The 72089-nt window shown below is 37.4% G+C and overlaps 2 pseudogenes; both read right to left on the bottom strand.

The window, feature by feature from the left end:
* Positions 1-13802: 13802 nt before the first annotated feature.
* LOC149218890 (uncharacterized) lies at positions 13803-16310 on the bottom strand (annotated as a pseudogene).
* Positions 16311-17202: 892 nt separating this feature from the next.
* Positions 17203-26536, bottom strand: LOC149218889 (NF-X1-type zinc finger protein NFXL1-like; annotated as a pseudogene).
* Between the last annotated feature and the right edge of the window lie 45553 nt (positions 26537-72089).

Genomic DNA, 72089 nt, shown 5'->3' with positions numbered 1-72089 from the left:
TGAAGAAAATAAAAATCTATTGTAAAATGTTGGTAGGCATGGCTAAACTAAAATCTCCAACCTATCTATCTCACTAAGTCAATCACGATTGCGTGTTGTACAAACTAACATATTAACCTAAAATTATATATGTAATTGTATCACTTAATTTAAGTTATCATTAAAAAACCTTCTATATATAAATTACAATCTTTTTGCTCTTTTATCTTTAGGTTAATTCATTTAAATAACAACTCAACTCCACTATTAATTTTAGGTTCATTGGCTAATTGACTTTAATCTTGTCTTTTCATTTTATCATGGAGGGTCGTTGCTTAGTGCTATCTATTGACCTTTCACCTTCGCCTTCGTAGGCACATTTCCATTTTTGTTGGTCATAATGTATTCATCGTTAGTATGCCATCACTAGGCACATTCCATCTTGTCCTTTGATGATGTCATGCTTCATTAGGCTTTTTTCTTATTTATTAATTTATTTTCATCATTTAAATATGGGTGGGAGGATCTTAGTTATTTTTCCCAACCATGTAAGATAAAATTGAGATAAATACTATTTGATCAATAATGTAATATTTAATATGAATACCATTGTGCCAAGCTATGGATCTAGTAGGGAAAATTTTAAGAACCCCCCTAAATTTACATGTATAATAAATGGGCGAATCTCCATGGTATATAGGAAAAATGGAAGGCGATTTTATCAATAATATGATATGTATATATAATTTTTTGGCGAATCTCTCACCAAGAATGGCGAATATTTTACTCAATTATAAAATATTTTGTTTATTGAATACACAAATGAAATCATTGCATTTCTTTAAAATATCTTTTGAAATCAAAATTACCAAAATTACATATCAATAACCTAGTGGGTGTAGGATAAAATTCACCAGTGCCATTCACAGAAAGCATGAGAAAAAACCTAATACTATATATAAAACCAAGAAAAATTCAAATTCATCACTTCTAGGGACCTTGTAACCACCATGCCAATACACAAGTATGTTCATGTTTGCAATTAGAAAAATTACCCAAATTAAAATCTGTGCCATTCACAGAAAGCATGAGAAAAAACCTAATACTATATATAAAACCAAGAAAAATTCAAATTCATCACTTCTAGGGACCTCGTAACCACCATGCCAATACACAAGTATGTTCATGTTTGAAATTAGAAAAATTACCCAAATTACAATCTGTTTACTCCAGCATATGTTGGAAAGTTGTAGAAGGATGACTACTGCAATCAATCGATTCCTTTTAGCCCTGGATTTGTTTAAGTTTAAAACAGAAGTATACAAATATACTTGTCCAATGTCTATGCTTTAACCATTCACCTTAAGATGTTCTTACAATATAATTTCCTAAGTCTATTTAATATCTTCATTATCATAAAAACCAACCTATATCCATCTTAACTCCACATCTACCACTCTTAGGGGGATGAAATCTATTTATCCCTCTGAGCACTTGGTAGACCTAGAATTAAGATGGATCTAAGATGAGAGAATTTCCCCTTTGAATAGTTTATGCTCACATGAATACCATGGTATTACCATGGGTCAATACCATGGGTTATCATAAACCTGGAGCTTAAAAATTACTATTAGTAATTTATAAAAATTAATAAAATTAATAGTTGATTTTTATTTTATTTTTTATTTTAACCAAGCTAAAATGTTTAACATACATTAAATTACAACAACCATTTTTACTCTTGATCGGATCAAATATTTTTTCACTCTATGCTAGTTTGCATATCACGATATTTGATACCTCTCGGGGGTTAGTAGATCCAGAGTAAAGATGGATCTATGCTGGTTTAATTCCCCCATTTAAATAGGCTACATTCCAGGTGAATACCATGGGTCAATACCATGTGCCATTTTGGTGAATACCATGGGTCAATACCATGTGCCATTTTTATTTTTATTAATACTAATATTAGGGTTAATAATGTTTTTTTGCATGGTATTAACAACAATCTAGTCCATGGTATTTGTGCCATAGTATTTTTCCCATAGGTTTCACCTAAATATAACGCATTTTTTGAGTATTCGTAAATATAAGGTGACTTATGGAGTAAATATAAAAAAAAATATTTTATTTGTTTACCATACCTCTCGTTTATTTATATTTTTATTAATTTACCATACCTCTTTTACAAATATGGTATTTGGCCCATAGGATTCACTTAAATAAAACCTCTTTCTTGAGCCTTCATAAATAGAACGAGGGTTATGGACTAAATATAAAAAGAGGTTTTATTTATTTAGCATGCATCTAGTTTATTTATATTTTTATTTATTTACCATACCTTTTGAGTAAGTATAAAAAGACGTTTTATTTATTTACCATAACTCCACTTTACTTATATTTTTATTTGTTTACACCCTTGCATTTATATAAGGCGACTTATGGAGTAAATATAAAAAATGTTTTATTTATTTACCATACCTCTCATTTATTTATATTTTTATTAATTTACTATATCTCTTTTATAAATATGGTATTTGGGCCTTTGGCCCATAGGATTCACTTAAATAAAACCTATTCTTGAAAATGGGCGAATGGATTCACTTAAATAAAACCTATTCTTGAAAATGGGCGAATGGAAGGTTGTAACTCCTAATTTCAAGGGCTAAATTTACCTTTTTTACCCTCTCCCTTAAAATAAGGTGGGCTATTTAAGGTGATTTGTAAAAATGTACTATGATACAAAATATTCGCCCACTAAAAATTTAAAACCCCTTAATTTCGCCAAAGGGCGAACATTCGCCCCTAAAATTTTCTATGGGATCTAGCTTCCATTAAAATGAGATTTCAATCCTAATCCTAAAACATTTTCACCATTAATGTTGCAACTAGGTTTCTAAGTTCTATTATCATTTTCAATAATGTTTATCCTCATGCCTAAAAGGAAACAAGAGGTGTAGAATACATTTTTAAACTAATTTATTAGAAAATAACATTAGAGGAAATTCCAGGTTAAAAGTGGTCTCCCAAGGAAAAAAATAAAATAATAGTTAAAATAATCAAATAAGAATTATGAATTTTGGACGGAAAAGAAGAAATCTAGTTTTTTTTTTAATTGTATTTTTGGCTTATCTACTTATAGGTTTACTCAAATTTGAAGTGTAGACACTCATTGGATGCATAATTAAATTCCACATCCAACGAGTACCCATTACAAATACTCGGAGAAGACCCACATTAATAAAAAATTAAGACACCTTAAAAAATCATGTTCAATACACTTTTTTAACGTATCTTCATTTTTTATTAATGTGGGTCTTCTCATAAGTATGCATAATGGGTACTCGTTGGATGTGGAATTTAATTCCATATCCAATGAGTGTCAACACTTGAAATTTGAGTAAACCTATAAGGAGATAAGCCAAAAGTAAAATTAAAAAAATTAGTTTTCTTCCTTCCCTTTCAAAATATTTACATGTACCTCTTTTTAAATTTAAAGGATTTTGATTGGTTTACGTATTATGTACATGAAAATTTCATGGGCACTTTTAGGCTAAAATTTCCTCTAATGTGTGCATAAAAAAAGAAACATAATAATTGCAAATACATGAAATGGACAACAAACTATTAATGCCATGGAATTTTCATGAAAATCCAAAAAATCCCACACTCTAAAGAACATTCATTATATTATTTAACAACTAAATGATTACAATAGAAAGTTTATGTACTCTTATCACGAGTGTTTAGCAATTCTGGAAAAAATTGGGACCATAATAGCAAGCTTAAAGGTACTCTCTAAAATTTCCTCTAGCCATAACACTTAATAATTAGGCATAGTAAAACCATAAACCCTGATGGTTTACAACTTCTACAAAATGGAATAATGGAAACCAAATACAAGTTATTCCCTATCAATACTCCCCATACATTCTTGCACCTATTCTTTACCACTTATCTACAACATCTCTACACCTATTCTCTACCACTTCACTATTACAACTTTGGATTATTCCACTCAAAACTTTGGACTTTTTCATAAGCCTATATAGTATCTATTCTCTGCCACTTCTCTATTATATGTCTACATTATTCTTGCTCAGGTTTTGGAATTATTATTGCTCCAGGTCTAGATTAAAAGGCATATGATGCAACCATCTCAATAAAAAGGGAGAATGCATCAATAAAAGGTTAATTTCTAGGGCCCATAACACCCATAGACTCAAAACACCACTTGAATTTACGTGTTATTTTCAATTTTGTCAATGCATTCCCAACATTTTGTAAGATATCAATTTTCTCTAATATAGCTTTTCCATCCTCTACAATGCCCCTAATGAAATTTTATTGGATATCGATATGCTTTGTGTTTGCATGAAAGGTTGGGTTCTTAGATAGAAAAATGACACTATTACTATCACTTTATATTGTGATATATTTTTGAATTACCCCTACTTTTGAACACAATTTCATAATCCATATAGCCTCCTTAAAATGATTATTAGTTTCCATATACTCTAACTTTATTGCGGAAAAAGAATCCACAAGTTGTTGCCACCACATTGTTTCCCCAAGCACCCAAAGACATAACCAATTGTAGATCTCCTTCTATCTACATCTCCTACCCAATTAGAACCCACACAACCTTGTATATCCTATCAATGTGGGTCCCCTAAAAAATCACCATGATGGAAAATTCACTACAACTTGGTGTTCACATATAAGATTAGTTATGAACAAGATGAAGAATCTGATTCCTGGACAATGTCTAGTTTTTATATACCATATCATACATCAAACAACCAACTACACTACAATAAGGAACATAAACCATATCCTCTATCTCTATAGCCATTATAGGTAACGACTAAACTAAAACTTTAGTTCCCATAGAAAATTGGAGTGCTCAATGGTATATGTGAAAGTGATGTAATAAAAAGATTACCTATCTTTTTTTTTGTAAGCCTTGACTAAAATTTTTATTCATCTTAAATATTATTCTGGGTCATATCCTTACACCAAATTTCTATAAAATTTCACATAGTAGACATTGGATAACACTAGTTTCCATTTTATTGAATTCAAAAAAGAGCTAAACTAATTTGGTTGCATTACTATAGTAACAAATTTGTATAATTTTTTCAAAAGAACTAGGAAATTTACAGGTTTTAGTAAACATATTCTAACCTAGAGGTAGAGATGTTTGGAACTTCATGATCTCTATTGTTCTCTTGGAATAGGACTAGTACATTTAGTTCAAGAATGTCTAGCTTTCAATGGCTTACAAACTTCTAGTGGAAGGAGAACCCAGTTTCTTCTGGATCAATAATGATTGAACTTCCTTGAGTTGATGGCATAAGATATCAATCTCATCCTCTGCCTAGTGCATGAGTTTCCTATGATAAATTAGCATCTCCATGGATGTAGTGAGGACGTATACCATTTGGTTGTATTTAGTTGAAGTTCAAGAATAGTTTTCTACAACTCTTATAGTTTCTCCATAATTTGTCCCAATTTTGTGTCATCAAAGCCTTGTGTCTTGGCCACTACACCTTTCCAACTATAATATACCTCATGGTGACAAATAGAAGACTTGTTGTGAAGGAATACGAGGTGAGTGGAGAAATCTACATACCAATAAAATATCACTTCAAACCCAAACGCTTGGCCTAGAAAAGGAAAGTCAAACTATGACCAAGGCGAAAAACTTAGTAGTCCATCTAAAATAGATGTTGTAAATACATCTCTCCTAGGATTCATTGTATCGAAAACTAAATTTAAAGAAAAGGTTGTACACAAATCATCATACCCAGTCTTTTGATATTGAAAAAAATTTGTTCCCATCATTTTGATTACACAGTAAAGGAGCACCATCTAATCATACAAGTTATATTGATTCCATATAAATTCATCATGATAACGTGAATTACAGATGCCTGCATGTATCAATCATTTCCCACATTTCTATTAAATGATTCACTAATTTTAATATTCCGTGTACCCCTACCATGATGCCCTCTAACCTCAACGATCTTTGAATTCCATAACTAATCAAACAAATAATGCTGCTATTATTATTCCCTCCATCTTCACGTGTCGTGAAGGAGATGGATGACTTAATATCCCATGAGATCTAAATCAATCTATACTTACTCCCAAACGTCATCGTTGTAGGATAAAAGATAGGAGAATTCAATCTCCTATGCCACATTGACTTATGGGGATTTAATTTGTCACTTGCGTTCCATTTTCTTGAGACTTAGCCACCTATAGATATCCTTAACAATGGGTACAATAACTTGATGTTTTAATCAACATCAACATGGAGTAGGGAAAGAGGAACTCTTTCTAGTTATTCCATGGATTTCCAATGGTCCAATTTGATCCTTTATTGGCCAATTTCTTCACTTATTTATTATGACGATGAAGAACATGACAACTTATGTGGAGGCCTGTTCATTGGATTCCTATTAAGGATATTTATTTATTCCCCTCTACTTGTTTTCTTGGTTTATAATGGGTTTTGGATTCTCAGGATTGTGTGGAACCACTAAGTGAAATAATTGTTGAGGGTGGAAGCATTAAGCCTTTGAATTCCCTCATTTGGTTTAGAGTGGAGGTGGTGAGCCTCTATATTCCCTGTTTTAGCCTGTGATGGTCAAGATGCAATTCTTATTTAAATAGATGAAGGGCGGAGGTGGTGGACCTCTTGATTCTTTTTGAACAACTAATTGCACTAAGTAGTTGGTGGGTGGACGTTGGATAGTCCTCTCAAGTCCCTGTTTCAACTGGTAGAATTATTTTAATCCCTTAAGCACTCATCCTCAAGCTCTGTAATATGGTTTGGGGGTGACTACTACAAGAAAGGCTTGGTTGCATTGTTTCTAAGGTTGGGTGGAGAGTCGAAGTCCCAATCTTAGTTGCCAAACCTTCCAACTTCTAAGATAAATGATACTCAAACCCTTTCACTTGAATGTTCAAAAAGTGTCTAAAATGTTAGCTAAAGGCTTGTGTTGATATTGAGTCAATGTGTTGGTCCAATGCTTGTGATATGTTACAGAATTTTATCTTCTGCATGCTCAAGGAATGTTGATTTCTTGTGTAATCCTAAGTAAAAGAATGGATTCCTGTATGTATTCATGATCTTATTTTTATATTTATCATTAACATAAGAGACCAGTGGGTATTGGAACTATTATGAGCTTGTTCTCATTTAATATTAGCCTAAGAGGCCTATAAATATCTGAGCTATTGTGAGATTGAAATTGGTCCAATGGGCCTAAGTATAAACAAATAGATAGAACTATGTTTGGTTTATTATGTAATTAATAGATTCAAATTCTAGGCCTTACTTTTATTAGTGCTAAGCTCAAGAAGGACAATGCTATGTGTTTCTAAACGAAATACATGACACACACACACACACACATGTAGGAGGGGTCAAAGCCATTATAATATCAAGAGAGGTATCATTGTTATCCATATATATCCATTTTTCAGGGCTGGGCTAAAGCCTCTGCAAGCTTAGGAGGGATAAAACACACACACACACACACACACACACACGCGCACACACATAAGCATATGTTAAAATCTCAAGAGGGATAGCTCTAAGAGTTTTTCAATGCTCTGTATCTACTCGTATAAAATTGAGCGGGGGGCTGGGCCTTAAGGAATTAAGGGCCAAGACTTTGCATTGTAATAGGCCCATGTGTGTGAGAACTATAACCAAGTGTAGTGGGCAGGGAAAAGACAATTTTTTTTTTACATATGCCATGAGGGTTGAATTTTAGTAACCAAAGAAGAAGAGGAAGGTAGATTCTTGTCAGGCGATATGACCAGAAGACATGACCAAGGGCACACAGGCATGAGATATCCAAATCATTGGATGTCGCGAGAGCTTCAACACTGTCCAAGTAACCTTAGTAGAATTACCATGGAAGTTTCAAGTGGAGGCATGTTCAACTCCACTGGGATTTAATTGCCAAGGTGACATGGCATGATGGGGTTCTTTGGTAGGGAAACCTCCCATTGAATCTCCGCAATTGGTTCGGTAAGTGCATTCCTCACCGTTGGATGGACCCTAGAGATTTTGAAGGGAGGGAGGGAGGAAACTCCTAGGATTTTATTTTTGGGACGATGTGGCATAGTGGGGCTGATGGTTGGTGTATTCAGAGAAATCAAGGTAGAGGATCCGAGTTAAATTATAACTTGAAATGAAGACTGGTGGGACCCATGGTTAGTGTGCCAGGTGACGTGGAAACTTGGGAGCAAGTCATATGTCATTTGGATTCGAGGTTTTTGTGGGGCCAAGTGATTAGTAAGTGAGCGACATGTGGCATGCCTAAAGTGGAGCCACATGGAAGGGTGATGTCACCCCGATGGAAAGCGAATTGACATCACCTTAATGCCTTTTGTTTAGTAATTTATTATGGTTTTGGGTGAAACCTCATCAGGATTTTATTTTTGGGGTGAGTTGGAAAGAGTGGCTTGCATGGCGTACAAATTATAACATATATATCCTTTTATGAGTGTGTTACGAGCCAGTGTTATGGAAAGCCGTAACACTGCATGAATGGGTCGATGGTTGATATAACGCGACACCATTCATGAATGGGTCAACGAATACAATGTGGAAAATGATATGGATGCCCATGTCAGCACCACGTGAGGACCAGATAGGTGCCATGTGGTAGGGCAGAGTGACATGGTACTACCTAATAGCCTAAACTTTATTAAGCTATATCTTTTGGTCCGAGAGTTGGATCAAGGAAAATTTTATATCATTGGAAAGGTCTCAATGAGATGAACACAATGATGTTATCCATTTTAAGTTTTGAGGAAGTTGAAAAAGATAAAAAAATTTAGACCCCATTTCCTAAACTAGATTTTGGAGGTTGGGTCCTTAGAGTAATTGATTCCTTCTACCCTTAGTAGGGGCTAGGGATAATAGGGGGTGTGTTACATGGTGGTATCAAAGCTTATGGGTTCAACACTTGGACTCGATGGGCCCTATCGCAGAAGGAAATGTAGACAAAGGTTCAACTCTAGACCTTTGGGAATAAATTCGTACCATGTTAAAAAATTAACAGAGCTATAGGTCCAATGCTTGGATATTTGGAGCTAGGGTGGAACTCTAGATCTAAGTAGTGTAGCTAAATGTGGATACGATTGCATGCTATTTATAACATCTGATTATGATTTTTGTGGTGGATACAAGGATGTTATGGTACGCTTGATTATATTGTAAAATGTAATGGTGTGCATATGTTTGATATTAGGCATCTTGAAGGTCTGTACAATTTATTGTTGTGACCATGGATACTTTTTATTTATTTAGTTTTTGCAGAAATACCTGCATGGTTTTGTGCATGATTGTTTAAGTGGTGTGTTCTTACACACTTGGGATGAATGCACATGTGAATTCTTATATGATATGAGGGATTCTAGGAAATCCTTGCATTTCATAGCATAATTGTTTCTGCATGTCTATCTATCTATCTATCTATATATATATATATATATATATATATATATATATATATATTGATGGGAAGGGAGAATACCATGGTCTGTAGGTTATATGAAAAAGAGCCTTGACGAATTGGAGGCATAATGCTTGTGAGTCTATTAGAGAGTCAAATGATTAAATAAATGGTTGTTGTAGGCACTGGTTATGGCACTATGATTTGATATATTCTTGGTAATTACTGGGGGGGTGGTGAATCAGTAATTGTATCTTTCCAATTTTTAGGTCAACTTAATTTCCATTTTCTATTATATTCTGATGCAACTAATGACTTATGCAACTTATGTATATGTTCAATTATTAGTGGTTTCTTTTGCAGTTACCAGAGAGAGACATTTGCATATATACTTATTCAGAATTCAAGAGCATCGAGATAACATTCAATAAGGAACACACCAAGGAAAATTTTAAGAACCTCCCTAAATTTATATGTATAATAAACATGCGAATCCCCATAATACATAGGAAAAATGGAAGGCAATTTTATTAATAATATAATATGTATATATACTTTTTTTGGCAAATCTCTCACCAGATTATATTATCTTGTAAAATAATGGTGAATCACTAGTACAAAATGGTGAATCACGAAGAAATCCAAGGGTTGTTGTAGTCGCTTGGCACCAAGAGGGTATTCAAGAAGAAACTATAAAATAACTTGACTACATTGTTGGAGAATCATAAGAGCTTAACTAGTTACCATCAAACATGCCACTCTAGTGACTAAATCATACAGATCTGGAACCAATAGTTTCCACCTAACAATTTCTTTCAAAAGTGATAGTGCAATGATAGTTGAGATACTCTCTAAATTTATAAAGAGTGGACATTGGAGAAGCATCTTTAATGGATCATTTGAGATGGTTGTATTTGCATGTCTCAAAAGCATAACAAGTAAATCAATAGAAGACTGCATTAAGGCACTGTCACTCTTTCCTGATGTTAGGACCATTTAAAATCTAAGGAGGTAATATTTCTACTGTGAATATCAATAGATGGAAGGGGAAGTCTCAATAGTCAAACCAAACATTTCACAAAATGTGATATAACTCCTTCATACTTAGATTTGAGACAATGCCCTAATAGTTGTATAAAAGGGTCTAACATCACTATTAAATATTAATCACTCTTAGCTACTTTTAGTTTTTTCATATGGTTCTCAAGAAGTCTCAGTGCAAACACTAAAATTAGATACCTATTGGGTGTATCTAGCTTATAATCAGTAGGTCCCTTCATTGAATTTTTATATGAGTCCAATGATCTTGAAGATGTTAGGCTAGGTTTAATAAACAAAGCAGTCTTCCTACCCATATTTTCTTCCTCCATACCATCCTCAATCAATCCATATACAAAAAAAATATAAATTTGTCTGACTTAATGATGCATTAGCCTGGAGATTGGTTGCTAAATAGTGTAACATGGACTCAATCTTAACTTTTTATTTTGGTGTAAGTGTTCTATGAAGGTTGCATCTAACATTTACCAACAATGTACTAGCATGCATAGAGAAAGTAATACTCTGAGGAATTAACTGCAAACTTTCAAAATATTTGGTACTCCTTGTCTCCTTCACTTTGAAGGCAATTTTTTCAACTTCCTTTTCTTCAACGACTTCTCCCATGATATCATTTTATGCAACTTCTAGAAGTTGTTGCACACAATAATCAATATTTCCAATGTCTAGGGAAGATGAAACTTTCGATGAGACAAGGAGACAAAAAAAATAATATGTATATATACATATTAATTATATATAATGTATACCTTAGTCAAAGTCAAAGTCATGTTCACTAGGTTTGTCGTTGCCAATATCAATCCAAGGAAAAAACAAATTGTCATTAATTTAGTATAGCAAAACTATGCCCACAAGGCTTTGGATTAACAATGAATAGATGCACTATTAAGACACTCAGTCACCAATTCAAATCCCCCATGGATGTTTACCCCAAAAACTATATAATAAGTAAGAAACATAACTGCCCCAGATAACCAGATTGGTTAAGAGCAACATGCTCCAAAACAAAAACAAGGGTCAAATGTGCAAAGCAAAAACAACTTAATCCACCTATCTATTTGGTTGCAGTGGTTCCTCATACTCAAGGTGCAAACCACAATGTAGTGAAAAATTCCTTCAAGATGCAAACACATTGAGGTTTGTGCCTTGAGTTTTTTGCTTCCTCTTAGCAATAAATAGATCCTGAGCTTAAGATGGATCCATCATAAGAAAGAATCTTCCCTTTTTTGTCATTTGGAACACTATGAGTACACTCATGCATGAACACACAAAGTAATGGACATATCCCCCATCTAGGTTGTAGCATATACCTCTTGCAGCCATTAGGACTAAAACCAACCAAAAAATCTACCTGAAATACTTTGAGCATCCCCCAACAGCTCTGGTAGGAACATGGTATTCACCCATTGGATGAAGACTTTGTATTATAACTAGAAATTTCCCTAAAAGGTGCAAAGAAAGGCCGATAGGATTCTCAAATGAAAAAATTGTACTTTGGTTTCCATAATCAAGAAAATAATAAGTGAACTTTGGTTTGGAATATTCAATTTTGGATGATGCAATTGTCTTTGAGCTTCACATTGACTATTGTGTATCACCATTTTTTTTTAATAAAATGGTGGTCATATATCTGAGGGGAGTGCAGTTAATGAAAATAGTGAAGGTAGGAAATCATATCTCTAGGTTTTCATAGTACATCATAATGCAAAATAACACATAAAAGATTATATCCATGAGATTTATAATGCAAAATAACACATAAAAGATTATATCCATGAGTTTGACAATCTTATGGACATTTGAACAAGTTTTTCCAACATACATTTACTTCTCTTGTTTTTCTCTTTTGGTCGTTCTCTATGTTAAATGTAATGAATTTTCCAAGGAGACATCTAGTTTCTATTTTTTGGGCAGATGCTCCTTCCTGTCCCATTTTTGTGACAAATGGAAACTAATACATCATAAAGCACATATGCATGTAATCTTTCTACATTTTCTATAATACAATGTCTTAGCTTTGAGTAATCTTTTGTAACAAGTATTGGCAGTACCTCATTTGTGTCTAGCATTTTGCTTGTACAAATGTTAAACACAAAATAATACCAGGTTAAGTTCTATTTGTAGCCTCAATACACTTGAGCATATGTAAATGTTATTATATATGTTTTCCCAAATTTCCAAAAAAAATAGTGTTCCTATTATATATAGATATTTAAAAATTAAATTAAAAAAATGATTTTTAAACTGGGTCATTGCTTAATTTCTGGGATTCCAAAGAAAGATGACACACTTTAGTTAAGCATTATACAACTAACATGTCTGGATGCTTCATCCTATTCCGGTGATGGCAATGACTACAATTTCTTTATTTTATTTTAAATTTCTTTTATTTCAAAATTGTAAATAAAAATAAAAACTTATCTATTTTTCCTATACATTAAAAGATATATCAATATTAATAATAAAATAAATACAATAAATCTTAATTCATTTATATTGTATTTTTTTCTTTAATTGAAATAAAAATAAAAACATATCTATCAAACTGAATATTATATAATAAAATAAATACAATAAATCTTAATTCATTTAAACTATATTTTTAATTTATATTAAAATGTTGTTTACATTAAAATTAAAATCTCCTTCCTATAACCAAAAAAAATTATGTACATTCCAACCAATTAAATGTTTAAAATATCATAGTTTAAGTATTCAATTTTTTTTCTACTTTTGTTATGTTAGAGATTCCTTTTTATAGGTTTCAAAGAGTTTTATATTGAATAACAAACTTAATTTTTAATTAAAAAATTGAAATACCTTTCCCTTTATAAGATTGATAAGCTTCCACTAAAATCAAATCAACTATGACATCAAACTATATTTATATTTAAATAACTAAGTAATCTGTTGAACAAAGTTCCAATACTTTGTCATTTTCAATGAATCAATATCTTAACTATGTTTTTTAATCAGCGCTTTCACTAACATCAAATCAACTATCACAACAAAACTATTATCCATCAACTATAACAAACAAACCATACTTTGTATCAATAAAGTAAGTTGCTAAGCAGAGTTTAATAATATTTTGCCATTTCAAAGAAACTATGGTGTGCCTTCAAAAAGAGTCAATGTCTTAGTTATATTTTTATATAGTGAAGATTATTTGTATTGGGAGAAACTAGGTAATGTATAGTTTTAGCTAGGGTAGGGAGATCTCCATTAAAGAAATAAAAAAAAATAGTTTTAGAAGGAAATCTTTGTTACTTAAAAAATTTAAACTGCAAATTTCAACATATAAAATATTAATATTTTAAAATGCTTTAAGGATTTATATTAAAAATTAGATAGAAAACTATGTTCCAGGAATAAAGGTTGCTTCAAAGTTATATTCAAGAGAGAAGAGATTGACAGTTACTGAGACTATAGATTTAGTCAAGTGTGTGAAAGGACTGAAAAAGAAAATGTTGCATGTATTTAGATTTTGATGCCTGCGTCCTAAGCAAATTGAACAATGAATTCTAGGTCGTACCAAGTAGGTTATTATCTTGTAGTTTTCATAATTCTATCGTCTTAATTGTTATATTTTCATATAATTATTCACTAAGTGTTGCACTCAGAGACACTTCATCAATGTCAGGGTTCTCTTTATAAAAGCTCTTTGAGTTTCATGTGATTGTTGTCTGAATATATAATCTTCAGATATTTGTAGTACCAATTAAGCATGGAAAACCCAGATATATAGGTATAATGGTCAAAGTATAGGATGTATTAAAATATATAGGTAGCTAAGTAGCTTCCAAAATGTTATCTGATCACATATCTCAAATAGATGGGTGTGCTTGATACCAGCCTAGATATCCCATACCATACAAGAGGTCAATATATATAGATAGATTAGTTATGGGATAAGACCAAAATCTACAAAAATAGCATGACAAACAACTGCTTTGAGAGTGAGATGCATTGATATCCAACTCTCTTCCCTGCTAGGAAACTGATCCCTTCCCTTTCCTATTCAAATCCAATCCTTCTGTCACCTTCCAACAATTGCCCAACATGGAATGTGGATGGTACAGTCCCAGTTCATGATAAGCTTGGATTAAAGAAAGGCCATTAGATTGTACAAGCATGGCCATTCTCTCATCCACTAATGCTCTAGTTGCAGCAGGCCTTTCAACAGTAGTGGGCTTTATGAGCTATTCCACTTCTTCTTGTTCTTCTTCTGTTTTATAGGCAGAGGCATAAATGTCCAATTCTCGTAGCTTGGTAGGGAAATTCTCTCCATTTCTCTCATGGAAAATTTTTCTCCACCTTTTCTTCTCAATTGGACTCTTAGATTCATTCAGACTTTGCTCCATGCCATGGCCTGCAAACTAATTTTGAGAGCAACGATCTCTAAGGTGGGGCTTGACCTCTAGGTCCCCATGATCTTGTCTGTGAATGTACATCAATGGAGTCACTTTCACTAGAGAGTAATTTGGCTTCACGCTATTTGTAGGAAGCTTGGAGAAAAAATTTGCAAGCTTGGCTCTTGTGGCTTCAAGGCATGTTGATGTCGATGCTTTTGATGCCAATGTCTTCTGTGCTTTCTCTAATATGGTCTACAAATATTTACCCTGCACCTCTATTCTCAACTGCAAGCGCCTTTGAACCTACATTGACATTTACAAGAGATAGATTCCATTCAGTCATCAGGTAACTGAAATAGGGGAGAGATATTATGTTCATCGATTTGCATAATTTCAGAAAAAATTGTCATACCTCTAGCTAGTCATGGAGTCTTCTCTGAACTTCTATCTGAGCTCTCAGAGCATTAGCAATCTGCATTTCTCTATAAACATAATGATAATCAGAAAATCAGTTCAAAACCAAAGGGCTTATTTGAGTTTCTAGCCCATTTTTCTTCTGCAGATTTCTTATTACTTACTCCTTATGATTTGGTGCGATGCTGCTATCCTGAGCCATCCTGCTTAGGCAGTGTCCACCATCAGAACTTCCTCTTAAAAAAATTGTAATAATAAGCAGAACTCTCTTAGAATGGGAAGGGTGGGGGTGGAGTTGAGGGTGGGAGAAGGGTGGAGGTGGGTTTAAGGGTGGAAGGTGTCATATTAGGTAGGGTCATGGTGCCACTATAGGGAATGGTTTGTAGAACTGGGCTTCTCCATTCCCTGGTGGGGTGGAAGCATTCTCTACTAGGCCCTGATCCATGAAGGTTTTTAGATGCTTCACCAAGGACCAAGGAGGACCCAGGGAACGAAAGTGAGGTTACTAACCACTAAAGTGAGACAAATAGCTTTAGAAAAGCCTTTGCAAAGGTCTCAGGGAGCTTGTAGAAATGTAAAGTAATATAATTTTCTATGTAGAGGTACTTCAAAAGGTTATTTTTTGAGCTGAAAATATCAACCATTCCTATTATTATTGGAGGGTGAAAGGTGAGGGTAGGAGGTAATATTATTTAATTTGAGGATGGAGATGGGATGAAGCTCTCTTATTTGATAAAATGGATAGGTGAAGTTGTGTAACTTACAATAATGATATATGGAAGCTCTTGTGAATACCAGAAAATTTTTCAATGTTTTTTAAATTCCAATTTAGAAATCTACTAGCCCTGTATTTCTGCAACAATCAATCAACACATGAGACAATGTCAGGTTTCTGAAATAGGTTGGCCATTTTTAGTGTTTGAAATGTTATTATACCAGTGAAGCAAGATTCCCAAATAATTCTCAGGACCTGTGAAGAAATATTGCCCATATAATTCTCACGAATTAATATTTCCATTGCAACACCCAAGAGTGAAACAATCACTTGAAAAAATTTACAATAGGAACCTCAATTTAGAATTCAAAGCTCCTCATTTAGAATTCCAAGCTTCTCAAGGTTCAAGAGCTTCTGGAGGCAACTTGATATTAGACTTAGTTTCCCAATGTTCCTTGTGCAGTCCTGTAACAACATTATTTTCCTAGAATCTTTACCATTAATACATGGACATCAACAATATCACAAATTATAGTAGGAAACAGTTGGAGATTAGAGTTCCTTCCCAAGGCTAGATGAAAAATCATGTCAAAATTCAAGCACATCCATGGCTTTGAAGCCTGTTTGAAAGTTCCTAGTATATAACCAAAAACAGAATTGTAATGTTAAACTTTAGGACTAATACTGGAAATGGTTACCCTATTAACTTGAATTTTAATAAATTCAATACTAAAATGGTAAAACTATTAGTGTATCTTATTGACAGTAAATTTTATCACAAAATAAAGGTTTATTTTACTTGAGAAAGCATAATATATTGCAGTTAAGCATGAAAAAATATTTGTATCCATAATTTAAATCAAGGGAATCGACTCTGAAAAACCAATACGTTTATCATAATAGGAATCCATGTGTACAAGTGTACTTTCCACAATTATTGTGAAATCAATGTAAACCAAGAAAAGAAGACTCAATGGACCAAACTATGTTCTGCTTCCAAAATTGTCGACCCATCTCAAAAGAATGGTGAGTAAGAATGTATCCCATTACTACATCTTAATTTAAAATTCTAAAACTTGCTAGCTAGGCTTGAAACATTTGAACTATAGATCTTGTACCAGAACCAAAGGGAGACAAAATGTTTTGCATCTCCTCGCAAGCTATATAACCAAAGAAAAATGGTAAACCAAATAGCCTAATCAAAAGCTTTCTCCCAATCATCCACTTCACTGGAAGAGTACTTATTTTGATTCTCTTGAGAGGATGAAACTTCAGTGGAACCCATAGATGTTAGAGGCTTGGAAGATGGTTGGGCTACATTAGTTGACCAAGTCTCTCCTGCATTATATTTCTCAAGAGCTCCATATGGATTTATTCTTGTTAAAATAGGATTTCTCTGGAATTGCCATACTGGCCTCGATACTTCAACACTTGACCAATCCTCCCCCATGAATCCTCCATCCACACACTTTATTACTCATTTTTAATTTTTTTTCCATGCATTATCCTTTTCTGATGTCCCATATTTTGTTTCCCAGGAATTGCAGTTGGTTAATCCACCATTATGAGGGACTACAATAACACCTCAATATACAGAAGCATGATCCACACGTCTAAGAGTAGTTGCAACCCTCACATGATCTGTAAATATGGCTAATGCATTCTTGTCATTTAGTCATACAAGTTCACACTCGCCTCCAAATCTCAAAATCAGGGAACTCACTTATGTTCTCTTGGTAAATCAAACAATGCAAGGACGAGCCTGGGATCCATATCTACAACTAAATTGAAAGGTGGAGCTTGCATCGACCCTATAGTAGGAAGTGACCCTTTGGGAATTATGCTACATATGGGGATCTTGACTTATGTGTAGTCTGTATGACCAGAAAACATTTTGGTTCCCATCCAGCTGAATATATGGAGAGGTTCCATCTTTCTGCAAGATGTCTCAACATATCCCTTTTTTCCTTTAGCATAGGACCAAAAACATGCACACGAATGCTGCTTGAGCGGGATTTTGTTTTCCCCAAAACCAAGTATCTAAACCTTTCCTCAATAGCTGAAACCCATTGTGGTTCTCTCCTGATCAACTCAGCCAGAAGTTCTGAAATTTGTTCATTCACCCCTAGCAGATCAACTGTTGTGCAAATTCCAAAAGCATCTACCAAAATCTTCTTCTTCTCCAAATTTAGACATTCTTCATCACATGCAAGATTTCTCTGGCCCAGAGGCACTCTATTTGATTTTGACTGCACTGGCTAAAGAGGAGCAGGCAATTTGTGAAGAACAGAGGTTTTAAAGATAGGATCAGCTCTAGTATTGTTGCCTCCAGCATCACATGGGACCTTTGCAGTCAATCGACCACATGAACAAGTAATAGTCACTAGAAATTCACATCTAGTATTAGGGCATGGAAGAGGTGGGTGACATGAAGCAGTACAAGTATGCCTACAATCTCTCCGAGGAGCTCCAAAAGGTTTCCCACATGAGATTCTACTTACTGATGATGAATTTTCCTTGGAAACTGAGTCACATGGAGGTAGATGGCATGTCCTAGTACACACATGAATTCCACATTGCTGTGGTTTCCCACGGAGCTTGTTGCATCTAATGTCCTGAGAAACACATGGCACATTTTTTAGAGCTACATGACCCCCTACACATTCTTTTGCAACAGGAACAGTACAAGGAGGGAAATCCTTGATATGGAAATCATGAGTCGCAGGATGACCACATGTTTAAGGAATGGAGAATGGATATGAGCATGAAGGAATGGCTTTTCCATAAGGGATTGGAGGAGCAATTGAGATCTTCCCACATGCACAAGAAATATCAATGAAAATAGTTTCAAGGCAGGGTGGATAGTGGCCACTATGGTAAAGTTCTTGGCAAAAATTCTACCCACATTGCAACTTTTTCCCACATGGCATTTGACATAAATGTGGATCCCAATCACCTAAATCATTAATTGAACCCCCTAGATTTCCAAGAGGGCGGCCTCTTTCACTGCATCTATGTCTACCACAATTTTTCTTTTGTTCACAATGCTCTTCACATTTGAATTCATCGTTCTCCTCGACGGATACGATGGTCTTCCAGCAAGGGACTGTCTTAGATGATGATCCACATCAACATTTTTATTAACAGAAACCAAACAAGGAGGACATTTATACAAAAATGTTTTCCACATGGAAGAAGCTTCTCACATACCTCTGAGCAGGTTGGTATGCTATCCATACAACTCTTCCTTTGATTTTGCAGCTGAGTTTTACCACAGGGGCAAGATTTGACCTTCCTAGGTGATAGTTCACACTCTCCACATTCTCCAGGATGACATATCTTGTTGCACTTATGATTCTGAGAGGAAATGATTTTCATGCACGGGTTCTTACATGCAAATACACCAATTTTCCAGTCTATTTCCCCTTGGATCTCCATATCGCCACAAAGTATCATCTCCTCCTTTTCCCCACAAAAGCATGAAGCTTTTATTAGAACCTTGCAAGGATCACATGGGTCTTCATGGCAGACATTGTCACAATAATGGTGTCCACATTTGAGAGGCTTTTCATAGCACTATCCACATGATTCAATTGATTTATGATTAAAACATCTCCTTGTAATTGTTGTTTTACCACACGGGCAACGTTAGGGGGGAGCCATTACTGAGCAAGGTGGGAAAGTCCTTGGATGACATTGCAGAGTACATTTATGTGAGCAACTGGGAGTTTTCTTTTCCTTTTCAAGTGGCTTCCCACATGGTCCTCCACATGAATGTGGAGTGAGATAATATTCTACTTCTAGCTCTTGCACCTTCCCAAAAAAAACAATAGTAATGAAGATGATCTGGGAGTGAAAGCTGCACAAACTAATAACCAGGGCATCTCCAGTTGGAACCCTAACTCTACCCAATAGACAAATCTACAAAGGATGGAGCTCTTGCCCATTTCCTTACACAATGCAGGTGAAAAATGGCATAACAACTACCACAAGACCAAATTGCTGTTGATCGTCCAACTATTTCATATCATATCATGCAGTCAACCTTTAATATATCCTTTATTAAGCTTCTCTTCAATTTTCTGCACTAGCTTTAGTACACTGGATCGATCCAAATTTGTCTTCTCCCTACTATCCTACTTTGTCAATAGACTCGTAGCTCAAAGGAGGATGAAGAAGATTCTGCCTCCAATCTTGGTTGTTTTTCACCATCTTCCTATTCCTGAAACCCTTCATTTCTCATCTCTACTGACTTGTAGATTGTGTTGTCAATGGAGGGGTCCATAGGGTCCTCATTTGCATAATTTTGTCCGTGGATGGATACCCCATTTTGCATATCATTATCATAATCGCCAATACTCTCAACATTCTATTTCCCAAGAATGCCCTGGTTTGCATTATGTACAAAGGTTTGATTGTAGAGTCCATCGAAGACAATAAGTGTAGCAAATAATAACTTCTTTGTGGCTATACCTGGCGAATTCACGACCATGGAACTCACTCGTAGAGTGTGAAGTTCCAAAAATGGAGTTGGTGGAAATCATAGGAGTAACAACAGATATCACGAGAATAAAGATAGAGTTATTAGACAGGCGTCACAAGTTAGTAAAAATGGTAGACAAAATTTTGAGGTTAATTGATTTAAAATAAAGGCCTTTCAGTGTAAATATATAATAATTAGTTATTGCTCATAGACTTGAAGCTTGAAAAATAAACTTGGAAGTACAGACATTAGATATATTATAAGGGGCATTCAATGGAACATATCCCAATCAGGTTGCATAAACTCTCTAAGAATGCTGTTGTAGGCTACATAAGTGATCCAGATTTAAATAGGAATGCAATAAAATATAGAGATAACCATAGAGACAGATATGCAGTGGAAATAATACTTCATTTCATTAATGTAAAATACTGAAATATGCTTACAAACAGAAATGGAAATAAACCAGCTAGGGCGATGGTAGCTTATCTCTGAGAAGAGATGTGGCGGCTACATGCCTATGAAATGTGTTACAATGAGGCTCGAAGGCCTATTTATCGTTGAGAAACAATGGAAAACGCTTAACATCCCAAAACCTAACCCTAGAAGATGAAATGCCAAATTGTGCGCCCCGATTGGGTAAAATGGTACATCAATTTCCCATGGTCGTAACTTTGGCACCTGATCTCCGTTTGATGCGTACAATAGCTCGTTAGAAAGATCTATCCGAGAATTGTAAATTTGGGAAGAGAAACATAGGTTCATGGACCCATGTTGCTCCCAGATTTCCCAAAAAACATCGTTTAGGGCCTCAAAACGACTCCAGAAGTTCAGGACCTGAAAAACTGCTAAAAATAGTAAGCTGCGCTACAATTTAGTAAACTGAAAAACTGAAAGAGACAGTTATGGGGGTCCAAATGGTATAGGTGGGTGGCCACCAACATCCACCTGGATCATTTCTCCCCCCTTAGGAAGCAATGGTCCCCATTGCATTGAGTTCCTCCATCTGCTGAACTTGTTCTGCAATCTCTGATGTGTCTAGTAATGGTGGGAAGCATGGTCGACGACAGTCCACATTGAACACTTGGTGCAGGTGAAGGAATGGAGGAATGCTGTGCTCCAAAGCATTGTTCCCCACAACCTTGGTACTGTTGTAAGGACCATGTCAGAGTGGTCTGAGCTTCTGATGGGCTCTTGTAAGGCGTTCTTTCTGCAGATGTAACCAAACTTTGTCGCCCACCTAAAACTTGTGTGGTACCCCTGTGGGTGAGGAGAAGTTGTTCCTATGTTATGTCATGACCGTATCCCTTTGTTGTTGTTGCGTGGAGGGACCCTTCATGGGGGTCATGGATGTAGCAACGATCTTCCCCTTGCTTTGGGAGTGAACTAGACAAAAAATAAATTTCCTAGTCTATGAGATGAGCTTGCTGCCTTTCTTAGCAATGATCAAAGAGGTGGCAGTAGGTGGGGCTACCTCTGGTATGCTGTATACTAAATTATCCAAAGAAATAATGACAATGCGAGGCCTTGACTCATACACAGCATGTCGCCTCCACAAGTATGGCTGGCCTAATAGTACATCACAAACATCCAGAGGTGTAACATCACACAATACCTCGTCTGTGAAGGGCTTGATGCTGTAGGGAAGGCGGCACTGCTGGCGAACTTTGAGATCTTGTCCTTCATGAAGCCACCCGATACTACACGATTGCGGGTGTGGTGTAGTCGGTAGGCACAAACACTTCACGACCTCTGTTGAAATGAGGTTCTTTTGGCTGCCACTGTCGACAATGAATTGCAACGGCAAACCCTTCACCCACATTTGTGAGTGGAAAAGGTGTTCCCCCTCCTTTGGATCTTCAGGCTCATTTTTCTGGATCTTGGTGGTGGCAACAGTGGCGCTGGGATCTGCATCAATGATCTGCTTCCCTTTGCCATTCCCCTTGTCGGGTTCTGGCTTAGGGTCGGAACATGCATTTGATTCGGAAGCCTTCAACTCAGCCACCAGCGATTGCTTGGTCCAACACTCACTTGTGTTATGAGTGGGACTCTTGTGGAACTCACACCACTTTCTTGTGTCCTTCTTCGACTTTGTGGTGTTGTTATTTTCTTGTGGCTTCGATGGGTTGTCTTGGGTCACCCCGCCTTGGCTTTGTCCTTTCGTCTTCGGATTTGCAGATCCAAAGTCTCTCTTATTCTGTTTGAACTTTTTCTCGATTTTGAGAGCATATCGATACACTGTGCCAAGCGAGGAGATGTTCAGGAACTCCATCTCTTCCTGGATGTATCTGTGTAGGCAGCCGCAGTATTTGAGTACCAGATGCAGCTCAGAATCTTTGATACCCAACTGTGTGTGAAGGGTATGAAATTTTTTTGTGAACTCCGGCACATCTTGGTCTTGTCCCGGACGCAGTGTGGTCCATTTGATGTATTTGTCCTCATAGCTTTTGATAGGGTAGTACTGCTCCTTGACGGCATCCCGGAATGAATCCCAAGTGGGTGCGGCTGAAAATAGTGAGCCCATACTTTCATTCTTCTGCTCGCAGTAGGTTTCCCACCAGTCCTTGACGTGGGGGGTTGCTTTGAGAAGGGTGAAAACAATATTTTCCTGACTCAAAAATTCATGAACAGAAAAATACCCATCTAACAGACTTAACCATTTATCTACGACATCTGTGTCTATTTGACCCTCGAAGATGGGGATTTCAAAATTAACTTGTACCTTAAACGGTGTGGTGTTTCCAGAGTAGCTGTAGGAAGCTGATGCGTCGTCTCTGGGTAGCCGCTGAAGGATTTGCGCAAAGCTATCAATGATCGCGTTCCTTTGTTACTTGAGGGCTTCTTCGAGCAAGATTTTGATAGGATCTCTTGCCCCCTCATCTTTCTTTTCATCCGCCATGGGAGGACGTCGAGATTTGGAGGCTGGTCTTGCAAAGGTTCGATCAGTTCAAGCCCTAACTCCTTATATCTCGACCTCGTTTGGGACATGCAAAGAAAAACAGAGAAAAAGCAGACCACTCTGATACCACTGATCTGGACTTAAACATGAACGTAATAAAATATAAAGATAACCATAAAGACAGATATGTAGTGGAAATAATACTTCATTTCATTAATGCAAAATAATGAAATATGCTTACAAACAGAAATGGAAATAAATCAGCTAGGGTGATGGTAGCTTATCTCTGAGAAGAGATGTGGCGGCTACATGCCTCTGAATTGCCTTACAATGAGGCTTGAAGGCCTATTTATTGTTGAGAAATAATGGAAAACCCTTAACATCCCAAAACCTAACCCTAGAAGATGAAACGCCAAATTGTGGGCCCAGTTTGGGTAAATTGGTACATCAATTTCCCGGGGTCGTAATTTTGGCACCCGATCTCCGTTTGACGCGTACGATAGCTTGTTAGAAAGATCTATCCGAGAACTATAACTTTGGGAAGAGAAACATAGGTCCATGGACCCATGTTGCTCCCAGATTTCCCAAAAAACATCATTTAGGGCCTCAAAACGGCTCCGGAAGTTCAGGACTTGAAAAACTGCTAAAAATAGTAAACTGCACTACAATTTAGGAAACTGAAAAGCTGAAAGAGATAGTTGTGGGGGTCCAAATGGGATAGGTGGGTGGCCACCAACATCCACCTGGATCAAGAAGAAATATGAATGGTATGTGATGTAGGATCCCTTGGCCAGAAATCATCAGAGGCTCTTATAACAGCAGTCTGTTTGGAACTGTATAAACAATTAAATACAAATTTGTTACTGTTACGGTCAAGGGAGAGAAAAGATTGGTCAGATTGTTTGTTTACTACAAGCAAGCATACACAATTCTATGGCACTGACCTGTAAAGACCATCAAGATTATGAATCATACAAGCAATTATCCCATTATCAGGGAAATTTCAAGCAATAGAAGCCTCCATTTCTTGCTGATACTGGCTGTCCAATTTAACACGACCACCATGGCCTACATCTAATGTCTCGATAATATTCTAGACGTCCACTTTGACACCATTAATGCCAACACTTGCTAGATACAAGTGGACATCGTCATAAAATTGAAACACAATTTTGGGATGGACTAAGCCCAATCCATTTAATTTTATGCATTCTAATGCCTCGTCTGGTTGGTGAAGAAGAATCCCATGAGGCTAAATAGGGAATGACAATTTTGAATTATAATGCTCCATTCTAGAAACATCAGGCTTCACTCCTCCCCAGTAACCAGTGATAGCATGCCAAAAATAAATTTACCTGGAATAATACAAATTTAATATAAATTGAGAACAAAGTAGCATGCCAAATCAACTATGGAGGAAAGTAGTCTGCATATACAAATTATAGTTTAAATATATCAACTAGTCACTAAACAAAGAATGTAGCTTATGAATTCAGGAGGAAAGTTCTAGAATGAAGGGTTTGGAGCATATAGATAAATAAGGAGTATAATTGAGTAATTCCTAATGGACAACTAAGGTAGCTTACCATAAATTGTGGGTCTTCTTTGCTTCTATAACAATGTGTCTAAGGCCCAAAGCAGGATCCTCTTGTCTTTGACCAGTCTTTCCATCTTTTAGAAACTTATAATTCTCTTTTACATGTGTCAGCCGATTTGCAAAATTGAATTATGAGCCCATAGAATGTTTAGAGTTCCACTAGAAAATTGAGCATCAAAATGAAATTATCTTTAGATTATAAGAACTTTGAGAATAAAAAGGAAATTATCTTCATATTGCAAGAAGATTCAGGATCAAAAGGAAATTATCTTCAGATTTCAAAGAGATATGAATTATTGTCTTCAAATGTCATATTTGAAGAAAAAAGAAGGTCAAGCCTACTTTGTTGTATTGCCAACTAGAGGAGGCTTTGCATTAGAGTCCATTTCAACAGATTTCCAGCCATCATCAAGAAGTAGAAACTTTGGAGGGGTGCCCCCTTTCTCTAGACTGTTAAAGAAATACAAAAAAATCACAAACATTTGGAACTGGACCCTTAGGATAAGGTCACAGTGTAACTACATCTCGACAAGAGTTGATATACGATTACAGAACATAAAAGGGGGGCGGGAAAAATAATATAACTTTCTAAACCTTGTTTTACACCCTCAGCTGTGACATCTGTGGAAAATGCGTCCCATGTACACCACCCAAACCAATTGAGTATATCAGGTAACTGCAAGAGAAATATTCAAATCATAAGACTACAGAGAACCAACGAGAACTTATAATGACTTAGTAAAAAAATACATGGATATGTGTCATTCTCAATTAAAAGTCAAGGCGAGCTAAATGTTTTAGCACACGGAACAAATTCAGACACCATTGGAAAGAACCAAGCTTCAATTCCATGAGAAATTACCATCTTTCTTTCACGATGGGAAAAGGTTTAAGAGTGCCTCTCAACAGCCCTGCGCTATCAATAATTGATGTTAATCATATAACATTGATTCTGAAATATGAGAAGTTCCAAAAGAGAGAGAGTTAAATAAGAAAGTTTTAGAATACCTCTCAACAACCCTGTGTTATCAATAATTGATGTTAATCATATAACATTGATACTGAAATCTGAAAAGTTCCAAAAGAGATGAAATTAAATAAGAAATTTGAAACATGGAAACGTTCTCACTCTACTGCACTAGTAATCACTTCATATGGATCCGTTCCAGCACCAACAAAAGCTGAATAAACTCCTTGAGTTGTCTCAACAATAGGATCTCCTGGAATGCCAAATACGAAGTAAATTCAAGAGAAAATCAGAATGTCTATTTTACTCTCGGGAATTGAAAATTGAGTCATATTAAGAATTTTATTTTATACCATTCATTATCCCTACGATTCTTACTTCTTTCCAGACATATTTCAAGCTCATTGTTTTCATTTCCTTGCAAAACGGCTCTAAAATATCCTTCCAATAGTGGCAAGAAAACAATATAGATTTTTGGCTCTCCAATGTCATCGCCCACACCAGTGCTCAAAGGTGAACCTTCACTACCCTCAACTAGAAAAAATTGAGTCTCAAATCGGACATCTCTCCCATAGGAGCCCATCCTTTGTGTCATACACCAGAGCTTGAAGTGGAACAAAGACATAAAACGAAGGCCTTTGCAAAAATACATATAAAATCATCCATAGTAACCCATAGAAAAAAATTATGATCAGAATAACCAAAAAAGTCCCCAAAAAGTGCACTTCTTGCACTATCAGAATGCATTGTAAACGTCTTGCACATTGAAGTTGACATTTTCTAAATACAAGACACTGAAGAAAACATCCAAATTGAAGACAAAATATATCCTAATACAGTAGTCTCCTACATGATATTTTATTGCATTATTAAGCATGTAATCTTCAGTATGTCCTTCAAAAAAACATATCAAAAGTTCAAAACCAAAAAACAAGAGATCCAAATATCATTCTGGTGTTTATTATCATACATGAACATGTAGTTTCTTCAGATATTAATGAAACTCATTCTTGACCAAATCATGTTGCAACTAAAAAAACATAAAACGATAGATTCCAATACCTAGCATTCTACTACTTTGGGTTTTACATAAGTAGATCATGTAAACTATCAGACTATTGAAAAAAATAACAGTCAAAATGACCTTCAAATTAGGCTTCTGAATACAAGATCAAGTTCCCAAAAAAAAAGTGTAAAACACAAAAGCAAATCGAGGTAGGCTTCTGAATACAAGATCAAATTCTCCCAAAACAAAGGTGTAAAACACAAAAGAAAATGCAGCTATGCTTCTAAATACAAGATCATGTTCCCCCAAAAAGTTGTAAAACACAAAAGAAAATGCAGCTATGGTTATGAATACAAGATCATGTTCCCCCAAAAAGGTGTAAAACACAAAAGCAAATGCAGCATTCTGTTGCTTAAGATGTACAGAACCAAAATACATTTTGTTGTAACAGAAAGACTAGTAAAATGTATCAGATCATTACCCCAAAGAAAGCCACATCAAAAAAGTTAACATAACAAACAACCTTCAAATTAAGCTTGATTTTGAACCCCTAATCTTCAGAAACAACAATTTTCCATGAACAATTTCATTGCAAGGAACAATTTCATTTTTGAGATAAGTGAGGGCATGCCAGGGAGATGAGGTCAATCCAAATAGGCATCTGGTTGCCTGTGACCAAGTGGAATGTGTGTTCTAAAGATGTAGAAAATGATGTAGGTTGCAATAAGGAATATCATCAGAATCTGGAAAATCTCAGATAGTACGTGGGAAAGAACAAAGTCAGAAATGTGGCGGGCATATTAGAAGTCACTATAGGTGGAGAAAGTTACCCCATACCCCAATATGCCACAGTAACCCAAAACTATGGCAAGGGAACAAATAAAAAATGGGAAGTATCTAAGGACTGCATTGCGAGCAGCACAGACAAAACAAAAAACTACCAGACAGATATATAGTACTCCTCAAACCCAGCCAAATATCCATGTAGCATTACCAAAATAGTGCAAACCAGATCTACTTACCTTCGAGAAAAAGTGCTACTCCACCACCATCAAAATCCCACATAGTCACACCAATATCCAAGAAGATCTTCCATTAGAATTCCCTCTCTGCCGCAGCAGCTTCCAGAATGCCCAGGAAGGCCTTAAAACTAGTGGCTCAAACTTGGAGTTCTGTATAGTCTCAATAGTTACAAGCTCTGTAACACCAAACTCTAGCACCCCATCTATGAAGGGAAGGCACACCACTGTGTGGCATTAACACAGAGTTCACGAGAAGTCAATGTCTACTGAGACTGGTTTCATGCCTCCCCTGTTACACCGTTTATCTCTGGATTTAGCTCCTTCATCCAGCCCACCATGTGGTCAAAGGATCGATTCTCCTGGACGAGCACCACTATTGTTTTTATAGGTTCGGGTATTTCCATCTTCAATCCTATAGCTGCAATGTACAATAACACATGTAAAATTAGGGCTTTAGCTAGTCATAACTCTTAGGATACTCTTTTAAGGGTCGGGTTCTGCATGAATTGGTGAATGGGAACATAAGGAAGCCTACCCCACCTGCAGTGCCGTTGCCATTTATGCCTAGTAATTTTGCGATAATATCAAAAGGATGATCAATACCACTATGTAAGCAAGCCCATAGTGCAAGCAACATCCATCGTAAGTCTGAAGGCACTGCGGAGGTTGTATGCCATTTTTCAACCTGCACGAATGGAAATTGTATAACTTATATAGGAGAATCCCCCAAATTCAACTCTGCCCTCAATTTTCAATTTGCAAACCAGGAAATTGAGGGCGATTACAACTAGATCCAACCTTCAACCCATGAAATCGCCAAATTCAACTCTTCCCTCAATTTTCAATTTGCAAACCAGGAAATCAGGGGTGATCACAACTAGATCCAACCTTCAACCCACGAAATTGGGTGACTGCAAGCAAATGCAATCTCCCAAATCAGGCGAATCAAGATTTTTTTGTTTATTGGCTTTTATTTTTTTGGGATAAAATGTAATCAATATTTATTTTTAAAATAAATTTTCAACTACGTATAGAAAATGGGTATAATATTAAAATTCCCCCCCTCCAAAATATAAAACCCCTTAAATTTCGCCTTTGGGCTAAGATTTGCCCCTAAAATTTTCTATGGAACACACAAAGACACCAGATATAAGTGGAAGCCCATAAGGGAGAAAACCATAAATTTTTGGTTGAAAGTGATGTGAAGGTGTTGTAGTGGCTACAACCACCCTCCAAATTTTTTCCTAAGCTTCGTTTTGGAGCCTCCCTACCAACCTTTCACAAAAATATGTCTTGCTTCGTCAAGTATACAAGCTCCAGTGATTTTCTTGCAGAACGACAACCTATTAATCAAACCTTGATGCATTCCCCTCACAGTATATTCATCTAAACTTGGTCCAACAGCAGGCTAAGCACCTCCTTCAAGAATTAGCGCAAATCTGGAGGGAAACTAACCTTCCCTCTAGACATTGCGCAATCCTGACTGACAGCTTGCTGGGCCCCAGAATTGCGCAATTCTGCTGAGCAAGATTCACCCAGAATATTGCGCAATCCTTCCCAACTAGGCTGCTCAACCCATAATTTGCACAAATCTGTGCAATAGTAAGCTTCTCTACCCAAAAATTGTGCAAATCTTCTGAGCAGCCAGCCTAGCTCCTAGCCATAAATGCGCATTTTCTCCCAGTGGTTGAGCAACCTCTTGCATGTGCAACTGAGTTGACCGGTTCCCTCTAGGACCGAGCAAAATAGACTTGCAAGCATGGGCTGCTTCTCCCAAGGCAACATGCAAAGGCATCCCTTGTTTTAGGGACCTATTTTTGGCAGTTGGAGGTTACATGCAAGGATCATTTCATAAACCTACCACCAAGTGTCGCTTTCCCTATATTTGTGGCATGCACGTCATAGCCTTGATTTGATCAAAACTTATCAACCGGACGTTGCATAGCTCATTTCTCACATCAACCTTGCAGCTCTAACATCCAACATTGCATCTAGGAGCTGTCGGCACATTTAGTTCAGCTGTTTTGGGGTAATCTCTCTTTCCATGTCTTGTGTTGCATTTTTGGCACTTTTTGTGTTTCGCTTCGTATGAATGTTGTCTTTTTGATTTTAGTGAGTGCTTGTTGTTGTTTTGATACATACTAGCTTGTACTAGCACCATTTCAGTTTTCGTTAACATCCCACTGTTGTCGCATGCATGAAACGATTTTTCACAAACGGTTGCTGATTCGGCAACTCGCCTCACCCACATGCATGTTGTTCCATTTTTTGAATCTTTCATTCACCATTTTCATGCATGATAATTCACTTATGCTTACACTTAGTATCGCCATGCATTCGCATTCGCATTCACTTTCAGTTGCTTGTCGGCGAGTCTAGGAAGCCTTGGTCCGGACTCTGCCTCACCAAGACAACATTGCACAATCCTGAGAGGGAAGGCTCTCTTTTCCTCTCAGAAAATACACATTTCTGCCCAGTGACTATCCTCTAGTATTGCATTGTGCAATTTTGAGGGACAATGATCTGAAAATTATCATAGACTTAAACTAATGTAGAATTAGTTAACCATTAATGATTTGAATGTTAGCTCAAAGCACGAAAATTGAGGAAAACTGCTTGAGAAGAAGACTTTACGATAGCTGATTAAACACAATATAGATGCATAACAAAAGTGAAAATAGAAAAAACACAGTGATAACAAACAACAAAATTGATTACGGAGTTCATCCCTGATGGACTATGTCTCCCGGTCCGCTTTCAAGATGAGCGACCACTTTATTAGGATTGAAACAGATGAGGTCGATTAAACAGAGATTTTATCAGTTTTCATATGCACACAGGCACTTCTAATCAATTTCATCAGATAGCCCTCTGAACCAGCTTTCCAATGCCTATCACGGTTCCCAATTTTGACTCTGGATGCTCCTGTTACACTAAAAACAAAACTGCCTATGACCTCCAAAATCTGCAAACAAAAGTCAAAACCACTCTCCTCCTCATCCATGAAGCAAAAATTCCTTGTAAAGGCCTACAAATACACCAAAACCACCTTGTCTAGGTTCGAGGTGAATGTATTTGCACTTTAGATAAATTTGGAACTCGGTCTTGTTGGCAACTGACACCTAGGCTGGTTGCATGGTGGTCGAATTAGTTTGTTCGACAAAAAACCAACAAAACACCCAAAAATACCTTAGGATAAGGTCGAAACCACTGGCGATTAGGTTAACCGGGTGGAGGTTGAACCGTTGCATGTGACTGCCAGTGGTCTAACCACCAGATGCCACCTAGTGGTCTTCTCTGGCGGTTCCGACGACGACTTCGCTAACTGTCTGTTCACATGTCCAAACGGTCCCCGCGCGGTTATCATCTGACGATTTTAGAACTATGGTGAAACTTTGACTGTTTACAACCCAACGGTTAACACTTGTCACATGTCTACCTTTCTCAGATGCGGTCAGCGGACTGTGGTTAACTCAATGGTTCACATAACCCTGTCACATGCGCCTTGTCCCCTTCGTGGTTCCATTGCAGTTAGCGTGACGGTTAGGGCCTTGTTTTTTTAATTGTATTATTTTACAATGTTTCAAACATAGTCGAGAGTTAATATGTTATAGTTTAGAACTGGGGTTAGGTCTTTGTACATCGTTTTGGTGTTTAGGACTTTAGGATTAGGTTTATTACATGAGTTGTAATGCATATCTTTGTAATGGAGTTGGTTTAGGGCTAGGGTTTTAGGCTTTAGGTTTTGTATTAGGATTTTGATTAGGTTTAGATGTAGATTAGGTTTTAATATATAAATTTTATCAAAACCCATTTACAATCAAACGTCACCAAGCGACATTAGTGACATTTGTCACATGACGACAAACTTGTCGACAACAAAACCTGCGAGTGAACGAAAACCCAAATCCTGCGAAGGCGAACGACAAAACACATGTCGTCGACCAATCCTGGCGGAACTGTCAATGAACACAAGTCAACAGCCAGGTACAAACCCATATCAACTGAATGCCATGAAAAACCATAACATTACCTGAACAACCTGATCCATAACCAACACTGTCGAAGTTGACGACACCAAACTAAATTGATGACAACTCCGAATACTGACGACGACACTTGAACACCTGTGCAACTGATCTGATGAGATCCTCCTTGATAAGACAATGACTGATGGCCCAGAAAATTGCGCAATACAATCACTGATCCTGTAACCATTGCCAGCTGAGATTACACATTGCATAATTCTAGCAGTTAGCAGCTAGACTGGACTATGCATTGCACAATTCTAGTAGTCAGTTAGCCTCCCAGCAGCCTAAACTGTGCCTTGCGTAGTCTTGGCAGTCAGTCTCCTGACCTCCCGATGGAAATTATGCAGCCTTAATGATCAGTCACACAAGTGTGTTGCAAGTGAGTTCTCAAGTTCATTTTGGTTTTCGAATGGCAGATTTCTTACCATGAGTGTTGCCATGTCTCTAGGTATTGCAGGTGTTCATTTTCCTCTCAGCATTACAGGTACAATGGATTCCAAGAGAGAAGAGTCGAAGACACCATTTAGAGCACACTTGGAGATGCAGTCAATCAAGTGTCTATGAGCTTGCCTACTCACGAAGACATCAAGTTGTTTGTAGAAAAGGACATCAAGATATGATGGCAACAACATCACAGTGAGCAACATCATGAATAATAGCTGAAGGCAGCATACCAGATGCAACGAATGCAAGAGGAAGGTTGTTGACAACACGGAGGTAGAACAAAGTTGCAAGCTCAAGCAGATCCACTGATGATGAAAGAAACTTTGGAGACTTAGGCTATGAGGTGACGGCGTGATTGCACGAAGACAGAGAATGGAACAAAGAAGGAGTTGCATGTGCTGAAGCAACAACTCAAGGAAGAACATGAGCTTCACAGATAAGTGAATGAGTTGCAGCAGGAACAGGAACAACAGGGGGCACAACATGCACTCACGGATGAAAATGGACCCGTATAAGTTATATATCCATCCCAATAGCTAGCACAGAGCAGACATGGTGAGTAGTGTTGTTGATCGCATGAAAGGGATTCAGAAACATGCATGTCATTGTGTGCATGCATGCGATCCAACCCATTCAGCACACTCACCAAGGCGAAGACAAGAAGCAAGTCTAGCTGGAGTTGAGCATGTAGTTGACAATTGATGCACATGACCACCAACACACATTGGAAGACCAACACAGACAATATGCATTAGTGTATTTCCAGTTCGGTTGCACCAAGAAGATCATGCGTATTCTAGTAGACGAGTTGGCTGAAGGAGCCACACCAATGCACCCAGATGCAATGGAGGAAAGAGTTCACTTTAGAAAGATGTCCCCATGGGGTGCATGCAAACCATCACAGACGACCAAGCTTGGCATCAACTCACCACCTTCTCCATCACAAGAATGTCAAAGAGTTGGTCTCACCACAACAGACCGAGTGTCTGTGATGTCTTGCATGGCTTGCTGAAGCCATTTCGTCTCACATGAGCACATGTGCATTGTAATGTAACGTCATGTCAAGTGGAAGTTCAAGTGCCAATAGTTGGATGTAACAGTCATAGAGTAGATGAAGGGTGATGAGGGTAGATGAACTGTCACAAAGGGGAATGTCAAGAGTCACACCACCCTTTGCTATAAATAGAACCTCATAGCTTGTTGTAAAGGCTTTTGGTCAACCAAGCTTCGATAGGAGTATCTTAGAGAAAGCTTGGATAGTATTGTAACGAGCCTTGGCTTCTCCACTGCACATAGCTAGTACATCTCTTTGGAGGAGTAGGCAGTTGTGGCTATAATGTTCCACTATTGGAACTAGTGGTTAGACATGGATGTATTGTATGACTGGTATTTACACTTAATAGAACAGAGCCAACACGTTTCATGTATATGTTGTATTGTATTCTATGCTATCTGGTTTACTCTAAATGATATATGTATTTGTTTGCTTACGCATGCATGTATGGACTATTCTATATAAGTATGTATGAATCTTTTTAAAATGTGTTGTTGATCTAACCATCACTTTGGATTTCTCGCTAACTTGCTTTCCAGCTTGTGATGCATCTTCACTCGTGTGTTCCCTTCCAAGCTGAGTACTATTACCGGTTTCCAAGGGGCGCACTCATCTCAACCCCTGTGTGTTAGAACATCTCATGCACCTTCCTTGGCTCGCTGCAGCTGTCACACCCTTGCTACCAATAGGGACATCTTACTTGCCTCTGTGCGAAATCACGGTCAAGGCATTATCGTACGACCCACTGCTGGGACTCCTACACCAAACAGTCTGAGGTCTAATTGGGACTTCTTACTGGGGATCCCCTTACATGTTGGCGGGTCCAGCACCGTCAACATTTTTTCCTTAGAAGGAGGGCCAGATGACAGGCTGAGTCCTCACATCTGTTTTGAATCTCTACATATCTATCATGACTAACTACCAAGTTGCTCTTCCAGAGTGCATGTCTTATGGAAACGACTTCATTATCTCAGAAAAGCTCTCGGATAACTTGTCTCATAAAACATATGATGGTGGAGGCCATGTAGCCTTGGTTAGGCATGTGGTCAGCATTGTAGGCTCATGCGAAAGACATGGATTCTTTGAAGAATACATGAGCTGCGCGCTGTTCGTCTACACGCTTCGAGGGCACCCAATGCGCTGGTGTGCCACACTGCCCAAAAAATCTATTCATTCTCTTACTCATCTGGTCACAGAGATAGACCATGCTTTCAATCACTTTGATCGTAAAGCACTCAACAAAGAAATTATGAAATTATGAAAATCACCCGATGAATCCGTTGAACAGTTTTGCACACACTTTTGTATTCTTGCATATCGATTTCCTAAAGATGATATTGATTGGTAATTTTTCGATGGGAGATTTGAGTATCTTCTTTACATATCTGAAAATCCACAATTCTTGAAATCACTCGAACCCTGCTCATACTCTGGTGATGGAACTACGCAATCATGAGAAGGCACAGTGGCCGTCACAAGTGACTATCCACCTTCACCTCATCAAACAGCTCCACCACCATAGAGTGATGTGGTAGATCATGCACATACCTCTATTGAACTGTCACATTGTCCCACCTCACCTGCTCTTGATATCTATGCAGATTTGGCTTGCAAGCCTATTGGTTGTCACGTGGATTCATTCCCTCGACCTCCATCCTCGTGTTCTGTTGATCCTCTAGATTGTACTGTCTTGTGTTCTTCCATTCTGGACTCCTCACCTGTTGTGAACAAGGATCAAGTTGTCGACGGAGTTGGTGTTATGCAACAACTTGCACCATCATTCATGATGAGTATGTGCAGGAATATAAAGAATAAACCATGGTGAAGGATGACTCCCTTCTATTCGTGCCTCATCTGCTTCATCCTGACATCCCTTGTGATTTTTCCACTATAGATTTCCCCTGTGAAAACCCATTTCCAAATGTTTCTACTTCATTCACAAGACACGTCAGATGTAAGTCTGTCATTACAGTGCATAGAGGACACATATTCCTACGAAAATATGTCCAATCTGTCATTTGTCTTTCCTAAAGACATAGAGAGTGAACATCTTTGCTTCCCATCTACCCCTCTGCCTGATTCATCAAATCACGAGGATGCTGACAAACATCTTGAATTTTTTGATCTTGGTTGTCGTGATCTCTCTACTTATTCATGTGATCACGATGTTGATTTAATCATTGTTAATCTATCTAAGACACTGCTCTACAATGATCTATCTGTCAACGAAGTCGAAACCCCGCACACTATCGAGGCACTTCAGCGCGAGCTGATGGTTATGTCAGGCCCTCACTGTCCTAAGGCTGGTTTCACTTTCAGTCCAGAAATTATTGAAACACTCAAGGCTCCTCATCACTCTTTCCTTTGAATTGAAGATCAACCAAAAACGCATATTTCACTTCCTCCACTCAAACTACATGATCCCATCGCTCATGCGTTGGAGGAATATTGCACAGCAAGCACACATGCACAACATAAGTGGTCTACATTTCTCATGTTTTATTGCATGTCACAGTCAAGAGAATGCACACACTTAACATTTACATGCAGTGTAGCACAACACCATGGCAACCCCACATACTGCATGTCATGATATTTCACTCATGTCTGTTTTATGGCCGCTTGTAAACTCAGAGTGTGTTTGTCTTCAATGTTATATATTTCTTATTTGCTGGTTCACATAGTTTTCTTGTTCGCGAACCATGCCTCCACCAAACAATGTGCTGGTGGCTGCATTGGACGTATCAATTCATGTGAGATGGCCCATGCACTGTCAGCTTAGGAGTAGGAGTAGTGTTTTCTTTTATTCTGTTTGCTTGCATGCTTGTTTGCTTACTTGCTTTGTTGGTTTGTTCACTTGCTTTCTTGTTTGCTTACTCACCTTGCTTTCGCTTTCTCTTCTACTTCTGCTTTTCTTTGTTGTTTGTTTTCTTGTTTTGTTCATAGGTTAGTTTCAAATGAAACCATTTATGACTCTTGAAACAAGTTGGGTAGAGTTTGAGAGGAATTGTACAACTATCAACATTTGGTTATCAGTTGTCTGCTCTCTTATGTAAGAAATTGTTGTCTTCAGTCCATGATACATCAATGGGAAGTACGCATTATTCGTAGTGAACCTTTTTGAAAACACAACGCTTGGGTGCTCGCTAGTATCACCTACTATAGTCAGTTATTTTTGGTTTAATCCTTGTCAGCTCAGTTAAGTAGAGTTAGGTGAGGGGGAAAACCTTAACAGGAACGTCAGAGGTATTATAAACTACTTCTCTGTAGGAAAAACCTCTTCTGCTCTCAATAAGTCGAGATCCCTCTTTTACCTCTGAAATGAATAAGTGCTATGCATAGTTATGAATATGAACAATGAAAAAAATGAAAAAGTGAAGAAAGTTTTAAAAAAAAAGAAAAAAGAAAAAATGAAAATGAATAAAGCGAAATAAGAGAAAGGCTTCCTGCACAGAGAACTGATGCAAGTAACTCCGCCAAGGAACTGACTAGGTTCACTGGCAGCGGAGCCATGCTTGTGTTCCTATGTGACTTCCCTGGGGTACTGTCTAGGTCCGTTGGCAGCAGAGAAACACCAGAGATGAAACTAAGACTCTGACGATTATACTGTTTGTGCACCAATATACCCCTCAACCCCAATCGAAACAACTGTGTTGACTTGGCTTGGAATGTTTGTCAATTGACCAAGAGCTTGGTGGATGCTACATCTTACAATCAAGCTAGTATGAAAATAAGACAAGTGTTGGGTCTAAAATGCGGATGCAAATTAGAGTTTCATTTACTATCAATCCGGGTAATTAAAATTCGACGATCATCCAATATATATGGCCTTAGAGACAAACTAAACTAAGCTAGGTGAAGAAATGCCAAAGCTCCCTTACAGGAGGTCTTTCATTGGAATCTCCAACACCTATTTAGTCATTTAATCAAAATGAAATCTAAAGACATTGTGACAAGTGTAAGAAATATTAAATCTCCCTTACAAGAGTACGTTAATTAATATTTCTAATCATCTTAATCAACAAACTATTTAAACTAATGAAATCAAACAAATCAGATTCATTGAAAGAAACATTAATACCATCTTAAGAAAGGTCATTCGTTAATATTTCAAACATATGAACCTAATAAAATTTACAAACAAACATAAAATGAAATCTTACCAAAACAAAAGTGTACTTGCTAAACAATGGGGGCCCTTCCAAGGATTCACAAGCACATCAAAAGAGAAGTCAAATGTAGAAGATCAAAGAAGCTCCATTTTATTTATCTTCAATTGCAAATTGCAATTACAAGTTCTACATTCCAAGAGGTTCTAAAATCTCCATTACAATGATTCTAAATTCTAACTTCTCATTACAACATTATAAGATCCTAAGGTTCTAAATTCTAACTTCTCAATTCTAAATTCTAAATTCCAAAATTACAAATGAAGGAGATAACACTCCTATTTATACAAAAGTTATGATAACAAACTCATAAATGTGGATCCACTATTCCCTCTTCAAATCCACATATCTCTCAACCAATGGTGACACATAAGCCTATCCTCCATGATCTTCTCTATGAGGTCCATGATCTTATCCATGAGGTCCATGATCTCCTAAAATTCGAATTTGAACATAGAGTGCCACATAAGGGTGCCATAGAAGCTTCCTTTGTACCTACACATGTTAACAAACTCATTCTAATTGTTAGGTATAAGTATATGGATATTATTTTCTAAAGTTTAACCATAAATTCAGTTAAAAATACTAAGAATTAATAATGTTTTGGAAAACACAATGGTAACCCATTTAATGATGAAAGTGAAGTTGATGTGGTGACATGGTTGTGGAATAAAGGTGAGAAAATGTGTGAATGGAGTGAAAGTGGATGTATTTTAAGGATAATTCTTAGGCCCAACATAATCCTAAACTGAAGGTATTGCATGTCCTCATGCAATCTATTACATTACTTTTTGATACTTGAGCTTTGGCTTAAACTTTGCATGATATCATTTACTTAACTTTTGCAAAGTGTTTTTGATGAATTGCAACTTGGTTGGTTCTTGTGTTTCAACCATATTTTGTTTGTTGCCTTCAATTTTAATGTATGAACTTTGCATAATGATAATTTGATTTTTATTGCAAAGTATTTTTGTTGGAATGCATCATGGTTGGTTCTTGTGTAACAACCATGATTGTGTTGCATCCAATTAACTTTTAAGTACTTTTTACAAAGCCATTTATATGCTCATGTAATAGTGAATATATTTCGAAAGTATGTGGGTTTTAGAATGTGATGTATGAATATGGAAAAATATGAAGGTGACAAAGTATGAATGTAAATGTATCCCCCCCTCCCCCCAAACTGATGGTTTTGGCAATTTTGTGAAATGAGGAAAGGAAGTTTTCCCCAAAAATTATCATTCTAGCTTTCAAGGAATTAAATGGTTAAAAGTTAGAAAATATCATACCTCAACTTACCCTTTCAAAAATGGATGAGAGTTGTGCATGTGTGGCTGCAAAATTCTGATCATAGTCTTTTTTACTTGGTTGTGAAAATGGTGGATGAAATCAAAAAAGTGAATCTTTTATTGTTGCTGCATCTGTTGCTGGATCTTCTGTTGAATGTGCGGAATCTATTGCTGAATGCAGCTGGAAATGTATAAGGCTTGGAAGGTATACAAAATTTAGAATTTACACTTCCACCCTAGCCTTATTTATTGACTTGTCCTCAAGTAATTTATATCAAAAACTGAAAAGTAATGAATGTAATTCTACTTCCTTTGCTACAAAATGATTGATCTTCATGTCTTCAACGCTCCTTGGCATAATTCTTGTCATGTGAATAAATGTTTTGGTGTCGAACATAACAAGAAATTGTTAACTTAGTGGCCATTGATGGATGGCTCTAGTCAACAAGAGAGCTCCCATCTTTGATGTGGATGAGAGTCAAGATGCCCCAAACACATCTTTCTAAGTATGAATGAATTTGTTGTTGTCGAATACTCAGAAGATCCGAAGGACAAGGGACATTGATGTATTCCCTTGTTTATCAGCATGATAGCTTACCCTTAAGGCATGCAAGCTTCAAGGTGTTCTTAGAAAAATATTTAGACTCAAGGACTATGGATTCAATGGTGTATGGAAAGAAAGGTTTTATTTGCAAGGGTAGGAAAATGGAAACTGACAATGAATATTAAAAGTGGAACAAAAAGCTTGTAAATGAGCTTCGTTGCTTTTATTGGTGGGTTAGGATTGAAGAAAATGTAATCAAGTGTTTGTGGATAATGAGAAATGGATAATGACTCTTGCTGGGAAAAAGTGAATTATGGCATGCAAAATCTCAAAAATAGCAAATCTTCTCCTTAATTTTGGAATTTCTGCTAAAATAGCTAAGTTTGACAAGCGTTGACTAGCCCCCTATAGACGTCGAATTCAAGTGTGGATAGGTATTTCACCATACTTGTACATTTAGGAACAACCCCCAAGTCTTCGAATTTTCTAATCTGTCATGAAACATATCAAACCATTAAACCCTTACATAAGTTACAAGAACTTGTAATCTTTTGGAAATGTCGTTCTTATGATCATGGTCTTGTTCTTTAGAAATTTTCACGAAAATAGTCTTTTGAAGACTAATTGTCGTCACAATTAATCTCCTTAATGATCAATTGATCATTCGAAACCTACTAAAAAATACTTGGCATAAAGAAAATAAGTTTGTTTAAGAAAAGATGACCATTCCATTCCTGATTCTTACGCAAAAATTGTATGCCAAAATGAAACAGATTAAGGAATATCAAAAGCATAATTTTAGTCTAGTTCATGATGTTAATAACAATCTATTTTTAATAATAAAAATAACCATGAAAAGTAAATCCACTCCCTGTTTATGTCTGATGACTCATGTGCATGTAAAAGCTTGGCATTATAGATTTGTTGTGTCCTGCTGATTAGCATTACCTTGAAGCATCCAGTGCATTATTTGCAATGATGAACGGAAGAGCTTCATTGGTTTGAATTCCTTAATGCTGAAACAGAAGCTCATTTTGCAGGGTTTTGGAAAGTAAAGATGTCTTTGATATCCAAGGAAATAAGTAGAATGAAGTTTGTTACACTGCTAACAATAACAACTCTTGCTCTATTCGTTGGATTTGTTACAGCTCAAACGCTTTCTATGGATGCATTGGCACTTCTTGAATTCAAGAAAGGAATCCAGAAGGATCCTTTTGGTTATGTACTTAACTCGTGGAATGAAAAATCAGTGGATTTGAATGGTTGTCCAACATCGTGGCATGGAATTGTGTGCAATAATTGTATGCTCACTGGAATTGACCTCAGCAATCTGAATCTTTCTGGAGAGATTCAGCTCGGGATTTTAAGTAAGCTTAAAATGCTTCAAAATATAAATCTCTCTAATAATTCTTTTACAGGGAAGTTGTCTGCAGAGTGGGGAACATTACAGCCTATTCAATATATTGATCTCTCAGACAGTCTATTTCCTGTGAAAATTGGCTGTATGCGAAGTGCTCAGAATTTGTCATTTGCAGGTAACAAATTTACTGGTGTAATTCCTGATTCAATTGGTGGAATGAGCTCTCTTCAGAAGCTATATTTGAGCTGAAATTATTTTTCTAGATGGATGCCAAGTAATTTGAAAAATTTGCAACATTTAATTTGTCTCTTCTTAATTATTTGATTGACAATTTCCTATTGTAATATTCCTGCAGCAGCTTCACTGCCAGCATTGCCCAACTTTGTAGCGTTGCCGTTTTTCTCCATTAAAATAAAATCCATTGAAGAGAGAGCAGTCATGTTTGACTTGAACGAAAACCTGTGTATCACGTGTTTTAAACAAGCTTTTGTTGAATCAAGGTGACATGAATGAAGCCTCATTATCGATTTCGAACAAATTACCTTCATTGTAAGAAATTTTAAATATTTACTTTTTCTGTTTTGGATAAGAAAAGAAGACGCCCGAATTGTAAAATTTGAATGTTCATTTGTACCCTTCATATTTTTTTTTTTTTGCAAATATATTATGTCATATTGAAAGTCCACAGAATTTAGTTTTCACTGTTCATGGATATGGTAAAGTTACATTGAGGCAGCTCAGAAATTGAATTGTATCATAGATTTGGAGTGGGCAAATAGCAAGCCTGAGATTGCGCAGCTGTGAGATGTTTGTGGAGGTGTTGTGATGACACAGGTATGACTGACAAACGAGTGAATGATGTTGGATCATGTTGGAACTAATCTGAAGAACACAATTGAAGATGTGAAAAGGTGTTATTATTGTCATTTATGCAGATTGTGGACTTAGTTTTGGATTTTAAGAAGGCAACTGGATTCGAGAGTGGACTTTAATTCACCATTAAGACTGATGGTTATCAATCTCTTCTCTAATTAATAGCTTCGCAAAATCTGCATCAAATCATCAAATCGCTCAAATCGTGCCCCAAAATCTGCATGCTTAAATCATTTAAATTGTGGTTGTAGGTTAGTTTGATTCATGTAAGAGTGATTGTGAAAGATAGGATGGTGTGATGGAGAGAGTGCATCGAGGAAAAAGATTATTTGGCTGCTATCTCAAGATGGAAAACATTTTTCATCATAGTAGTTTTCCAGAAATGCGTAGCAATTTTGACACATCATTTTGAAACTCAATTTATAGCCAAATAAAAACGAATTTTTGAAAAATAAAATGTGGGATTTTATCAGAACAGGGGAAGTTATAGAACCCATAAATGATTTGTGCCAATTCATAATTGATTGGGAGATATGCGTGGTTCTATAGAGCCTTTTTTTTGGCAAACTGTGTGAGATAAAAATGACTTTTAATGGAGACACAGTTGCAACCATTCAGTTTTATCCTGCAAAAAGTCTGCCAAGAATCCGTCTCCCTAATCTATCAATCCAGATGTTCCCCCTCCGTCTGTGCGTGTCCTGATACAGAGTATGGCTTCATGTTTTATAATTGTGTAGCAGCAAAGAGATAATAGCCAGGTCAAGTCTTGATTCAAGTTCATTTTGGTTTGTTATGTTTCATGTTTCGTTCATCAACACATTTCAGTTTGAGTCAATAATGCTCTTTTCATTTTCAGTTTTCATCTAATTATTTTTGAGTAACTGTTTGAAGAATTTTCAATTTGTTACCGAGTCTCTTCATGCATGTCATTTTAGTCATCAGAATAGTCAATAGATTTGAAGCAATTCCATGGAGGCTAAAGTTAAATTATAGTCTATAGTCGATTTTGCAAATTTTGCTAGCAAGTTGAAGTATACTCAACATTATGCTAAATAATGGTATCCCAATATGGAGCCAATGTTAAAAAAACCCAGAAATGCACCGCTGCAATTATTGTGCCAAATACAAATGAGTTCCACCTATAGGAAACACTAGAGATACCATGTTTGCTTCTGTGGTGATGATTTCAATTGAGGGGTAGGATCAACTCATAGTGAAGTAAGAGGGACAGTTCCTCAATGGGCAAAGTTGACGAGTGCTAATGTTTTCCAAAGCAACAAACAAACTTATGAGTTCGTTCTCCGAATTTTTTTTATTTCAAGATGAATCAGAGACTAATACCATCAAGGAGATGCTACCTCCACATGTTTGTCTTATGGAAGGTGCTCAAGATCTAAGGTTTAACAATTTAATCCCAACTTACAAAACTTGAAAATCTTTACAGAGAGAACCCAACACTCTACAAGAGATATTTATACATGATGGAAGGCATCACATGGAAGGCATTGGTGCCCTAAATTTTTATATTAATATTATTTATTTGCAAAAAAATTATAATATTGTAGGGAGCAGTTTATCAATATCTTATCTTATCTATGCTAACCTATTGATTTGTTGTTGTTGCTTTTTTTTTTTTTTTACTTTTGCAGGTTAGCGTGGCTGAAGTGACTTTTACCTAAATTTATTCATGAGAAATGTGGATGGTTTTTTTATTATTATTAATTTATTTTTTAAACAAGAAAAAGGAAAACTCTATGAGATCTCATTTTATTTTTTATAGTCTATTCTACCTTTAGTTTGAAAGTGTTTTTTTTTCCTAGGTAAAAGAATGCTTCCAGCGAATCCATCTACAGACTAAAAATTCAAAAATTATCACATCTAGATTTAAAGTTTTTCCCTGATTATTTGCAAGCATGTGAGTAACCTGTCTTATTCTTGGAGTTAGCGCAAGGTTCTTTTGAAACCAATCTTCAATATTGTTCTTTCTCTCCAAGAAGTACATTTTCAACATTTTCAATTTTATCATCCGTAGATGGATTAGTAAGAAATGGGGGGTTTATAAACTGAATTTGAAACTATCTAAGTACGAAAAAAAATCAAAAAGCTGAAACCTGAACTCCTTTATGAAGATCCTGCTATCACCAGGTTTCACAAGTTAGTCTATCTCCAAATCATCCTCCTCGGCAACGGTGCCAAAATGTTGGGTCTAAAATACAGATGCAAATTAGAGTTTCATTTACTATCAATCCGGGTAAGTAAACTTCGAGGATCGTCCAATATATATGGACTTAGAGACAAGCTAAACTAAGCTAGGTGAAGAAATGCCAAAGCTCCCTTACAGGAGGTCTTTTATTGGGATCTCCAACACCTATTTAGTCATTTAATCAAAACGAAATCTAAAGACATTGTGACAAGTGTAATAAATATTAAAGCTCCTTTACAGGAGACTATTCATTAATATTTCTAATCATCATAATCAACAAACTATTTAAACTAATGAAATCAAACAAATCAGATTCATTGAAAGAAACATTAATACTTTCTTACGAAAGGTCATTCGTTAATATTTCAAACATATGAATATAATGAAATTTACAAACAGACATAAAATGAAATCTTACCAAAACAAAAGTGTACTTTCTAAACAATGGGGGCCCTTCCAAGTATTCACAAGCACATCAAAAGAGAAGTCAAATGTAGAAGACCAAAGAAGCTCCATTTTATGTATCTTCAATTGCAAATTGCAATTACAAGTTCTACATTCCAAGAGGTTCTAAAATCTCCATTACAATGATCCTAAATTCTAACTTCTCATTACAAACTTATATGATCCTAAGGTTCTAAATTCTAACTTCTCAATTCTAAATTCTAAATTCCAAAATTACAAATGAAGGAGATAACACTACTATTTATACAAAAGTTATGATAACAAACTCATAAATGTGGATCCACTATTCCCTCTTCAAATCCACATATCTCTCAACCAATGGTGACACATAACCCTATCCTCCATGATCTTCTCCATGAGGTCCATGATCTCCTCAAATTCGAATTTGAACATAGAGTGCCACATAAGGGTGCCTTAGAAGCTTCCTTTGTACCTACACATGTCAACAAACTCATTCTAATTGTTAGGTATAAGTATATGGATATTATTTTCTAAAGTTTAACCATAAATTCACTTAAAAATACTAAGAATTAATAATGTTTTGGAAAACACAATGGTAACCCATTTAATGATGAAAGTGAAGTTGATGTGGTGACATGGTTGTGGAATATAGGTAAGAAAATGTGTGAATGGAGTGAAAGTGGATGTATTTTAAGGATAATTCTTAGGCCCAACATACCCCCAAACTGAAGGTATTGCATGTCCTCATGCAATCTATTACATTACTTTTTGATACTTGAGCTTTGGCTTAAACTTGCATGATATCATTTTCTTAACTTTTGCAAAGTGTTTTTGATGAATTGCAACTTGGTTGGTTCTTGTGTTTCAACCATATTTTGTTTGTTGCCTTCAATTTTAATGTATGAACTTTGCATAATGATAATTTGATTTTTATTGCAAAGTATTTCTTTTGAAATGCATCATGGTTGGTTCTTGTGTAAGAACCATGATTGTGTTGCATCCAATTAGCTTTTAAGTACCTTTTACAAAGCCATTTATATGCTCATGTAATAGTGAATATATTTTGAAAGTATGTGGGTTTTAGAATGTGATATGTGAATATGGAAAAATATGAATGTGATAAGGTATGAATGTAAATGTATGCCCCCCCCCCCAACCAAACTGATGGTTTTGGCAATTTTGTGAAATGAGGAAAGGAAGTTTTTTTCCAAAAATTATCATTCTAGCTTTCAAGGAATTAAATGGTTAAAAGTTAGAAAATATCATACCTCAACTTACCCTTTCAAAAATGGATGAGAATTGTGCATGTGTGGCTGCACAATTCTGATCATAGTCTTCTTTACTTGGTTGTGAAAATGGTGGATGAAATCGAAAAAGTGAATCTTTTATTGTTGCTGCATTTGCTGCTGGATCTTCTGTTGAATGTTCAAAATCCGCTGCTGAATGCGGCTGGAAATGTATAAGGCTTGGAATGTATACAAAATTTATACTTTACACTTCCCCCCCAGCCTTATTTATTGACTTGTCCTCAAGTCATTTACATCAAAAACTAAAAAGTAATGAATGTAATTCTACTTCCTCTGCTATGAAATGATTGGTCTTCATGTCTTCAACGTTCCCTGGCATAATTATTGTCATGTGAATAAATGTTTCGGTGTCGAACATAACAAGAAATTGTTAACTTAGTGGTCATTGATGGATGGCTCTAGTCAACACGAGAGCTCCCATCTTTGATGTGGATGAGAGTCAAGATGCTCCGAACACATCTTTCTAAGTATGAATGAATTTGTTGTTGTCGAATACTCAGAAGATCTAACGAACAAGGGACATTGATGTATTCCCTTGTTTATCGGCATGATAGCTTGCCCTTAAGGCATGCAAGCTTCAAGGTATTTTTAGAAAAATATTTAGACTCAAGGACGATGGACTCAATGGTGTATGGAAAGAAAGGTTTTATTTGCAAGGGTAGGAAAATGGAAACTGACAATGAATATTTAAAGTGGAACAAAAAGCTTGTAAATGAGCTTTGTTGCTTTTATTGGTGGGTTAGGATTGAAGAAAATGTAATGAAGCATATGTGGATAATGAGAAATGGATAATGACTCTTGCTAGGAAAAAGTGACTTATGTCATGCAAAATCTCAAAAATAGCAAATCTTCTCCTTAATTCTGGACTTTTTGCTAAAATAGCTAAGTTTGACCAGCGTTGACTAGCCCCCTGTAGACATCAAATTCAAGTGTTGATAGGTATTTCACCATACTTTTACATTTAGGAAGAACCCCCAAGTATTTGAATTTTCTAATCTGTCATGCAACATATCAAACCATTAAACCCTTAAAGGAAGTTACAAGAACTTGTAATTTTTTGGAAATGTCGTTCTTATGATCATGGTCTTGTTCTTTAGAATTTTTCATGAAAATAGTCTTTTGAAGACAAATTGTTGTCACAATTAATCTCCTTAATGATGAGTTGATCATCTGAAAACTGCTAAAAAAAACTTGGCATAAAGAACATAAGTTTGTTCAAGAAAAGATGGCCATTCCCTTCCTGATTCTTACGCAAAAATTATATGCAAAAATGAAATAGATTAAGGATTCTCCAAAGCATAATTTTCATCTAATTCATGATGTTAATAACAATCTATTTTTAATAATAAAAATAGCCATGAAAAGTAAATCCACTCGCTGTTTATGTCCGATGACTCATGTACATGTAAAAGCTTGGCATTATAGATTTGTTGTGTCCTGCTGATTAGCATTACCTTGAAGCATCTACTGCATTATTTGGCAATGATGAATGAAAGAGCTTCATTGGTTTGAATTCCTCAATGCTAAAACAAAAGCTCATTTTGCAGGGTTTTGGAAAGTAAAGATGTCTTTGATATCCGAGGAAATAAGTAGAATGAAGTTTGTTACACTGCTAATAATAACAACTCTTGCTCTGTCCGTTGGATTCGTTACAACTCAAACGCTTTCTATGGATGCATTGGCACTTCTTGAATTCAAGAAAGGAATCCAGAAGGATCCTTTTGGTTATGTACTTAACTCGTGGAATGAAAATTCAGTGGATTTTAATGGTTGTCCCACATCGTAGCATGGAATTGTGTGCAATAATTTTATGCTCACTGGAATTGACCTCAGCAATCTGAATCTTTTTGGAGAGATTCAGCTCGGGATTTTAAGTAAGCTTAAAATGTTTCAAAATATAAATCTATCTAATAATTCTTTTATAGGGAAGTTGTTGATCCAGGTGGATGTCGGTGGCCACCCACCAACCCATTTGGACCCCCACAACTGTCTCTTTCAGTCTTTTTAGTTTCCTAAATTGTAGCACAGTTTACTATTTTTAGCAGTTTTTCGGGTCCTGAACTTCCGGAGCCGTTTTGAGGCCCTAAACGACGTTTTTTTTGGGAATCTGGGGCAACATGAGTCCATGGACTGATGTTGCCTCCCAAAGTGGTAGTACTCGGATAGATCTTTCTAACGAGCTATCGTGCGCGTCAAACGGAGATCATATGCCAAAGTTACGACCCCGGGAAATTGATGTACCAATTTACCCAAACGGGGCCCACAATTTGGCGTTTCATCTTCCAAGGGTTAGGTTTCGGGATGTGAAGGGTTTTCCATTGTTTCTCAACAATAAATAGGCCTTCGAGCCTCATTGTAACACAGTTCGGAACAGTTCAGAGGCATGTAGCCGCACATCTCTTCTCAGAGATAGCTACCATCGCCCTAGCTGGTTTATTTCCATTTCTGGTTGTATTCAGTATTTTCCATTAATGAAATGAATCATTATTTCCGCTGCATCTATGTGTTTATGGTTATTGCATCTCTGTATTTATGGTTATCTCTGTAATCTATTGCGTTCCTGTCTAAATCCGGATCAGTGGTATCAGAGCGGTCTGCTTTTTCTCTGTTTTTCTTTGCATGTCCCCAACGAGGTCGGGATATAAGGAGTTAGGGCTTGAACTGGTCGAACCTTTGCAAGACCAGCCTCGCAAATCCCGACGGCCTCCCATGGCGGATGAGAAGAAAGACGAGGGGGCAGGAGATCCTATCAAAATCTTGCTCGAAGAAGCACTCGAGCGGCAAAGGAACGCGATGATGGATAGCTTTGCACAAATCCTTCAGCGGCTACCCAGAGGCGACGCATCGGCTTCCAACAGTGACTCTGGAAATGCTACACCGTTTAAGGTACAAGTTAATTTTGAAATCCCCATCTTTGAGGGTCAAATAGACGCAGACGCCGTAGATAAATGGTTAAATCTGCTAGATGGGTATTTTTCTGTTCATGAATTTTCAAGTCGGGAAAAGATTGTTTTCGCTCTTCTCAAAGCAGCCCCCCACGTCAAGGACTGGTGGGAAACCTACTGCGAGCAGAAGGATGAAAGTACAGGCTCACTATTTTCGGCCGCACCAACTTGGAATGACTTCCGAGATGCCATCAAGGAGCAGTACTACCCTGTCGGAACCTATGAGGACAAATACATCAAATGTACCACACTACGGCAGGGACGAGACCAAGATGTGCCAGAGTTCACAAACATTTTTCATACCCTTCGCACACAGTTGGGTATCAAAGATTCTGAGCTGCATCTGGTACTCAAATACCGCGGCTGCCTACACAGATACATCCAGGAAGAGATGGGGTTCTTGGACATCCCCTCACTCGGCACAGCATACCGATACGCTGTCAAAATCGAGCAAAAGTTCAAACAGAAGAAGCGAGACTTTGGATCTGCAAATCCGAAGCCCAAAGGACAAAGCCAAGGCGGGGTGACCCAAGACAACCCGTCGAAGCTGCAAGAAAAGAACAACACCACGAAGCCGAAGAAGGACACAGGAAAGTGGTGTGAGTTCCACAAGAGTCCCACTCATAACACAAGTGAGTGTCGGACCAAGCAGTCGCTGGTGGCCGAGTTGAAGGCTTCCGAATCAGATGCATGTTCCGACCCTGAGCCAGAACCTGACAAGGGGAATGGTAAAGGGAAGCAGATCATTGATGCGGATCCCAGTGCCACTGTTGCCACCGCCAAGATCAAGAAAAATGAGCCCGAAGATCCAGAGGAGGGGGAGCGTCTTTTCCACTCACAGATGTGGGTGAAGGGTTCACCGCTGCGATTCATTGTCGACAGTGGTAGCCAAAAGAACCTGGTTTCAGCAGAGGTCGTGAAGCGGTTGGGCTTACCGACTACACCACACCCACAGCCGTACAGTATCGGGTGGCTTCATGAAGGACGAGATCTCAAAGTTCGCCAGCAGTGCCGCCTTCCCTACAGCATCAAACCCTTCACAGACGAGGTATTGTGTGATGTTACACCTCTGGATGTTTGTGATGTATTATTAGGCCAGCCATACTTATGGAGGCGACATGCTGTGTATGAGTCAAGGCCTCGTGCTGTCATTATTTCTTTGAATAATTCATTATACAGGATACCAGAGGTAGCCCCACCTACTGCCACATCCTTGATCACTACCAAGAAAGGCAGCAAGCTCATATCACAGACCAGGAAATTCATTTGTCTGGTTCACTCCCAAAATAAGGGGAAGATCGTTGCTACACCCATGACCCCTGCAAAGGGTTCCTCCATGCAGCAGCAGCAGCAAAAGGATACGGTCATGACAGAACACAGGAACAACTTCTCCTCACCCACAGGGGTACCACATAAGTTTCAGGTGGGCAACAAAGTCTGGTTGCATCGACAGAAAGAACGCCTTACCAGAACCCATCAGAAGCTCAGACCACACCGACATGGTCCTTACAACAGTACCAAGGCTATGGGGAACAATGCTTTGGAGCACAACATTCCTCCATTCCTTCGCCTGCACCAAATGTTCAATGTGGACCATCGTCGACCATGCTTCCCACCATCACTGGACACATCAGAGATTGCAGGACAAGTTCAGCAGATGGAGGAACTCAACGCAATGGGGACCATTGCTTCCTAAGGGGGGAGGAATGATCCAGGTGGATGTCGGTGGCCACCCACCAACCCATTTGGACCCCCACAACTGTCTCTTTCAGTCTTTTTAGTTTCCTAAATTGTAGCACAGTTTACTATTTTTAGCAGTTTTTCGGGTCCTGAACTTCCGGAGCCGTTTTGAGGCCCTAAACGACGTTTTTTTGGGAATCTGGGGCAACATGAGTCCATGGACTGATGTTGCCTCCCAAAGTGGTAGTACTCGGATAGATCTTTCTAACGAGCTATCGTGCGCGTCAAACGGAGATCATATGCCAAAGTTACGACCCCGGGAAATTGATGTACCAATTTACCCAAACGGGGCCCACAATTTGGCGTTTCATCTTCCAAGGGTTAGGTTTCGGGATGTGAAGGGTTTTCCATTGTTTCTCAACAATAAATAGGCCTTCGAGCCTCATTGTAACACAGTTCGGAACAGTTCAGAGGCATGTAGCCGCACATCTCTTCTCAGAGATAGCTACCATCGCCCTAGCTGGTTTATTTCCATTTCTGGTTGTATTCAATATTTTCCATTAATGAAATGAATCATTATTTCCGCTGCATCTATGTGTTTATGGTTATTGCATCTCTGTATTTATGGTTATCTCTGTAATCTATTGCGTTCCTGTCTAAATCCGGATCAGTTGTTTGCAGAGTGGGGAACATTATAACCTATTCAATATATTGATCTCTTAGACAATCTATTTCCAGTGGAAATTGGTGGTATGTGAAGTGCTCAGAATTTGTCATTTGTAGGTAACAAACTTACTCATGTAATTCCTGATTCAATTGGTGGAAGGAGCTCTATTTAGAAGCTATATTTGAGCCAAAATTGTTTTTTTCGACGGATGCCAAGTACTTTGAAAAATTTGCAACATTTAATTTGTCTCTTCGTAATTATTTGACTGACAATTGCCTATTGTAATATTCCTACAATAGCTTCACTGCCAGCATTTCCCAGCTTTGTAGCGCCGCAATTTTTCTGCATTAAAATAAAATCCATCGAAGAGAGAGCATACATGTTTGACTTGAACGAAAACCTGTGTATCACATGTGATAAACAAGGTTTTGTTGAATCAAGGTGACATTAATGAAGCCTCATTATCGATTTCGATTAAATTACCTTCACTGTAAGCAATTTTAAATATTTATTTTTTTCGTTCTCGATAAGAAAATAAGACGCCAAAATTGTAAAATTTGAATGTTCATTTGTCCGCTTCATATTTGTTTTTGCAATATTATGTCATATTGAAAGTCCACAGAATTCGGTTTTCACTGTTCATGGATATGGTAAAGCTTCATCAAGGCAGCTCAGAAATTGAATTGTATCATAGATTTGGAGTGGGCAAATAGCAAGCCTGAGATTGCACAGCTGTGAGATGTTCGTGGAGGTGTTGTGATGACACAGGTACGATTGAGAAACGAGTGAATGATGCTGCATCAAGTTGGAACTAAGCTGAAGAACACAACTGAAGATGTGAAAAGGTGTTATTATTGTCATTTATGCAAATTGTGGACTCAGTTTTTGATTTTAAGAAGGCAACTAGATTCGAGAGTGGACTTTAATTCACCATTAAGACTGATGGTTATCGATCTCTTCTCTAATTAATAGCTTCACAAAATCTGCATCAAATCATCAAATTGATCAAATCGTGCCCCAAAATCTGCATGCTTAAATCATTTAAATTGTGGCTGTAGGTTAAATTGATCCATGTCAGAGTGATTATGAAAGCTGGGATGGCGTGATGGAGAGACTACATCGAGGAAAAAGATTATTTGGCTGCTAGTTCAAGATGGAAAACATTTTTCATCATAGCAGTTTGCTAGAAACAAGTAGAAATTTTGATAGATCATTTTAAAACTCGATTTATAGCCAAATAAAAATTAGTTTCTCAAAAATAAAATGTGGGATTTTCTTAGAACAGGGAATTTATAAAACCCATAAATGATTTGCATAAATTCATAATCGATTGGGAGATATGCATGGTTCTCTGGAGCCTTTTTTTTGGCAAATTGTGTGAGATAAAAACGGTTTTTAATGGAGAGACAGTTGCGGACATTCAGTTTTATCCTACAAACAATATGCCAAGAATCCATCTCCCTAATCTATCAATCCAGATGTGCCCCCTTCGTGCGTGTGTGTCCTAATACAGAGTATGGATTCGTGTTTTGTAATTGTGTAGCAGTAGAGAGATAGTAGCCGGGTCAAGTCTTGATTCAAGTTTATTTTGGTTTGTTATGTTTCGTGTTTTGTTCATCAATACATTTTAGTTTGAGTCAATAATTCTCTTTTCATTTTCAGTCCTCATATAATGCTTTTTGAGTAACTGTTTGAAGAATTTTCAATTTGTTACCGAGTCTCTTCATGCATGTCATTTTAGCCATCATAATAGTCAATAGATTTCAAGCAAGTCCATGGAGACTAAAGTTAAATTATAGTCTATAGTTAATTTTGTAGATTTTTCTAGTAAGTTGAAGTATTCTCAGCGTTTCGCTAAAGAATGGTATCCCAATATGGAGCCAATGTTAAAAAAGACTAGAAATGCACCGCTGCAATTATTGTGCCAAATACAAATGAGTTCCACCTACAGGAAACACTAGAGATACCATGTTGTTATTCCCCTATACTACTAGTATAACCCCTTATTGTTATTAGTAAACCCCCTTATTATATTGTTGTACCCATGTAGTCCCCATATTGTTACTATTGTGCCCCATAAAAGCCCACTATTTTTATTATTGTGCCCTTACATTATTATTGTTATGTCGGCTCTAATTATATTATGATCCCTTAGACTCCTATATATAGAAAGAAGGTATTGTCATTTGTATCATCTAATAATTGGTCATTTATGTAATGTAAAGGAGGTTTCCCCCTTGTAGAGGCTAAATTCCAAGGCATTGATCTATCTTTTCTATCTTTTGTGAGCTGGTTTCATAACATTTGGTATCAGAACTTTGAATTCTAGGGTTTCGCTGCTCCAAACAGGTTATCGTGGAATTTGCGCTATAACTTTTTTTCTGCGACGTTTCAGATGCTAAAACAAAAACCCATTTGGGCTGAAATCGTTTTGAACCGCAGGGCCAAATTTTAGAGCTTTTCGCACTATATTTACAGAGATATGATCTGAAGAAGTTGGCATTTTTGCAGAATCCCGAATTACATTCCAAACAGGTGACCTGGGGAAAATAGTCATAACTTTTGTTTTGAGAATCATATTGAAATTTCGTAAGAAGTTAAAGAAATATGACGGACTGTAGTTTCCTGTGTATATTTTTCAGATGCTAAGGTTGAAACAGTGACATGTGGCACTTCATACAAATTCATTCTTCTAAAAAGGTATATAATCAGGTCATCTTGGGAGATTGTGCATAAATTTTTCTTGGAGAATCTAAATTCAGTCAGACTGGTGGCATTGGAAAGAGGACAAAGAGTGCTATTGCAAATTGCAATTTCAGAACTCAAAGATCCAAAAGTACAGAGTTATAGTCGTTTCAAGTTCAAATTCCTAAAATCAAGAAAAAACGAGATGAGGAAGTTTGATGGCAAGGATTCAGTAAATTGGATACTACAGATGGAGAAATATTTTGATCTACATGGTGTACCACTATTACAAAAGGCATGTATTGCATCTTCATATTTAGAACAAGATCAATTTTTATGGTATAAAGGGCTTTGTTCTCGTAAACAACTTGTTACATGGTCAATTTTCACGGAGGAAATTATAGCACATTATGAGAATACAAAGAGAAACACCTTCTTTAGAGAAACACCACAACAATTGGAAGAAAAAGGAGAAAAAGGGCTTTGTTACAAAGTGGAAAGAAAAATTATGGCAACAAGGAATTATACCCCTCACAACTATAAAGATGGAAGTATTGTTTCTCCTAGCCTTCCACAACCTACAAGGGTTACACCACAACTATTGGAAGAAAAAAGAGAAAAAGGGATTTGTTACAATTGTGATAACAAATGCCCTAAAGGTCATAAGTGTGCTGAGAAGAAATTATTTTACATAAAGTATGAAGAGGAGGAATAAAAGGATCAGGAAACATCAAAAGAAGAGGATATATGCCATGACCCAACCCTAGAGAAAGAACAAATGAATCCGACCATATATTCTAAAGCATTGGCAAGAATTACCACTCCTAAAACTCTCAAGATAGAAGGACATATCAAGAAGAAAAAGGTTCAAGAAGTGAAAGATCACATCAAGAAAGAAGAAATGAATCCAACCATATCTCGTAATGCATTGGCCGGAATTACCACTCCTCAAACTATCCAGATAAAAGGACATATCAAGAAAAAAAATGTTCAAGAAGTGAAATATCAGATCGAGCATCAAGAAATGAATCTGGCCATATCCTGTAAAGCATTGGAAGAAATTACCACTCCTCAACTCTCAAGATAGAAGGACATATCAATAAGAAAAAGGTTCAAGCAGTGAAAGATCACATCAAGCATCAACAACAAGTTCTCCAACTTTTAAATTATAATGCCACTTTGGTGCAAAATCAATGAAACAATAGGTAGATCAACATCATAGTGAAAAATGTTTTGATGTAGGTGATTGGGTATTTGTATTGCTACATCTCAAGCAAGCTATTTATGAGAAGGAAATGTTGGAAATACTACATGCACTTAAGAAATGGTGACCTTACCGAATGGGAAGACACTTCAAGGTAAATATGGATCATGATAGTCTTAAATACTTTTTAGAACAACTATTATCTTTAGAAGAACAGAAAAAATGGGTCACAAATATGTTGGGTTATGACTTTGACATCATCTATAGAAAAGGGAAGCAAAGTTTTGTTGCAGATGCACTCTCAAGAAAGGATGAGGATGTGGAAGCATTGTTTTCTGCTATTTCTATTATCCAACCAGATTGGATAAACGAAGCAAGGGATGAATGGAAGAAGGACGAAGAAGTATGACCACTCATTCAAATTTTACAGAAGATCCCAATTCAAACAATATGGCCACAACTTGAAGAGGAAGGAAAAATCATATTGGAACCTGGAGCAGTCACAGAAGCAAGAACCCGATAGCTACGAAATCGATCAATTTCAGAGTATCTCATCAAGTGGAAGAACTTACCCGCTAAAGATTCCACATGGGAGGACAAGAATTTTATACAGAAGCATCAAGAGCTAATCAAGCATTGAGGACAACACTTTTTGAAGGAGAGGGGCATTTTAGGCCCCTATACTACTAGTGTAACCCCTTATTGTTATTAGTACAACCCCCTTATTATATTGTTGTACCCATGTAGTCCCCATATTGTTGCTATTGTGCCCCATAGAATCCCACTATTGTTATTATTGTGCCCTTACATTATTATTGTTATGTCGGCTCTGATTATATTATGATCCCTTAGACTCCTATATATAGAAAGGAGGTCCTGTCATTTGTATCATCCAAGAATTGTTCATTTATGTAATGTAAAGGAGGTTGCCCCCTCGAAGAGGCTAAATTATAAGGTGTTGGTCTATCTTTTCTATCTTTTGTGATCTGGTTTCATAACACATGTTTGCTTCTGTGGTGATGATTTCAGTTGAGGGGCAAGATCAACTCACAGTGAAGTAAGAGGGACAATTCCTCAACGGGAAAAGTTGACGAGCGCTGATGTTTTCCACAACAACAAACAAACTTATGAGTTCGTTCTCCAGAAACATTTTTTTTCAAGATGAATCAGAGACTAATATCATCAAGGAGATGCTACCTCCACATGTTTTTCTTATGGAAGGTGCTCAAGGTCTAAGGTTCAACAATTTAATCCCAACTTACAAAACTTGAAAATATTTACAGAGAGAACCCAAAACTTTGCAAGAGATATTTATACATGATGGAAGGCGTCACATGGAAGGCATTGGTGCCCTAAATTATTATATTAATATTATTTATTTTCAAAAAAAATTATAATATTGTAGGGAGAAGTTTATTAATATCTTATCTTATCTATGCTAACCTATTGATTTGTTGTTGTTTTTTTTTTTTACTTTTGCAGGTTAGCGTGGCTGAAGTGACTTTTACCTAAATTTATTCATGAGAAATGTGGATGATTTTATTATTATTATTATTATTATTATTATTTTTAAACAAGACTAAAGGAAAACTCTATGAGATCTCATTTTATTTTTTATAATCTATTCTACCTTTAACTTGAAAGTTTTTTTTTTTCCTAGGTAAAAGAATGCTTCCAGTGAAGCCATCTACGAACTAAAAATTCAAAAATGCTCACATCTAGATTTAAAGTTTTTACCTGATTATTTGCAAGCATGTGAGTAACCTGTCTTATTCTTGGAGTTAGTACAAGGTTCTTTTGAAACCAATCTTCAATATTGTTCTTTCTCTCCAAGAAGTACTTGTTCAACATTTTCAATTTTCTCATTCGTAGATGGATTAGTAAGAAATGGGGGGTTTAAAAACTGAATTTGAAACTAAGTACAAAAAAAATAAAAAAGATCAAACCTGAACTCCTTTATGAAGATCCTACTATCACCAGGTTTCACAAGTTAGTCCATAAAAAGAAATTGCAATAAAATAACTTCGTAAGTCTATCTCCAAATCATCCTCCTCAGCAACGACGCCAAAATGTTGGGTCTAAAATGCGGATGCAAATTAGAGTTTCATTTACTATCAATCCGGCTAAGCAAACTTCGAGGATCATCCAATATATATGGACTTAGAGACAAACTAAACTATGCTAGGTGAAGAAATGCCAAAGCTCCCTTACATGAGGTCTTTCATTGGGATCTCCAACACCTATTTAGTCATTTAATCAAAATTAAATATAAAGAAATTGTGACAAGTGTAAGAAATATTAAATCTCCCTTACAGGAGACTGTTCATTAATATTTCTAATCATCTTAATCAACAAACTGTTTAAACTAATGAAATCAAACAAATCAGATTCATTGAAAGAAACATTAATACTTTCTTATGAAAGGTCATTCATTAATATTTCAAACATATGAACCTAATGAAATTTACAAACAAACATAAAATTAAAGCTTACCAAAACAAAAGTGTACTTGCTAAACAATGGGGGCCCTTCCAAGGATTCACAAGTACATCAAAAGAGAAGTCAAATGTAGAAGATCAAAGAAGCTCCATTTTATTTATCTTCAATTGCAAATTGCAATTACAAGTTCTACATTCCAAGAGGTTCTAAAATATCCATTACAATGATTCTAAATTCTAACTTCTCAATTCTAAATTCTAAATTCCAAAATTACAAATGAAGGAGATAACACTCCCATTTATACAAAAGTTCTGATAAAAAACTCATAAATGTGGATCCACTATTCCCTCTTCAAATCCACATCTCTCAACCAATGGTGACACATAACCCTATCCTCCATGATCTTCTCCATGAGGTCCATGATCTCCTCAAATTCGAATTTGAACATAGAGTGCCACATAAGGGTGCCTTAGAAGCTTCCTTTGTACCTACACATGTCAAAAAGCTCATTCTAATTGTTAGGTATAAGTATATGGATATTATTTTCTAAAGTTTAACCATAAATTCACTTAAAAATACTAAGAATTAATAATTTTTTGGAAAACACAATGGTAACCCATTTAATGATGAAAGTGAAGCTGATGTGGTGACATGGTGGTGGAATAGAGGTGAGAAAATGTGTGAATGGAGTGAAAGTGGATGTATTTTAAGGATAATTCTTAGGCCTAACAATAAGCTGAGAACTGAACTATACTTCTAGAGGTGTTAGACTTGCTTTTCATGAACAGGGTCCATTCAGAGAGCTGGAGTTCTACCAGTGTGTCGCCAAGTGTTGTAGCAGCTACAACCACCCTCCAAAATTTTGCCTTAGCTTCTTTTTGGAGTCTCCCTACCAACCTTTCATAGCATCATGTCTTGCTTCGTCAAGTACACAAGCTCTAATTATTTTCTTGTAGAAAGACAACTTATTGATCAAACCTTGATGCATTCCCCTCACAGGCTGTTCATCTGGACTTGGTCCAACAACATGGTGAGCATCTCCTTCAAGAATTTGCACCAATATGGAGGGCAACCAACCTTCCCTCTAGAAATTGCACAATCCTGACTGGCAGGCTGCTGGGCACAAGAATTGCGCAATTTTGCTGAGCAAGCTTCACCCAAAAAATTGTGTAATCCTTCCTAGCTGGGCAGCTCAGCCCATAATTTGCGCAAATCTGGGCAGCAGTAAGATCCTCTGCCAGAAATTGTGCAAATCTTCTGAGAAGCCAGCCCAACTCCCAGCCAGAAATGTGCATTTTCTCCCAGCAATTGAGCAGCCTCTTGTATGTGCGGCTAAGTTGATCGGTTCCCTCTGGGACCAAGAAAAACAAGCTTGCATGCATGGGCTACGTCTCCCAAGGCAACATGCAAAGGAATCCCGTGTTTTAGGGGCCTATTTTTGGTAGTTGGAGGTTACATGCAAGGATCATTTCAGAAACCTCCCACCAAGTGTCACTTTCCCTAGATTTGTGGCATGTGCATCACAACCTTGATTTTATCAAAACTCATCAACCAGACTGCAGAGCTCATTCCTGACATCAACCTTACAGGTCTGACATCCCACATCGCATCTAGGAGCTGTCAGCACATTCAGCTTAGTTGTTTTGGGGTAATCCCTCTTTCCATGTCTAGTGTTGCATTTCTGGCACTTTTTGTGTTTGGCTCCGTATGAACGTTGTCTTATTGATTTTAGTGAGTGCTTGTTGTCATTTTGATACATATTATCTTGTACTAGAACCGTTTCAGTTTTCTTTAACATCTCACTGTTGTCGCATGCATGAAACTGTTTTTAACTAACTGTCGCCGATTCGGCGACTCACCTCACCCACATGCATGTTGTTCCGTTTTCTGAATCTGTCATTCACCGTTTGCATGCACGATCATTCATTTATGCTTACACTCAATATCGCCATGCATTCGCATTCACATTCGCTTTCAGTTTCTCGTCAATGAGTCTGGGCAGCCTTGGCCTAGACTCTGCCTCACCGAGACAACATTGTGCAATACTGAGAGGGAAGGCTCTGTCTCCCTCTTAGGAAATGCAAATTTCTTCCCATTGACTATCCTCCAGTCTTGAATTGCGCAATTCTAAGGGACAATGACTGCTGGCCCAAAAAATTGTGCAATGCAGTCACTGAGCCTGTAACCATTGCCAGCTGAGATTTCATATTGCGCAATTCCAACAGTCAACAATGAGACCGGACCATGCATTGTGCAGTTCCAGTTGTCAATCAACTTCCTAGCAGCCGAGATTATGCCTTGCGTAGTCTTGATAGTCAGTCTCCCAACCTCCCGGTGGAAATTGCGCAACCTTCATGATCAGTCACACAGGTATGTTGCAAGTGAGTTCTCAAGTTCATTTTGGTTTTTGAATGACAAATTGCTTGCCATGAGTGTTTCCATATCTTTGGGTATTGCACATCTTCATCTACCTCTCAATAGTACAGGTACAATGGTTTCCAAGAGAGCAGAGTTGAAGACACTGTTCATATCACACTTGGAGATGTAGTCGCTCAAGTGTCTGTAAGCTTTCCTACTCATGAAGACATCAAGTTGTTCATAGACAAGGACATCAAGATATGATGGCAGAAACATCACAGCGAGTAGCATCATGAACATCAACTGAAGGCAACATACCAGATGCAACAAATACAAGAGGAATTTTGTTGACAACACGGAGGCAAAACAAAGTTGTAAGCTCAAGCAGATCCACTGATGATGAAAGCAACTTTGGAGACTCAGGCCATGAGGTGACGATGCGATCGCGTGAAGACAGAGAATAGAACAAAGAAGGAGTTGCATGTGCTGAAGCAACAACTCAAGGAAGAACATGAGTTGCACATACAAGCCAATGAGTTACAATAGGAATAGGAACAATAGGGGGCGCAACATGCACTCACGAATGAAACTGCGCCTGTACAAGTTATAGATCCATCCTAGCAGCTAGCATGAAGCAGAAATGGTCAGAAGTGTTGTTGATTACATGCAAGGGATTCAACAACATGCATGTCATTGTGTGCACGCTTGCAATCCAACCGATTCAACACACTCACCAAGGCGATGACAAGAAGCAAGTCCAACTGGAGCTGAGCATGTAGTTGACAGTTGATACACATCTGTTATAGACATATTTGGGCACTTCAACCCCAATCTTATATGCTGATAAACTAGGGCTCATAAACCCCTTGAAGAGTTGTTTCATACCCTAAAATAACATGGTCATCTAATTACATCATTCCCCAAAAGTTCCACATGAAAAACCATCCAAAATTGGCCTAAACTGGACCATACTAACTGCTACACTGGCCAGGTGCGATGCATAATGTATGATACACTACTCAGGTGCGATGCATATTGTTTGGGTCTTCTATAAGGTGCGATGAGCGAGGATGGACAAATTTCTGGGACAATTTGCTAAGTGGATGCTCATAGAATCTTCTAGAAACTTCCCTTCTAACACTTGCCTCTCTAATTCACCCAAGTATGAGTAAGAGATCCGAACTTCAGTTATCTCCCCTCTTGTGGAACCAAATGTAACAAGTGGAATGACACTAATCAAACCCCAGAGATGACAATTACCCTTGCACACATCTATAAATGGATCCCCCATCTAAGAGATCCAGAGGCTGGAATGTTGTGAATTGCAAGTAAGCGTTGATAGTTTGCAATTGGAGAAAGAACATTGTATTTTTGGTGTGATCTTGCTATTTCATGAGGTGAAGAGGGCTTCATGCTGGGAGGATGATGCTGGATCAGACAACTGGGTTGTAATTCTCCCTTCTATATAATAAATTTCTTCGAGTTTTCTTCCATATAACTGTGTAATTGTGAATGTTATTATTCGTGAATGCCATTGTATGTTCATTATATTTCTGATTCCGTAATGATTATGATATAATAGATCAAGATGCTTTGATGGTTCTTTGTTACTGTGTTTCTACAGGTACTCTCCAAGCGGGATAAGTACGAAGAGGAGTTGCAAGTTCTGTCAAGGGGGAGAGAGATCAAGCAAGGAGTTAAGCGGAAGATCCAGGTTGGTTCCTTTGTCTTTCTCTTATCTATTATACATAGAAGAAATCACGAATTGCTTTAAACTGTTGTTTCTAGGGTAGCTGCCAAACCTAGAGGGCTAGTTGATCGAAAAGACACTAGTTTTCCCAGAAACAAATTGGCGACTCCACTGGGGATCGAATAGATGTTTATTTGTTATTATTGTTTGTTTTATAAACTATAGATGGAGCCTAAACTTAGCCAGGTAGCCTTCAAACTACTCTTGCTTTGCAATTACATAGTAGATGAATGCTGCTTCAATCAATCTCTGATTTAGTTTATGAATTAAAAATTTGACTTACAAGCATTCTAGATGCCCTTTTGGTAGCTCAGTAACCTCTCAAGATCATTCCTCTATACTTTTCTCTTTACTTTCCATCATAGCTCAGCTTAACTCAATGAAATCAGCTGCAAATTTGAGCTAAAACCCATTTCAGTTGTGTTCCCTGGCCCATCGCATTGTCTGTCACTGTGAACTAGTATGAATCGCACTTCTCGAGTGTAGCATGTGTGATGCATCCCTGTTTCTATGAAGCCCAGGTGTGATGACTGAATGAACCTATTTCCATTCTTGAAATTTGGGGTTTTTTGTCCTTGTTTTCAATTCCGTTTAGTTGATTTGCTGCGTATAAACAGTACCTCCTTACTGAAGCATCTTTGCATCACACATATCAACCTCCAGTGATTAGGATTAGTAAATGTTTTTATGTATTCATCCATCATTTACAATCCTTTGTCAAAAAGTTGCTTAAATCGATCTATCCTTTTGGTACAAAAAGTGTCGTAACTGTCGTTTTGTGTCAAAAAGAGAAGTGTCGTTGAGTCTTCCTTCCCTAGATAGTCGATTGAACTTTTTGTTATGTATTTGATTTGATTTGTTGATATTTGAAGTGAAGAAAGCATTTTCTATTCGAAATTAAAAAGTGTTGTCTAGTCTTCCTTTCTATTTTGAAAAAAAGAAATTGTCGAAAATGTCGCTTTGAGTGAAATATTTCAGGTCTTTGCTATACTTAGTTTTCCTTTTTGGCATTTTTTCACATTAAGGGGAACGAAAAACAAATACATGCATTTAGTTTGTGTGTGAAATATGATTTAGAAAAATGCACTAGTGTGTGCTCTTTGCTCTTTGTTTGAAAGAAATTGTAATCTTCTTTCCCTAATAGCTAGGATTTTCATTGCTCAAAATAAACAATGATTGTTTATCATTGTAGATTGAATTTTTAGGAATTTCCAATGAATGTCACATGGTGAACCATTGAAAGGAAAACTTTAAACAAGATCAACTCTAAAATAAATTTCAATGAACTTAACGACGCTTTGGAACTTAATGCAGCACATCTAGAGGTCTAGGCTAGAGACGTGTTCCGACGTCATAAAAACTAGTAACTATCGTTTTCATTGAAGGTTGGGTGATTACTCCTCCTTGATACGGCAAGTGCTAGCACGAACTTGTGCTCCCCGTACCATCGAGTATATATTGGGAGACCACAATAGGCTTATATCCTTTATCCATAGGAAGCTGAGTCTGCCGCCCTATCGATCGCAATGCACTGAAATCAACATTTGAGAAGATTGATTGCTGTACATAAGTCCTTGGTAATTTCTCTTTAATTTATCACCAAGGTGCATATTGCAGTTTTGTGATTGGTTTGGTAATCCCTCTGTCTAGATTTCCATAGTAGTCACTTTTGTTCCTTTTTGACTCTTTAAAAGAAAAGGTCCATGTGAGCACTTGTCACTTCAGGCTCATTAAAAATCGAAGGGGACTAGAGTCATCTTTAGCTTTTTCTTGACTCTTAAAAATTGAAAAAGAAAAGTTGTGTCAAAGTGTAATTAAAATTTATTAATTCGGAATAACATCATTTTCCCCTTAATTTTGAGTTGATAAAGTAATTCGCAATCGTGGAAGAAATTTAATCAAAACCCCGTCGTTCGCGGAGACTAGCGATTCAACGATCTTTGACTCCGAAAACGAAGCCATTCCGGGAAAAATGGTCACGTTTAACTGAGTCCAATTCACCTAGTTTATTTGAAACTTTTGTTTCAACATCGTCAGAGACTACAGTTACTCTGATCATTTCTGGTACATCTGCCTTTAGAGAAGAAGTTCCACAGTTACAAGAGGACATTAGAACTGATCCTAGTGTAACGGTAGGCACTTCTATACCTGAAATAGCTCCATTTATAGTTGATCCAGAGACTGAAGTTTGCTTACCTGAACATCTGGAAGTTGAGTTCCAGAATTCAGAAGGTGTCCGCCCTTTGGTATCTGTCATTGCAGAAGCTATACCTTCTTCAACTCTAGAAATATTTTACAGACTTGATGGTCTACCTCTTCCACTTGGACTGATTGCTATAGAGGAGATAGTAGAGGATCTTCCATCCAGTACCCCATTACATTTTGGAACTGAGATTCATCTGTATCCTTCTACTCCCGAAGTTGGTCCTTTTAATCATCCTTGATCACAAGTTCCTGTCGAATCGCTAGGAAATCTTTTGGATAGACTAAACATGTCTGAGCAGCCATCAACATCTAGGACTGTGTCATCTGATACAACTACAGTAGAACTTCCTGCTGCCATTCCTACAATGTTTGCTGGTATACCATCAGTCCTAGCTAGTTATCAATCACTAGCTAAAGTCCACTCAGGGGCCGTTTCGATGACATGGTCTATTCCTATTTGTTCATCTGGAGTCCCACTTGGCATTTCTTATGTTGAAACTCAACAAATTGATCCTGCATGCCAATATCAATTTGGGCAGACCAGTCTTCAAAGACCGATATATCCTTTGAACATTGGACTGCCGCCATATGGAGGGTAGTATGCTTTTTCATTGTTCCCTCCTGGAGAACAACCATATGAGAGTTTACAACAAAATTTAGGTCCAACCGGAATTGCATCCAGTGGTTGGGTACCGATAGTGCCACAGCAACCAAGGGTTGTATATTCAATGCAACCAACCCAACCTGTGTCGAATATTCCCACTGCACCTACTATTGTGACTGTGTCGGAAGTACAAGCACTACATGTTGTGTCTCAACCTCAAGTATCTCAGGTTGCAATACAATAGCCTCTCGTCTCTACGGCTCAATCACAACCTCAGGTTAGTGCTCCCTTACCTGGAACGACTCAGGCTCAAATGGGTATTATCACTCCGCATCTTGGTCAATTTTCCAGTATTGGGCAACAACAAATGGTCCAACAACCATGGATGGTACAATACCAACAACCGCAATTCCAGTAAACCCAACCTCAGTTTGGGCTTGGTCAACATTAAACCTACCGAGGACCTGAGCAACAAGGCTTTGTAGGTAATGGACAGTCGCATTTTCAAAACAGTTATAAACAACTACACTATACTGGTTATGTCCAACAACCTTATCAAAGTTACCAGCATCAGATACATTATGCTAGTATGCAAAGACCTACTGCTCAGGCGATTCCATCTTATCTTGGGTATGCTTCACCTAACCTGAATCAACAGTTTCCTTTTGTAGCAACTCTAGAATTACCAGATTTGAACCAGATGATGAATGATCCAATTGCATACGTCCCTTGGTGGCCAGTGATTCCTCATAAACTTCCCTTCGATATTCCTAAATTCAATGGAAATCCAGGTGAAGATCCATCGAATCACATAATGACTTTTCATTTGTGGTGCTCATCTAACACCCTGAATGATGATTCAATTAGGCTTCACCTTTTTCAGAGAACGCTCACTGTTCTAGTAGTGAAATGGTATATTGAATTGCTTAGAGCTTCATTCGATAACTTCAGTGCCCTTGCCACTACTTTTCTAACCCACTTTCAGTTACCGATAAGGTACGAAATAGGAACAAAACTCCTTACCAACTTTAAACAGACCATGGCCACTCACATATCTAATCATATTCATGAGTGGCGGCGTCGTCGTTGAATGGTAAAGATGTATGTTCCAGATCAGCTTTTAGCTGTGTGGTTTATTAAGTCCTTATTGCCTTCTATCACTGAAGACGGGGTGAAAGGAGGAGTTGTCACTGAAGAGCAAGTCATTTCTCATGCCCAATATTTAGACTTGATATATACTCAGTCTGGCACGCTCAACGACAAAATTCCTGACGCTCCAAGACTAGAATTTTTCATTCCACCCCCTCCTAAATCGAATAGGGACTCTCATGCTGGTGACAGTGTGATTGGTGCCTCAAGCACACAAACCGCAAAGGCTCCATCTCGTAAAGCTCTTGCAGTTTCTAGTCAGAATGTAAATGAAAAATCTCTTGCCTCAGAGATTAATGCTGTGTCATCTGATAAGGGCAAGAATCCAAAGCAACCAGGGGGCAAGAAGAAAGGGAAAAATAATAAGAAGAAACAGGAGAATTCAACTCCTGAAAAATATTCTGAAAACCCTGCTAGGAAAAAGAAACCTCGTGATCCATGTTACATATGCAACGAGGAGCATTGGATGAGAGATTGTCCACATCAAGCTGAGGTTATGAAATTTTTAAAGACTTCAAATACCTCAACAGTGTTGACTGATCCCTTTCCAAACCCAAAAACTAATCTGGTTGCTATCGATAATGCTTCCACATCCCAAGTGCTTATGCTATCCGTCTCAAAACAACAAAATGATGCTTTGATATTGACAAGGAATAAAGACTATGGGAATCCATCATCATCAAACAACCAGGCTACAGATCAACCTAGTAGTTCGACAACAACTTTGCCAGAAGTTGTTCCACCCATTATTCCTGAATTAACTATAAAGCCGCCAAAGGGAGTCATACATAAATCGACATTTAATCCTCGTGCTCAAGCTGCACAAAATTATAATATAGTGGAGGATCTGGCTCAATTGCCATCCGCTATGTTGACACTTGAAGTACTACAAAATTGCCCCTCCCAAAAGCAGGCTTTGTTATCAGCAATAGGTGGGATTGATCCAGCGGATTCCAGTCTTGTGGCCTCCAATCATAAAGGATATACACCTCAGTTACTGGCTCAACTCACTTTCCTTATACAGGTAAAAGCCCTCAATAAAACTGTTCATCGAACAATCATTGATGAGGGGGCATCTACCTGTATTATGTCAATGAATTGCTGGAAAACTTTAGGTTCACCACCCTTTTCGCGATCATCAATGACATTAAAAGCATTCGATGGAAGAACATACACGCCGTATGGGATTTTAAGTAACTTTCAAGTTGAACTGGGGGGCAAGATAGTTGAGATTGAAGTTGAGTTCATTGATGGAAACCTTGATTACAATATTTTACTGGGAAGGCCCTGGATTTATGCTATGGCTGCCATTGTGTCTACATACTTTAGAAAGATTGCATTTCCCTTCCAAGGTGGAATCACAATCGTCGACCAACTAGCCTTTTTTCCCAACAGTTCACAAGCTACTGGAAGCATTCCATTGATCCATGGAAGTCATCAATCACTTCAAAATGTCAGAGTAGGTCTCCTAAAAGACCCTTCCTTAATGGGTACTTTTTCCCTCCCACCTCCACCAGGACTTGCGGAAGTGGCCACAGTGGAAACCTGTCATATGATATCTTCTACAACCCCTGAAATTAAGAAGAACTCTAACAATTTTGATAGTGTAGATCACCACGAGGTGTTGCCACCAAGCCCCATAGAATATTTGTAGCAATCAATTTTCTGGGCCTGGGCGGTAAACCCGAATCAGCACTCAACGAGTGTTTGGATAGATAGGTCTTTAGAGTATGGTACCTCTTCCGATCCTTGGTCTCGTATACATTCTACAGACGAAGGAATCATCCATTCAATGATGATAGGAGAGACACCGTGGGAAGATTACCACCATCGTTCCCACCTTCAAGATAACAATGAAGATTATTCAAGTGACCTTAATCATCCTTCAGTTTTTGATTTTTTATCAAATACTATAAATACAGTAGATTCCGAATGAAATTTATCCAATATTGAAGAAACTATCGCCATTAATATCTCGACCAAACCTAATGTTGTAGAGAATATTCACGTTGGCAAATCTTGTTCTCCATTAGAACTGGAAATTTACTGTGCTCTCTTTCACAAATTCAGAGATGTCTTTGCATGGTCATATGAAGAAATGCCAGGCATCGACTCGAGAATTGTTGAACATGAAATAAAGATGTATCCAGATGTCAAACCAGTATGACAATGGCTTCGACCTATCCATCCAAAGAAATCTGCTGCCATTAAAGCAGAAGTTGAAAAACTTTTGCATGCTAGTTTCATTTACCCTATTCCTCTCACTGATTGGGTATCGAATATTGTTCCTGTAATGAAAAAACAAGGAACAATTAGAGTGTGCATCGATTATAGGGATGTAAATCAAGTGTGTCCAAAGGACAACTATCCTACACCCTTCATCAACCAGATAATTGATGAATGTGCTGGATGCGAAATCTTTTCATTCATGGATGGATTTTCTGGATACAATCAAATCAATATCCACCCGCAGGACCAATCGAAGACTGCATTTATATTTCCGTGGGGCACATTCGTGTATCGTAAATTACCTTTCGGTCTGAAGAACGCAGGATCAAATTTTCAAAGGGCAATGAATTATGCCTTCCATGACATCAAACACATCATTCAACCGTATCTCGAAGATCTACCCGCTCATTCGCGAAAGAGGACTGATCTTCCGCAGCATTTGAGAGCCATATTTCTACGTTGTTGACACTACAAGATACGACTCAATCCGCACAAGTGTGTGTTTTGTGTTGGTTCTAGTCGACTACTTGGTTTCGTAGTTTCTAAGTACGAAATACGACTCGACCCATTTAAGGTTCAGACAATCCTTGACATGCCTCCACCTTCAAATTTACTTTAGATTCAGAGACTCCAAGGCAAAGATAACTTCCTGAGGAGGTTCATTCCACATTATGCTGAACTCGCTAAAGGTTATACGTGTCTTTTGAAAAAAGGAGTACCCTTCCACTGGGATCAGGTTGTGCAAGCTTCCTTTGATGCTTTAAAAGATTCCGTGATAAAAGCATCATCAATGTACGCTCCTGACTATCAAAAATACTTTAACTTGTATCTTGCAGTTGCAGATACGACCATTGCCATGGTTTTAGTGCAAGAAGATAGTGGAATTGAACATCCAATATATTATTTAAGTTGCAATCTTAATGATACAGAAAGCAAGTACTCTTATGTTGAAAAATTGGCTTTAACAGTCGTTCAAGCAGTACAAAGATTTCGACACTACGTTCTCTTTTGCAAAACTACCATTGTGTCAGATTGCAACCCTATGACCTACATTCTGTCGCGTCAATTGCTAGGGGGAAATATTCCAAATGGATAGCCATTTTTCAAGAGTTGATCTGGAATTCACCAAATCCAAATCAAAGAAATATCTCACCTTTGCGGAGTTACTTTGTGACCTTCCCTCGTCATCCAATGATTTAACATCTAAAGCATCAATCGTGGATGAGACTCTGTTTTTGATATCGTCAAGCGATCCGTGGTATGGGGATATACTGGTCTATCTCCAAACCCAAACTTTTAGGCCTAACACCTGTCGCCCTGAAAAACGACGTATTCCATACCAAGCCAAAGACTACCTGATCATCGGCGATATGCTTTACTGTCGTGGTGTCGATACGGTTCTACGAAGGTGCCTCACGCATGAGGAGGCCAAAAAAGTTTTGAATGATTGTCATTCAGGTGCTTGTGGGGGGAATCTATTTGGTTACACTACCACACAAAAGATCTTACGAGCAAGTTACTTTTGGCCCACCATATTCAGAGATTGCATAACTACAGTCAGAAGTTGCCATGCTTGTCATATTTTTGATCGCAAAACCAGATTAACACCTACACCATTGCATCCAGTAGTTGCTGTTGGGCCATTCGCTAAATGAGGCATTGATTTCAATTGTTTATTCGGTACCCCCTCCAAGCAGTCTAGTCACTTCCTTTGATTAGAATTGACTAGCAAGATCTCGCCTTCCATCTTACGTGCCTTTCCGGATCATAGTACAAGTTTACAAAATGATTGTGTCTGGCACTATCATAGATGAAGGGGAATTAGTGAGTATCCTTTCCTCAACTGCTTGGTTCGCCATTGCTTATGCTTGTTACACAGAATTTTTCAGGCTTTAACAAAGGAACCAGCTGACCATTAGGGATCCTTCCTAAGTTACGGTTAACTTTGGGAAGGAAAACTGTTCACCTGAATGTGATGGTAGTCCCAGGACCGTTAGATTACAATCTACTCCTTGAACATGACTATGTTTACAACATGGAAGCTATTGTTTCAACACTCTTCCAAGTGATGTGTTTCCCGCATGAAGGCAAAATTGTCACTGTTGACTAGCTTTCATTTCCTGGTTCAAGCATAGCTCCAAGTCGATCATCATCCCTAAATGGTCCTTGTACATTAGCAGTGTCTCTCGAACCTTCATTCCATCCACCTAATTACCGCGAGTAGTCTGGTGAATGTAATGAAGCTTAGGGGGCATGCACCCTTGTCTATTTGGCAGATGAACCCAGCTGAAAAGATAAGTTTCCCTGTAGGTTATGTGATTGGTCTGACACACCATTCACCTTTGTCCATTCTGTGGACGAAGCCAAGGAAGTGTTTTGTCTACTATGTGGATGAAACCATCCTTCATAACCACAGTAAGTTTCCATATAGCTACTGGAGACTCTCCTTTTCACCATGCTGGGGGCATGAAAACTTTTCATTTCTTTTTTTTCATTTTCTAGTTTTTTAGCTTTGTCATTTTCTAGCTTTTTTAGCTTTGTTGTTTCTAGCTTTTTTAGTTTTGAGCTTGCGTAGAAATAGAAACTTAATCGAGCATAGTTCCCCCATGGTTCAATCTCATTAAAAAATGAACCCACCGTAAATAACCTTTGTGATTGCCATGCTATCAGCCTTTTGAGCCTTGGTTGTGTTCCTCTCAGTACCTCCATTCTTTTGGCCGATCATACGCTTCCACCTGGTTGTTTACCATTTTGAGGAACAGTTGCGACGAGTGGTCATGTTAGCCAACCTCTTCCCAGAAATCACCATTTTTGAGAAGTTCCAAGCTTACCTGAAACTAGTTGCTACCCTAAACACCACTCGTTCCTAAAAAATGAGCCTTCTTTAAACCCTTTTCAGACTCGTTAAATATGAAAATATTGTCGAGCAATTGGCCTTTCCAGCTCATTAAAGTGATTGGAAGTGCCATCCCTCCTGTATATTTTAATCTTTTTCAGACCTGAGGGATTATCTCATGAAAAAGTTTGAGTGCTTGTCTTTTTCGGCTCATTAAAGTGATCGAGAAGTCATGCCTTTTGTATTATTTTAATATTTTTCAGACCTAAGGGATTATTCTACGAAAAAGAACCTCTGGAGTATCCTTTTCACCCCTTTTCAAGCTCTCTAAACATGAAAAGGATTGAGTTATCCTTGTCGTTAAACTCATTAAGACAATAACGACAAACTTGTCCACCTAGACATGAACGAGTTTCAGTATCGCTAGACTCGTTAAAACATAGCGACAGGTTTGCCCGAAGGGAAAATTATAGAACAAGCATATGTTATCCTCCTCAAGCTTGAAAAAAATAAAGAGGTACTGGTCAGCGATGACTGGGGAAAAAGGGAAGAAAACTTGAAAACTTTATGGTAGTAGGTCGCTCTTGAACATGACACTTTCACTTCATATCCATGATTGAGTACGGTTGGGTTATTCCGTTCGTCGGTCACTTCACCATTGGTCTTTCACACCATCCATTTTTGGGGTTAACGCTACCAATCCATCTCAGTGTCACCGATATGTTCAAGAGAAGTCATTCAGTTGAGAAATCACCATCCAGTTAATGCCTCATCCACTACAATACCTTCAACCTCATTTTTCATGACCGCCACTCTTGAACCTTGTGTCATTAGATCATTTTCACCTCCAGAAAATCATTTGCCTCATTTCATGTCGTAGATGTGGGATACATCAAGGCCCTCCTACGACGAGTCACTTCTTGTTGACATCAGCTCATTATCCAAGAAGTTGACTTAGAAACAACCCTTTCAGTGCTTTGAAGCTTGCATGCCTCAATGGCAAGTTTCTCACTTCAGGTGACAGGTTGACATCAATGGCCTTTGACCGAAAGATTTTATGTGGTGTTCGACATCGGATCATATATTCACACCACGTGAATTGTACTGTAGTACCTTGAGGGTCATCATCATTATCAATGATTCCTCTCGCGTCTGTTAACAGCTCACATTATTGGCTGGTAATCAGGCGATGTCTTTCCATGTTCGACTTCAAAACATCTTTTCACATGGATCGACTTGTACATCGGGCGAAGATTGAACGAGTTTGAAGACCCCGGATCTAGTTTCATCCATCCGAGCTGTGATATATTCAGGGATATAAAGACATCAAATGTACACAAAAGCTGCACAGATAGTCATCCAAGCTAGGGAGGATGACTCCACATTTGAAGAATCACTAGTTTTCAATTGCAGATGATTATCTGTTCTATGTACATGAAATGAATTTATAAAGATGAGTATTGGAATGCCCGCCTCAGCTAGATCATGAAAAATTATATCTTGATGATGTATTGTATTGTATCTTATATAGGTCACCTTCTAGTTTGAAACCTCAGATCCTCATGTTAAAGCATTTCACTCGACATCAAAGATTTACGACTTCATGCTTTAGGGGGCAATTGTTATAGACATATTTGGGCACTTCAACCCCAATCTT

The sequence above is a fragment of the Pinus tabuliformis genome, chromosome Q, assembly GCF_031772625.1.
Source record: "Pinus tabuliformis cultivar Carrire ecotype Pingquan chromosome Q, CPIR1, whole genome shotgun sequence".
NCBI lineage: Eukaryota > Viridiplantae > Streptophyta > Pinopsida > Pinales > Pinaceae > Pinus > Pinus tabuliformis.
This window is presented reverse-complemented; position numbering and strand designations above follow the sequence as displayed.